Source organism: Eurosta solidaginis, chromosome 3 (genome assembly GCF_040869045.1).
Source record: "Eurosta solidaginis isolate ZX-2024a chromosome 3, ASM4086904v1, whole genome shotgun sequence".
Lineage (NCBI taxonomy): Eukaryota > Metazoa > Arthropoda > Insecta > Diptera > Tephritidae > Eurosta > Eurosta solidaginis.
The window spans coordinates 123298301-123370389 of NC_090321.1; positions in this window are offsets into that span (position 1 = coordinate 123298301).

The following is a 72089-nucleotide window of genomic DNA, read 5'->3' on the forward strand; positions in this document are numbered from 1 at the left end:
GTTTGACACCCTTTAAAAACTTTTAATAACTATATCAAAAATTGTCGCTCTGAAGCAAACAACTGCTGAGTGATCTACTCAAATTTGTTGAACAAAACGAATTACGTATTTTAAGCATGCTAACTTTTAGTCCGGTAAGCAAATTAAAAAAAATACGCAATATGTAAGCTAACGAGGACGGAGCCGTCGTGTAACCAAAACAAATGGGTTAAAAAAATCCGTACGCAGTTTTTATCAGTTTTAACACTAGAATTAAAGGACATAAAACGAGAAGCAAAGTTTAACAACCTTTAAAAAGTTTTAATAACTATCTCAAGAATTGTCGCTCTAAAGCAAACTACTGCTGAGTGATCTTCTCAAATTTGTTGAACGAAAAACTTACGTATTTTAAGCATGCTAACCTTTAACCCGGTAAGCAAATTAAAAAAAAAGCGCAATATATAAGCTAACGAGAACGGAGCCGTCGAGTAACAAAAACAAATGGGTTAAAAAGATTCGTACGCGGTTTTTATCATATTTAACTTTAGAATTAAAGGATACAAAACGAGAAGAAACGTTTGAAAACTTTAAAAAGTTTTAATAACTATCTCAAAAATTGTTGCTCTGAAGAAAACAACTGCTGAGTGATCTACTCAAATTTGATGAACGAAACGACTTACGTATTTTAAGCATGCTTAACCTTTAGGCCGGTAAGCTTATTTAGAAAAACCCAATATGTAGGCTATACGATGGACGGAGTAGTCGAGTCAGCAAAACGAATGGCTAACAATAATTCGTACGCGTTTTTTATCGTATTTAGCTCTAGAATTAGAGGATATAAAACAAGAAACAACATTTGACACCTTTTAAAAACTTTCAATAACTCTATCAAAAATTGGCGCTCTGAAGCAAACAACTGCTGAGTGATCTACTGAAAATTGTTGAACAAAACGAATTACGTATTTTAAGCATGCCAACTTTTAGGCCGGTAAGCTAATTAAAAAAAAACGCGATATGTAAGCTAACCAGGACGGAGCCGTCGAGTAACCAAAAAAATGTGTTAAACAAATTCGTAAGCGGTATTTATCAAATTTAGCTCTAGAATGTATGTATGTATGTATGGATATAAAACGCGAAACAACGTTTGACAACCTTTAAAAAGTTTTAAAAACTATCTAAAAATTGGCGCTCTGAAGCAAACTGCTGAAAATGGTTGAACAAAACGAATTACGTATTTTAAGCATGCCAAGTTTTAGACCGGTAAGCAAATTAAAAAATAAAACGCTATATGTAAGCTAACCAGGACGGAGCCGTCGAGTAACCAAAACAAATGGGCTAAACAAATTCGTACACGGTATTTATCAAATTTAACTCTAGCGTTAAAGGATATAAAACAAGAAACAACATTTGACAACCTTAAAAAAGTTTTAATACCTATCTCACAAATTTCGCTCTGAAGCAAACTGCTGAGTGATCTACTGAAAATTGTTGAAAAAACGAATTACGTATTTTAAGCATGCTAACCTTTAGCCCGGTAAGCAACTTAAAAAAAAAAACGCAATATGTAAGCTAACGAGGACGGAGCCGTCGAGTAACCAAAACAAATGGGTTAAAAAAATCCGTACGCAGTTTTTATCATATTTAACTTTAGAATTAAAGGATATAAAACGAGAAGAAACGTTTGACAAACTTTAAAAAGTTTTAATAACTATCTCAAAAATCGTTGCTCTGAAGCAAAATACTGTTGGGTGATCTAATCAAATTAGTTGAGCAAAACGACTTACGTATTTTAAACATGTTTACCCTTTAGGCCGGTAAGTTTATTTAGAAAACGCAATAGTAGGCTACACGTGGACGGAGAGGTCGAGTAAGCAAAACGAATCGGTTAAAAAAATTCGTACGCAGTTTTTATCATATTTAGCTGTAGAATTAAAGGATATAAAACGAGAAACAATGTTTGGCCACGTTTAAAAAGTTTTAATAACTATATCAAAAATTGTCGCTCTGAAGCAAACAACTGCTGAGTGATCTACTCACGTTTGTTGAAAAAAAACGACTTACGTATTTTAAGAATGCTTAACCTTTACGCCGGTAAGTTTATTTAGAAAAACGAAATATGTAGGCTACACGAGGACGGAGCGGTCGACTAAGCAAAACGAATCGGTTAAAAAATTCGTACGCAGTTTTTATCAAATTTAGCTGTATAATTAAAGGATATAAAACGAGAAACAATGTTTGACACCCTTTAAAAAGTTTTAATACCTGTCTCAAAAATTTTCGCTCTGAAGCAAACTGCTGAGTGATCTACTGAAAATTGTTGAACAAAACGAATTACGTATTTTAAGCATGCCAAGTTTTAGACCGGTAAGCAAATTAAAAAAAAAACGCTATATGTAAGCTAGCCAGGACGGAGCCGTCGAGTAACCAAAACAAATGGGTTAAACAAATTCGTACGCGGTATGTATCAAATTTAACTCTAGAATTAAAGGATATAAAACGAGAAACAACGTCTGACAACCTTTAAAAAGTTTTAATAACTATCTCAAAAATTGGCGCTCTGAAGCAAACAACTGCTGAGTGATCTACTCACGTTTGTTGAACAAAACGAATTTCGTATTTTAAGCATGCCAACTTTTAGACCGGTAAACAAGTTAAAAAAAACGCGATATGTAACTAACGAGGACGGAGCCGTCGAGTAACCAAAACAAATGGGTTACACAAATTAGTACGCGGTATTTATCAACCTTAGCTCTAGAATTAAAGGATATAAAACGAGAAACAACGTTTGACATACTTTAAAAAGTTTTAATAACTATCTCAAAAATTGTTGCTCTGAAGCAAACAACTGCTGAGTGATCTTCCCAAATTTGTTGAACGAAACATTTACGTATTTTAAGCATGCTAACCTTTAACCCGGTAAGCACATTAAAAAAAAACGTAATATATAAGCTAACGAGAATGGAGCCGTCGAGTAACAAAAACAAATGGGTTAAAAAAAAAAATCGTACGCGGTTTTTATCATATTTAACTTTAGAATTAAAGGATAAAAAACGAGAAGAAACGTTTGACATACTTTAAAAAGTTTTAATAACTATCTCAAAAATTGTTGCTCTGAAGCAAACAACTGCTGAGTGGTCTACTCAAATTTGTTGAACAAAACGAATTTCGTATTTTAAGCATGCCAACTTTTAGACCGGTAAACAAGTTAAAAAAAACGCGATATGTAACTAACGAGGACGGAGCCGTCGAGTAACCAAAACAAATGGGTTACACAAATTAGTACGCGGTATTTATCAACCTTAGCTCTAGAATTAAAGGATATAAAACGAGAAACAACGTCTGACAACCTTTAAAAAGTTTTAATAACTATCTCAAAAATTGGCGCTCTGAAGCAAACAACTGCTGAGTGATCTACTCACGTTTGTTGAACAAAATGACTTACGTATTTTAAGCATGCTTAACCTTTAGGCCGGTAAGTTTATTTAGAAAAACGCAATATGTAGGCTACACGAAGACGGACCGGTCGAGTAAGCAAAAGGAATCGGTTAAAAAATTCGTAGGCAGTTTTTATCAAATTTCACTGTAGAATTAAAGGATATAAAACGAGAAACAATGTTTGACACCCTTTAAAAACTTTTAATAACCATATCAAAAATTGCCGCTCTTAAGCAAAAAACTGCTGAGTGATCTACTCAATTTTGTTGAACAAATCGAATTACGTATTTTAAGCATGCTAACCTTTAGACCGGTAAGCAAATAATAAAAAAATACACAATATGTAAGCTAACGAGGACGTAGCCGCCGAGTAACCAAAACTAATGGGTTAATCAAATTCGTACGCGGTATTTATGAAATTTAACACTAGGATTAAAGGATATAAAACGAGAAACAACATTTGACAACCTTTAAAAAGTTTTAATACCTATCTCAAAAATTTTCGCTCTGAAGCAAACTGCTGAGTGATCTACTGGAAATTGTTGAACAAAACGAATTATGTATTTTAAGCATGCTAACTTTTAGACCTCTAAGCAAATTAAAAAAAAAAAACGCGATATTTAAGCTAACGAGGACAGAGCCGTCGAGTAACCAAAACAAATGGGTTAAACAAATTCGAACGCGGTATTTATCAAATTTAACTCTAGAATTAAAGGATATAAAACGAGAAACAACGTTTGACAACCTTTAAAAAGTTTTAATAACTATCTCAAAAATTGTCGCTCTGAAGCAAACAACTGCTGAGTGATCTAATCAAATTTGTTGAGCAAAACGACTTACGTATTTTAAACATGCTTTACATTTAGGCCGGTAAGTTTATATAGAAAAACGCAATATGTAAGCTAACGAGGACGGAGCCGTCGAGTAACCAAAACAAATGGGTTAAGAAAATTCGTACGCGGTTTTTATCAAATTCAATTCTACAATTAAAGGATATGAAACGAGAAAGAACGTTTGACATCCTTTAAAAAGTTTTAATAACTATCTCAAAAATTGTCGCTCTGAAGCAAACAACTGCTGAGTGATCTACTCAAATTTGTTGAACAAAACGAATTATGTATTTTAAGCATGCTAACCTTTAGACCGGTAAGCAAATTAAAAAAAACGCAATATGTAAGTTAACGGGGACGGAGCCTTCGAGTAACCAAAATAAATGGTTTAAACAAAATTCGTACGCGGTATTTATCAATCTTAACTCTAGAATTAAAGGATATAAAACGAGAAGCAAAGTTTGTTTAAAAAGCTTTAATAACTATCTCAAAAATTGTCGCTCTGAAGCAAACTACTGCTGAGTGATCTTCTCAAATTTGTTGAACGAGACACTTACGTATTTTAAGCATGCTAACCTTTATCCCGGTAAGAAAACTAAAAAAAAGACGCAATATATAAGCTAACGAGAACGGAGCCGTCGAGTAACAAAAACAAATGGGTTAAAAAAAATTCGTACGCGGTTTTTATCATATTTAACGTTAGAATTAAAGGATATAAAACTAGAAGAAACGTTTGGCAAACTTTAAAAAGTTTTAATAACTATCCCTAAAATTGGTGCTCTGAAGCAAACAACTGCTGAGTGATCTACTCAAATTTGTTGAACAAAACGACTTACGTATTTTAAGCATGCTTAACCTTTAGGCCTTTAAGCTTATTTAGAAAAACGCAATATGTAGGCTATACGAGGGACGGAGTAGTCGAGTCAGCAAAACGAATCGCTTACAATAATTCATACGCGGTTTTTCTCGCATTTAGCTCTAGAATAAGAGGATATAAAACAAGAAACAACATTTGAAACCTTTTAAAAACTTTTAATAACTATATCAAAAATTGTCGATCTGAAGCAAACAACTGCTGAGTGATCTACTGAAAATTGTTGAACAAAACGAATTACGTATTTTAGGCATGTCAACTTTTACGTATTTTAAGCATGTTAACTTTTAGACCGGTAAGCAAATATGTAACGCGATATGTAAGTTAACGAGGACGGAGCCGTCGAGTAACCAAAACAAATGGGTTAAAAAAATTCGTACGCGGTATTTATCAAATCTAACTCTAGAATTAAAGGATATAAAACGAGAAAGAACGTTTTACAACCTTTAAAAAGTTTTAATAACTATATCAAAAATTGTCGCTCTGAAGCAAACAACTGCTGAGTGATCTAATCAAATTTGTTGAGCAAAACGACTTACGCATTTTAAACGTGCTTAACATTTAGGCCGGTAAGTTTATATAGAAAAACGCAATATGTAAGCTAACGAGGACGGAGCCGTCGAGTAACCAAAACAAATGCGTTAAACAAATTCGTACACGTTATTTATCAATTTAACTCTAGAATTAAAGGATATACAACGAGAAACATCGTTTGACAACCTTTAAATAGTTTTAATAACTAACTCAAAAATTGTCGCTCTGATGCAAACAACTGCTGAGTTATCTACTCAAATTTGTTGAACAAAACGACTTACGTATTTTAAGCATGCTAACCTTTAGCCCGGTAAGCAAATTAAAAAAAACAAGTAAGGAAGGCTAAGTTCGGGTGTAACCGAATATTACATACTCAGTTGAGAGCTATGGAGACAAAATAAGGAAAATCACCATGTAGGAAAATGAACCTAGGGTAACCCTGGAATGTGGTTGTATGACATGTGTATCAAATGGAAGGTATTAAAGAGTATTTTAAGAGAGAGTAGGCCATAGTTCTATGGATGGACGCCATTTAGGGATATCGCCATAAAGGTGGACCAGGGCTGACTCTAGAATGTGTTTGTACGATATGGGTATCAAATGAAAGGTGATAATGAGTATTTTAAAAGCGAATGGGCTTTAGTTCTATAGGTGAACGCCTTTTCGAGAAATCCCCATAAAGGTGGACCAGGGGTGACTCTAGAATATGTTTGTACGATATGGGTATCAAATGAAAGCTGTTAATGAGTATTTTGAAAAGGAGTGATCCTTAGTTCCCTAGGTGGACGCCGTTTCGAGATATCGCCATAAAGGTGGACCAGGGGTGTCTCTAGTTGTACGATATGGGAATCAAATGAAAGGTGTTACTGAGCATTTTAGGAGGGAGTGGGCATTAGGTCTATAGGTGGACGCCTTTTCGAAATGTCGCCATTAGGGTGGGCCAGGGGTGACTCTAGAATGTGTTTGTATGATATGGGTATCAAATGAAAGATGGTAATGAGTATTTTAAAAGGGAGTAATCCTTAGTTCTATAGGTGGACGCTTTTTCGAGATATCGCCATTAGGGTGGGCTAGGGGTGACTCTGGAATGTGTTTGTACGATATGGGTATCAAATGAAAGGTGGTAATGAGTATTTTAAAAGGGAGCAATCCTTAGTTCTATAGGTGGACGCTTTTTCGAGATATCGCCATAAAGGTGGACCAAGGGTGACTCTAGAATGTTTTTACGATATGGGTATCAAACGAAAGGTGTTACTGAGCATTTTAAGAGGGAGTGGGCACTAGGTCTATAGGTGGACGCCTTTTCGAGATATCGCCATTAGGGTGGGCCAGGGGTGACTCTAGAATGTGTTTGTACGATATGGGTATCAAACGAAAGGTGTTACTGAGTATTTTAAGAGGGAGTGGGCATTAGGTCTATAGGTGGACGCCTTTTCGAGATATCGCCATTAGGGTGGGCCAGGGGTGACTCTAGAATGTTTGTACGATATGGGTAGCAAACGAAAGGTGTTACTGAGCATTTTAAGAGGGAGTGGGCATTAGGTCTATAGGTGGACGCCTTTTCGAGATATCGCCATTAGGGTGGGCCAGGGTGACTCTAGAATGTTTGTACGATATGGGTATCAAACAAAAGGTGTTACTGAGCATTTTAAGAGGGAGTGGACATTAGGTCTATAGGTGGACGCCTTTTCGAGATATCGCCATTAGGGTGAGCCAGGGGTGACTTTAGAATGTTTTTACGATATGGGTATCAAACGAAAGGTGTTACTGAGCATTTTAAGAGGGAGTGGGCATTAGGTCTATAGGTGGACGCCTTTTCGAGATATCGCCATTAGGGTGGGCCAGGGGTTACTCTAGAATGTTTGTACGCTATGGGTATCAAACGAAAGGTGTTACTGAGCATTTTAAGAGGGAGTGGGCATTAGGTCTATAGGTGGACGCCTTTTCGAGATATCGCCATTAGGGTGGGCCAGGGGTGACTCTAGAATGTTTGTACGATATGGGTAGCAAACGGAAGGTGTTACTGAGCATTTTAAGAGGGAGTGGGCATTAGGTCTATAGGTGGACGCCTTTTCGAGATATCGCTATTAGGGTGGGCCAGGGGTGACTCTAGAATGTTTGTACGATATGGGTATCAAACGAAAGGTGTTACTGAGCATTTTAAGAGGGAGTAGGCATTATGTCTATAGGTGCACGCCTTTTCGAGATATCGCCATTAGGGTGGGCCAGGGGTGACTCTAGAATGTGTTTGTACGATATGGATATCAAATTAAAGGCATTAATGAGGGTTTTAAAAGCGAGTGGCCCTTAGATGTATATGTGAAGGCGTTCTCGCGATATCGACCAAATGTGGACCAGGTGATCCAGAAAATCATCTGTCGGGTACTGCTAATTTATTTATATATTCAATACCACTAACAGTATTCCTGCCAAGATTCCAAGGGCTGTTGATTACGCCTTGTAGAACTTTTTCATTTTCTTCTACTTAATATGGTAGGTGTCACACCCATTTTACAAAGTTTTTTCCAAAGTTATATTTTGCGTTAATAAACCAATCCAGTTACCATGTTTCATCCCTTTTTTCGTATTTGGTATAGAATTATGGCATTTTTTTCATTTTTCGTAATTTTCGATATCGATAAAGTGGGCGTGGTTATGGTCGGATTTCGGCCATTTTTTATACCAAGATAAAGTGAGTTCAGATAAGTACGTGGACTAAGTTTAGTAAAGATATATCGGTTTTTGCTCAAGTTATTGTGTTAACGGCCGAGCGGAAGGACAGACGGTGGACTGTGTATAAAAACTGGGCGTGGCTTCCACCGATTTTGCCCATTTTCACAGAGAACAGTTACCGTTATAGACCGGTAAGCAAATATGTAACGCGATATGTAAGTTAACGAGGACGGAGCCGTCGAGTAACCAAAACAAATGGGTTAAAAAAATTCGTACGCGGTATTTATCAAATCTAACTCTAGAATTAAAGGATATAAAACGAGAAAGAACGTTTTACAACCTTTAAAAAGTTTTAATAACTATATCAAAAATTGTCGCTCTGAAGCAAACAACTGCTGAGTGATCTAATCAAATTTGTTGAGCAAAACGACTTACGCATTTTAAACGTGCTTAACATTTAGGCCGGTAAGTTTATATAGAAAAACGCAATATGTAAGCTAACGAGGACGGAGCCGTCGAGTAACCAAAACAAATGCGTTAAACAAATTCGTACACGTTATTTATCAATTTAACTCTAGAATTAAAGGATATACAACGAGAAACATCGTTTGACAACCTTTAAATAGTTTTAATAACTAACTCAAAAATTGTCGCTCTGATGCAAACAACTGCTGAGTTATCTACTCAAATTTGTTGAACAAAACGACTTACGTATTTTAAGCATGCTAACCTTTAGCCCGGTAAGCAAATTAAAAAAAAACAAGTAAGGAAGGCTAAGTTCGGGTGTAACCGAATATTACATACTCAGTTGAGAGCTATGGAGACAAAATAAGGAAAATCACCATGTAGGAAAATGAACCTAGGGTAACCCTGGAATGTGGTTGTATGACATGTGTATCAAATGGAAGGTATTAAAGAGTATTTTAAGAGAGAGTAGGCCATAGTTCTATGGATGGACGCCATTTAGGGATATCGCCATAAAGGTGGACCAGGGCTGACTCTAGAATGTGTTTGTACGATATGGGTATCAAATGAAAGGTGATAATGAGTATTTTAAAAGGGAATGGGCTTTAGTTCTATAGGTGAACGCCTTTTCGAGAAATCCCCATAAAGGTGGACCAGGGGTGACTCTAGAATATGTTTGTACGATATGGGTATCAAATGAAAGCTGTTAATGAGTATTTTGAAAAGGAGTGATCCTTAGTTCCCTAGGTGGACGCCGTTTCGAGATATCGCCATAAAGGTGGACCAGGGGTGTCTCTAGTTGTACGATATGGGAATCAAATGAAAGGTGTTACTGAGCATTTTAGGAGGGAGTGGGCATTAGGTCTATAGGTGGACGCCTTTTCGAAATGTCGCCATTAGGGTGGGCCAGGGGTGACTCTAGAATGTGTTTGTATGATAGGGGTATCAAATGAAAGATGGTAATGAGTATTTTAAAAGGGAGTAATCCTTAGTTCTATAGGTGGACGCTTTTTCGAGATATCGCCATTAGGGTGGGCTAGGAGTGACTCTGGAATGTGTTTGTACGATATGGGTATCAAATGAAAGGTGGTAATGAGTATTTTAAAAGGGAGCAATCCTTAGTTCTATAGGTGGACGCTTTTTCGAGATATCGCCATAAAGGTGGACCAAGGGTGACTCTAGAATGTTTTTACGATATGGGTATCAAACGAAAGGTGTTACTGAGCATTTTAAGAGGGAGTGGGCACTAGGTCTATAGGTGGACGCCTTTTCGAGATATCGCCATTAGGGTGGGCCAGGGGTGACTCTAGAATGTGTTTGTACGATATGGGTATCAAACGAAAGGTGTTACTGAGTATTTTAAGAGGGAGTGGGCATTAGGTCTATAGGTGGACGCCTTTTCGAGATATCGCCATTAGGGTGGGCCAGGGGTGACTCTAGAATGTTTGTACGATATGGGTAGCAAACGAAAGGTGTTACTGAGCATTTTAAGAGGGAGTGGGCATTAGGTCTATAGGTGGACGCCTTTTCGAGATATCGCCATTAGGGTGGGCCAGGGTGACTCTAGAATGTTTGTACGATATGGGTATCAAACAAAAGGTGTTACTGAGCATTTTAAGAGGGAGTGGACATTAGGTCTATAGGTGGACGCCTTTTCGAGATATCGCCATTAGGGGGAGCCAGGGGTGACTTTAGAATGTTTTTACGATATGGGTATCAAACGAAAGGTGTTACTGAGCATTTTAAGAGGGAGTGGGCATTAGGTCTATAGGTGGACGCCTTTTCGAGATATCGCCATTAGGGTGGGCCAGGGGTTACTCTAGAATGTTTGTACGATATGGGTATCAAACGAAAGGTGTTACTGAGCATTTTAAGAGGGAGTGGGCATTAGGTCTATAGGTGGACGCCTTTTCGAGATATCGCTATTAGGGTGGGCCAGGGGTGACTCTAGATTGTTTGTACGATATGGGTATCAAACGAAAGGTGTTACTGAGCATTTTAAGAGGGAGTGGACATTAGGTCTATAGGTGGACGCCTTTTCGAGATATCGCCATTAGGGTGAGCCAGGGGTGACTCTAGAATGTTTTTACGATATGGATATCAAACGAAAGGTGTTACTGAGCATTTTAAGAGGGAGTAGGCATTATGTCTATAGGTGCACGCCTTTTCGAGATATCGCCATTAGGGTGGGCCAGGGGTGACTCTAGAATGTGTTTGTACGATATGGATATCAAATTAAAGGCATTAATGAGGGTTTTAAAAGCGAGTGGCCCTTAGATGTATATGTGAAGGCGTTCTCGCGATATCGACCAAATGTGGACCAGGTGATCCAGAAAATCATCTGTCGGGTACTGCTAATTTATTTATATATTCAATACCACTAACAGTATTCCTGCCAAGATTCCAAGGGCTGTTGATTACGCCTTGTAGAACTTTTTCATTTTCTTCTACTTAATATGGTAGGTGTCACACCCATTTTACAAAGTTTTTTCCAAAGTTATATTTTGCGTTAATAAACCAATCCAGTTACCATGTTTCATCCCTTTTTTCGTATTTGGTATAGAATTATGGCATTTTTTTCATTTTTCGTAATTTTCGATATCGATAAAGTGGGCGTGGTTATGGTCGGATTTCGGCCATTTTTTATACCAAGATAAAGTGAGTTCAGATAAGTACGTGGACTAAGTTTAGTAAAGATATATCGGTTTTTGCTCAAGTTATTGTGTTAACGGCCGAGCGGAAGGACAGACGGTGGACTGTGTATAAAAACTGGGCGTGGCTTCCACCGATTTTGCCCATTTTCACAGAGAACAGTTACCGTTATAGAGTCTATGCTCCTACCAAATTTCAAAAGGATTGGTAAATTTTTGTTCGACTTATGGCATTAAAAGTATTCTAGACAAACTAAATGAAAATGGGCGGAGCTACGCCCATTTTGAAATTTTCTTTTATTTTGTATTTTGTTGCATCATATCATTACTGGAGTTGAATTTTGACTTAATTTACTTATATACAGTAAAGATATTAAATTTTTTGTTAAAATTTGAATTAAAAAAAAAATTTTTTTAAAAAGTGGGCGTGTTCTTCATCCAATTTTGCCAATTTTCATTTAGCACATATATAGTAATAGTAGTAACGTTCCTGCCAAATTTCATCATGATATCTTCAACGACTGCCAAATCACAGCTTGCCAAACTTTTACCTTCTCGTAAAAGTGGGCGGTGCCACGCCCATTGTCCAAAATCTTACTAATTTTCTATTCTGCGTCATAACGTCAACCCATCTACCAAGTTTCATCGCTTTAACCGCCTTTGGCAATGAATTATCGCATTTTTTCGGTTTTTCGAAATATTCGATATCGAAAAAGTGGGCGTGGTTATAGTCCGATATCGTTCATTTTAAATAGCGATCTGAGATGAGTGCTCAGGAACCTACATACCAATTTTCATCAAGATACCTCAAAATTTACTCAAGTTATCGTGTTAACGGACGGACGGACGGACGGACGGACATGGCTCAATCAAATTTTTTTTGGATCCTGATTATTTTGATATATGGAAGTCTATATCTATCTCGATTCCTTTATATATGTACAACCAACCGTTATCCAATCAAACTTAATATACTCTGTGAGCTCTGCTCAACTGAGTATAAAAACGCAATATGTAGGCTACATGACCACCTTTAAAAAGTTTTGATAACTACATCAAAAATTGTCGCTCTGAAGCAAACAACTGCTGAGTAATCTAATCAAATTTGTTGAACAAAACGACTTACGTATTGTAATCATGCTTAACCTTTACGCCGGTAAGTTTATTTAGAAAAACGAAATATGTAGGCTACACGAGGACGGAGCGACCGAGTAAGCAAAGCGAATCGGTTAAAAAAATTCGTACGCAGTTTTTATGTTGTTGTTGTAGCAACGCTCGCCCCACCTAATAGCCGCGACCGATCACAAATTGTCATCAATATCCTCTAACGGGAGTCCAAGGAAACTTGCCGTTTCAACAGGGGTGGACCATAAGGAAAGGGGTGTTAGAGGCGTTGGTTCCACATTACAATTAAAGAGATGGTTGGTGTCATGTGGGGACACATTGCAAGCAGGGCATACATTTTGTATGTCGGGGTTGATTCTGGATAGGTAAGAGTTTAACCTGTTACAGTATCCAGAACGAAGTTGAGCAAGAGTGACACGCGTTTCCCTGGGGAGTATGCGTTCCTCTTCTGCGAGTTCTGGATATTTTTCTTCAAGTACTGGATTCACCGGGCAATTCCCGACATAAAGGTCCGACGCCTGTCTATGGAGTTCACCAAGGACCTGCTTGTGTTTTTCCGCTTCATACGGCTGGGTTCTCAGGTGCCGTATTTCCTCAAAATGCTTACGGAGATGACTCCTTAGGCCCCTAGGCGGTGCTGGTTCGTCAATCAGATGTCTGTTGGGATGCCCAGGTTTCTGGGTATTCAACAGAAACTGTTTGGTCAGCATCTCATTTCTCTCCCTGATGGGGAGTATTCTCGCCTCATTATGCAGATGGTGTTCTGGGGACATAAGAAGACAGCCCGTGGCGATTCTGAGAGCAGTATTTTGGCAGGCCTGTAGTTTCTTCCAGTGGGTGGTTTTTAGGCTTGGCGACCATATGGGTGACGCGTAGCACGTAATCGGCTGGCTAATTGCTTTGTATGTGGTCAAGAGCGTTTCTTTATCTTTTCCCCAGGTACTTCCAGCAAGGGATTTGAGGATTTTATTACGGCTCTGAATTCTTGGAACAATTGCGGTTGCGTGCGCACCAAAATGTAGATCCTGATCAAACGTCACACCCAAGATTTTGGGGTGTAGGACAGTCAGTAGCGTAGTGCCATCTACGTGGATGTTCAATATGGTCGACATTTGGGGCGTCCATGTTGTAAATAAGGTCGCGGAAGATTTAGTCGGTGACAATGCCAGGTTTCGCGAGGCGAAAAAACTGGAGAGATCAGGGAGATAGCCGTTTATTTTATTGCATAGCTCATCGATCTTTGGGCCTGGGCCTGTGGCCATTATTGTGCAGTCATCGGCGTAGGAAACGATTGTGACTCCTTCCGGTGGTGAAGGTAGCTTAGATATGTAGAAATTAAACAAAAGCGGGGATAGGACACCACCCTGTGGCACCCCTTGTTTAATTCTCCTTTGTTTTGATGTTTCGTTTCTGAATTGCACCGATGTCTGCCGACCACCCAGATAATTTGCGGTCCACCTTTTAAGACATGGGGGAAGGGTGGACCCTTCCAGGTCTTGCAGTAACGAGCCATGGTTTACCGTATCAAAAGCTTTTGATAGGTCTAACGCTACGAGTACTGTTCTATGGTGGGGATATTGATTCAAACCGCAATTTATCTGGGTGCTAATGACATTTAGCGCGGAGGTAGTGCTATGGAGTTTTCTGAAGCCATGCTGATGAGGGGCTAGCTGCAAATGTGCTTGGAAATAAGGGAGCAAAATGGCTTCAAGCGTCTTTGCCACTGGCGATAGGAGAGATATCGGACGATATGACTCACCTACGTTAGCTGGTTTCCCAGGCTTTAGTAGCGGGACCACCTTGGCCATTTTCCATTTCTCGGGTATGACAAAGGTGGAAAGAGAGAGGTTGAAGACATGCGCTAAATATTTGAAACCCTCTTTCCCTAGGTTTTTAAGCATCGGCATGGCTATGTCGTCTTGACCCACTGCTTTGGATGGTTTAGCGCGACCAATGGCGTCCTCAACCTCTCTAGCGGTGATGGTAATTGGTGACGCGCTGAGTTTGTGTTTATGTGCGTGTCTATTGGCTCTCCGTCTATCTTTGTCGACCGTAGGATGCATTATACATTGTCGGCAGAAAGCGCTCGCGCATTTTTTCGCATCCGACAGCACCTTATCGCCAAAGGCGATGGAAACTTTGTCTTTGTGCTTAGTCGGATTCGATAGGGACTTTACGGTGGACCAAAGTTTACCTACACCGGTAGAGAGGTTACAACCTCTTAGGTGCTCTTCCCATTTCGCCCGCTTGTGTTCGTCCACAAGCAATCTGATGCGTTGGTTTATATCCCTTATTTGGGGGTCGCCAGGATCAAGCTGTCTTATAAGGTCGCGTTCCCTCGCTAAGCTCGCGGCCTCCGCCGGGAAGTGGGGCCGGATTTCGGGAATTCTCCCGGCGGGAATGAAATGTGCCGAGGCTGATTCAATGACCTTACGGAAGGCACGCTCCCCTTGGCGGGCATCAGTCGGGATAGGGAGGGCAGCAAAGCTGCTGTATGTTGCAGATTTATATTCTTCCCACTTTCCTTTTTTGAAGTTTATGAAAGTGCGTTTTTCGGTGACGATGAAGTCGGCGGTACGCTCGAACGAAATAAGTATGGGCAGGTGGTCGGATGCCAATGTTACCATCGGCTGCCAGTTGACGCAGTTTACGAGTTCTGCGCTCACGATTGAGATATCTGGCGAGCTATGACAGCTTCCTACCATACGTGTGGGGGCGTCTCCGTTTATTGTGCAGAACGTCGTTTCGTCTATTTGATCCGCCAACATCTCACCCCTACTGTCCACCCGCAAGTTTGAATGCCATAGGTCGTGATGGGCATTGAAATCGCCTAAGATAATGCGATTGTTGCCAGTGAGTAAGGCCTCGATATTAGGGCGGTATCCACTGGGGCAACAGGTGACAGGAGGGATGTAGATGTTGATGATTTCTAGATTTGCATCGCCTGACCGGACAGATAGGCCTTGACGTTCTAAGACATTGTCACTGCGGTCGATGCCAGGATCAAATATATGATATTGCACAGAGTGGTGTATAATAAACGCGAGGCCGCCTCCATTTCCGCTCTCGCGGTCTTTCCTGTGGACATTATAACCAGAGCAGGTCTGCAATGCAGATCTTGCTGTGAGTTTAGTCTCTTGAATCGCAGCAATGCGGATGTTGTGCCGCTTCATGAAATCGACTATCTCCGTAATCTTCCCAGTTAGTCCATTACAGTTGAACTGCAGAATTCTGAAGTGCATGAGGGGTGAAGCCGCCACTCTAGGGGTAAGTGAGGGGTGACTACGCCTAGGTTGTGGAAGGCCAGGACGCAATTGCTGTTGTGGCCTTGGGACTGGGCGCCCTTTGGCAAGCATTGGGGTACCCGGATGATTTGGGTTTGCGACCTGGCAACATGGCGCGATGAAACCCGTCGGGGGGTTGCCGTCGCGGAGACCAGAACATCTAGGAAAGTGGCACCAACCAAGGCAGGAGCTACATTGAGCGGATGTCGCAAACCTATATATTCTGTGCTGGCAGACGGTGCAAACGGAGGCAGGGATTAAGAGTCTGTTTCCCTGACCTGCACGATTGCTGCCAGAAAAGAGGGGGGGGGGGGGGAGAAGAAGACGAGGGCAGGGGCTGATGCTCAGCATTGCAACCAGCTCTACTACGAAGGTAGTAGTTATGAGTGGTATCAGCTGTTTGAGTTGTTGGCGCCGTGGGGCGCGAGCAGCAGCGGGTACTTGTTGTGGCTTGCTGAGTAGCGAAGCTGCTGGAAGGTAGTGGGGATACGCTTAGGCGTAGACTACGGGACGCCCTTGGGCGTGAGCAGCAAGGAGCCACAAAAGATTTATAAAAGTTACGTGGACGTCGGGTTTTGGGATCAAGCCCAGAACAACCTGTCCGATGCAACCATCCCTTGCACGAGACACACTGAACAGAGTATGACCGTCCTAAAAAGATTCTTTTCTGGCAAATGCAGCAAAACCATTTCTCATGACCGGGGTCAGGAGACGGACCCGGATTGGGTTCGATAACTTCCCGGAGTAAGAGAATATGTAGCAGTCCTGCTGCAAGGAGCTGCTGGGAGGATGACAATTTGTGGGAGGGACGAAACAAATTAAATGGGGTCACACTGAAATGACAGTCCTTGGTCGGGAAAAATCCCGAGTCGCTCCGGTACATAGAACCGACTGCCTTGGGAAGCGTTTTTATTATATTTATCTGTAGAATTAAAGGATATAAAACGAGAAACAACGTTTGACACCCTTTAAAAACTTTTAATAACTATATCAAAAATTGTCGCTCTGAAGCAAACAACTGCTGAGTGATCTACTCAAGTTTGTTGAACAAAACGACTTACGTATTTTAATCATGCTTAATCTTTAGGCCGGTAAGTTTATTTAGAAAAACGCAATATGTAGGCTACACGTGGACGGAGCGGTCGAGTAAGCAAAACGAATCGGTTAAAAAAATTCGTACGCAGTTTTTATCATATTTATCTGTAGAATTAATGGATATAAAACGAGAAACAACGTTTGACACCCTTTAAAAACTTTTAATAACTATATCAAAAATTGTCGCTCTGAAGCAAACAACTGCTGAGTGATCTAATCAAATTTGTTGAACAAAACGACTTACGTATTTTAAACATGCAAATTTGTTGAACAAAACGACTTACGTATTTTAAGCATGCTAACCTTTAGACCGGTAAGCAAATTAAAAAAACGCAAAAAGTAAGCTAACGAGGACCGAGCCGTCGAGTAACCAAAATAAATGGGTTAAACGAATTCGTACGCGGTGTTTATCAAATTTAACTATAGAATTAAAGGATATAAAACGAGAAACAACGTTTGACACCCGTTAAAAACTTTTAATAACTATATCAAAAATTGTCGCTCTGCAGAAAACAACTGCTGAGTGATCTACTCAAGTTTGTTGAACAAAACGACTTACGTATTTTAATCATGCTTAATCTTTAGGCCGGTAAGTTTATTTAGAAAAACGCAATACGTAGGCTACACGTGGACGGAGCGGTCGAGTAAGCAAAAAGATCGGTTAAAAAAATTCGTACGCAGTTTTTATCATATTTATCTGTAGAATTAAAGGATATAAAATGAGAAACAACGTTTGACACCCTTTAAAAACTTTTAATAACTATATCAAAAATTGTCGCTCTGAAGCAAACAACTGCTGAGAGATCTAATCAAATTTGTTGAACAAAACGACTTACGTATTTTAAACATTCTTTACATTTAGGCCGGTAAATTTATATAGAAAAGGCAATATGTAAGCTAACGAGGACGGAGCCGTCGAGTAACCAAAACAAATGGGTTAAAAAAATTCGTACGCGGTATTTATCAAATTTAACTCTAAAATTAAACGATATAAAGCGAGAAAGAACGTTTTACAACCTTTACAAAGTTTTAATAACAATCTCAAAAATTGTCGCTCTGAAGCAAACAACTGTTGGGTGATCTACCCAAATTAGTTGAGCAAAACGACTTAAGTATTTTAAACATGCTTAATCTTTAGGCCTGTAAGTTTATTTGGAAAAACGCAATTTGTAAGCTAACGAGGACGGAGCCGTCGAGTAACCAAAACAAATGGGTTAAAAAATTCGTACGCGGAATTTATCAAATTCAACTCTACAATTAAAAGGATATAAAACGAGAAAGAACGTTTGACAACCTTTAAAAAGTCTTAATAACTCTCTCAAAAATTGTCACTTTGAAGCAAACAACTGCTGAGTGATCTACTCAAATTTGTTGAACAAAACGAATTATGTGTTTTAAGCATGCTAACCTTTAGACCGGTAAGCAAATTAAAAAAAACGCAAAAAGTAAGCTAACGAGGACCGAGCCATCGAGTAACCAAAATAAATGGGTTAAACAAATTCGTACGCGGTATTTATCAAATTTAACTATAGAATTAAAGGATATAAAGCGAGAAACAACGTTTGACCACCTTGAAAAAGTTTTAAAAACTATATCAAAAATTGTCGCTCTGAAGCAAACAACTGCTCAGTGGTCTACTCACGTTTGTTGAACAAAACGACTTACGTATTTTAAGCATGCTTAACCTTTACGCCGGTAAGTTTATTTAGAAAAACGAAATATGTAGGCTACACGAGGACGGAGCGGTCGAGTAAGCAAAACGAATCGGTAAAAAAAAATCGTACGCATTTTTTATCATATCTAACTGTAGAATTAAAGGATATAAAGCAACAACGTTTGACACCCTTTAAAAACTTTTAATAACTATATCAAAAATTGCCGCTCTGAAGCACACATCTGCTGAGTGATCTACTCAAATTTGTTGAACAAAACGAATTACGTATTTTAAGCTAGCTACCCTTTAGACCGGTAAGCAAATTAAAAAAAATTCCCAATATGTAAGCTAACGAGGACGGAGCCGTCGTGTAACCAAAACAAATGGGTTAATAAAATCCGTACGCAGTTTTTATCAGTTTTAACACTAGCATTAAAGGATATAAAACGAGAAGCAAAATTTGACAACCTTTAAAAAGTTTTAATAACTATCTTAAAATTGTCGCTCTGAAGCAAACTACTGCTGAGTGATCTTCTCAAATTTGTTGAACGGAACACTTACGTATTTTAAGCATGCTAACCTTTAGCCCGGTAAGCAAATAAAAAAAAACGCAATATATAAGCTAACTAGAAAGGAGCCGTCGAGTAAAAAAAATCGTACGCGGGTTTTATCATATTTAACTTTAGAATTAAAGGATATAAAACGAGAAGAAAAGTTTGACAAACTTTAAAAAGTTTTAATAACTATCTCAAAAATTGTTGCTCTGAAGCAAACAACTGCTGAGGATCTACTCACGTTTGTTGAACAAAACGACTTACGTATTTTAATCATGCTTAACCTTTAGGCCGTTAAGTTTATTTAGAAAAACGCAATATGTAGGCTACACGTGGACGGAGCGGTCGAGTAAGCAAAACGAATCGGTTAAAAAAATTCGTGCGCAGTTTTTATCATATTTAGCTGTAGAATTAAAGGATATAAAACGAGAAACAACGTTTGACACCCTTTAAAAACTTTTAATAACTATATCAAAAATTGTCGCTCTGAAGCTAACAACTGCTGAGTGATCTAATAAAATTTGTTGAACAAAACGACTTACGCATTTTAAACATGCTTAACATTTAGGCCGGTAAGTTTATATAGAAAAACGCAATATGTAAGCTAACGAGGACGGAGCCGACGAGTAACCAAAACAAATGGGTTAAAAAAATTCGTACGTGGTATTTATCAAATTTAACTCTAGAATTAAAGGATATAAAATGAGAAAGAACGTTTTACAACCTTTAAAAAGTTTTAATAACAATCTCAAAAATTGTCGCTCTGAAGCAACCAACTGTTGGGATATCTACTCAAATTAGTTGCGCAAAACGACTTACGTATTTTAAACATGCTTAACCTTTAGGCCGGTAAGTTTATTTAGAAAAACGCAATATGTAAGCTAACGAGGACGGAGCCGTCGAGTAACCAAAACAAATGAGTTAAAAAAATTCGTACGCGGTATTTATCAAATTCAACTCTACAATTAAAAGGATATAAAACGAGAAAGAACGTTTGACAACCTTTAAAAAGTTTTAATAACTCTCTCAAAAATTGTCGCTCTGAAGCAACAACTGCTGAGTGATCTACTCAAATTTGTTGAACAAAACGAATTATGTATTTTAAGCATGCTAACCTTTAGACCGGTAAGCAAATTAAAAAAATTCAAAAAGTAAGCTAACGAGGACCGAGCCGTCGAGTAACCAAAATAAATGGGTTAAACAAATTCGTACGCGGTGTTTATCAAATTTAACTATAGAATTAAAGGATATAAAACGAGAAACAACGTTTGACCACCTTTAAAAAGTTTTAATAACTATATCAAAAATTGCCGCTCTGAAGCAAATAACTGCTGAGTGGTCTACTCACGTTTGTTGATCAAAACGACTTACGTATTTTAAGCATGCTTAACCTTTACGCCGGTAAGTTTATTTAGAAAAACGAAATATGTAGGCTAGACGAGGACGGAGCGGTCGAGTAAGCAAAACGAATCGCTAAAAAAAATTCCTACGCATTTTTTATCATATCTAACTGTAGAATTAAAGGATATAAAGAAACAACGTTTGACACCCTTTAAAAACTTTTAATAACTATATCAAAAATTGCCGCTCTGAAGCAAACAACTGCTGAGTGATCTACTCAAATTTGTTGAACAAAACGAATTACGTATTTTAAGCTAGCTAACCTTTAGACCGGTAAGCAAATTAAAAAAAATTCCCAATATGTAAGCTAACGAGGATGGAGCCGTCGTGTAACCAAAACAAATGGGTTAAAAAAATCCGTACGCAGTTTTTATCAGTTTTAACACTAAAATTAAAGGATATAAAACGAGAAGCAAAATTTGACCACCTTTAAAAAGTTTTAATAACTATCTCAAAAATTGTCGCTCTGAAGCAAACTACTGCTGAGTGATCTTCTCAAATTTGTTGAACGAAACACTTACGTATTTTAAGCATGCTAACCTTTAGCCCGGTAAGCAAATTAAAAAAAAACGCAATATATAAGCTAACGAGAACGGAGCCGTCGAGTAACAAAAACAAATGGGTTAAAAAAAAATTCGTACGCGTTTTTTATCATACTTAACTTTAGAATTAAAGGATATAAAACGAGAAGAAACGTTTGAAGCAACCAACTGTTGGGTGATCTACTCAAATTAGTTGCGCAAAACGACTTACGTATTTTAAACATGTTTAACCTTTAGGCCGGTAACTTTATTTAGAAAAACGCAATATGTAAGCCAACGAGGACGGAGCCGACGAGTAACCAAACAAAAGGGTTAAAAAAATTCGTACGCGGTATTTATCAAATTCAACTCTACAATTAAAAGGATATAAAACGAGAAAGAAAGTTTGACAACCTTTAAAAAGTTTTAATAACTCTCTCAAAAATTGTTGCTCTGAAGCAAACAACTGCTGAGTGATCTACTCAAATTTGTTGACCAAAACGAATTATGTAATTTAAGCATTCTAACGTTTAGACCGGTAAGCAAATTAAAAAAACGCAAAAAGTAAGCTATGTGGAGATCCATTTTATGGATCCTATAAAATGTCTGGCGCGCACACCTGTCCGGCGCACACTACACACGCACTCACCTTTTAACTTTCTTCTTTTAATTTCTTTTAGTAAAACATTTATTTTCATTGTATCAGTATAAGAAAATCTTTTTATTTTTATCGTTTCTTACACACTTTTAGTTTTAGATGTAAAATCGCGCACTTACGCTTTAGTTCTCAAATTTAATATAAAACACTTTAAATTTAGGTTCTGTAATTTAACAGTAAACTTTTTGGTTCTTAGGTGTTCTTATTTTTATATATTTTTCTTACAACCCTTTTTAGTTCACTCACTGTCAGTTGCGGATCGTTTGTATTAGGTGCCGGTTTTCTTCTAACTGCCCAAACTGCTGCTAACGTAACTCTGTAGCGCGGCAGTTTTCCTTTACGTTGCTTAGCAACGAAATTAATGATGGCGTCGAAATAAATCATGGCGTCGAGCAACGGCAGTTTCAGCCAATCAGAGACTCTCCAAGTTGCTCGACTCTAACAATTTTAGTGATGCCAAGTGCATCTGATGTATGGTTGCATCTTGCACATTTCTAAAGAGGGTTGCCATCTACAATTTGTTTTAATGCAATTTACTATGGCACTACATCATTCCCCTTTAGAAAAGAAGAATTTGGTAAGGTTAGTAATTAATCTTGCCACATTTTTCTTTAGGCTTTAATATGTTGTTGTAATGTTATGAACGAAGGAGTTTGCTAGCATTAGGGTGCTCTAACCCGGGACTCATTCGTTCATCACAGTGCAACTTCTAAAAACATGATTAAAAATGAAAAGAAAATTGTGAGTAAAGTGAAATATATAAAAGTTAGTTTGAAAATTTAATTTAATGTTTGAAGTAAACCGGGTTTTTTCCTTCTTATTGTAAAATCTACCTAATTACATGTATATTTATTTGTTACATTTTTTAGCCTTCATTGGCAGATTTTTAAAATATATTTATATCTAAAAATTATTAGTAATATACTATCAATTTAATTAATTTTTTGTACTCGATTTTTATGTACAATTTTTTCGTTTTCTTTACTTATCTCACAAATTGTTACATTTGGCCCATCAATATTCTTTACTATATATTTTTGTGTTTATTTCTAGGTTCTGTTTGTACTAAAACTCTATCATTAATTTTAATTTCTAAAGGCTTAACCGTTTTATCGTATAAATCTTTATTTCTAACCTTATGCTTATTAATCAAATTTTTTGCCATTTTATGCGATTTTTGCATTCTAAACTTAAGCTCTTTTGTGTAGTTTTCTACATTGTAGATCGGATCAATTTGCTGTTTTTGCAATTCATGTGGCATTGTAGTTTTTCTGCCAAATATTAATTCAAACGGTTTCGGTTAGATATGCACGTAAGTATTCGTTAAAGACTCTATGATTTCTTTCAACAGTACCAACAGTTTCGTGGTGGTAAGCTGTTGAGAAATCATGATCAATCTTTAAAAGTTTTGTCAATTCAGAGAATAATTCGTTTTTATATTCCGTTCCTAAATCGGATCTAATAGCTTTCATTGTACCATATGTTAATATAAACGTTTCAAAAATAGCGCAAGCAATAGTTTTTGCTGATTTGTCTGGTACAGCTACTGTTACCAGGTATTTAAAAAAGTCGCAAATCATAGTAATAGCGAACTTGATACCATATTTGGATTCCGGAAGTGGACCTATTGTATCGACAATTACTATGTCAAATGGTTTGCAGGGTGTCGGAGCCAACACAAGATTTTCCTTTGTTTTTGGTTTTACTTTATTTAAAAGGCATTTATTGCAATTTTTGACAAATTTAGCTATGTCACGAGTCATATTTTTCCAATAGTATTTTGTTCTTAATTTGGAATATAATCGTTTTGTACCGCAATGACCGCCTAACAAAGGGCCCTCATGATAAATTGTCATAAGTTTTTGTTTTTGCTCTGTTTCCGTTACAGTTTCTACAGGGTCTGTTAATATTATTTGTAATGATTTTAAAATTTTATTACCGCTGATTTTAAAATTTGTAGTTTAAAATTCTTTGAAAAATATATAATTTTTTGGCCATTCTAACTGCTTAATATTGTGACTGCCGGCTGCTTTTTCAAGCCTCGAAAATAACTCATCTAAATTTGTTTTTCCGTTAGCATTCACAAAATTAAGTAAATTTAGTTTTTTATGTTTTAAATGCGCATAAATTTGTATATTAGAGATCTCATTATTTTTATTAAATTGTATAGTCGACTTTATTCGCGGTATCTTTTTTGAAAAATTGTATGAGAATCTGTCATAAACTTGTACTTTAGGCGTTTCGCAAGAAGTATCAGTAAAATTATCGCCTTTATTTTGTAAAATTCCTTTTGTTTGGTTTGTGATCGCGTTTGGACTGCTAAAATATGCTTTGTAGATTCTTTTGTTTCGTCTATACTAATGCGTGAAAGAGCATCAGCCACAACGTTGGATTTTCCTTTTATATATTCAATCGTAAATTTATATTCTGATAGTTCTAATCGAATTCTAGAAAGTTTAGACGAAGGGTCTTTCATGTTAAATAGATAAACTAGTGGTCTAGGATCGAATTTTACTGTGAAATTTGTACCATAAACATATGGACGAAAATGCTTTATAGCGAAATGTATTGCTAGGAGTTCTAATTCGATAATTGCTTTTTTCTGTTCTGCTTTATTAAAAGATTTTGACGCGAAACAAATTGGTAAATCATTATCACCATGCTTTTGACTTAATATAGCGCCACACCCACTCTTAGAAGCATCTACTGTAATTATAAATTCTTTTGTGAAGTCAGGGTATTGTAGTAGTTGAGGAGACATTAATGCTAATTTTAGTTTTTCGAAAGCGTTTTCGCACGCTTCGTCCCAAACAAATTCAACTTTTTTCCGATTTAAACGATTTAAAGGCGCTGCCAGTGACGCAGATTTCGGTATAAATCGCCTGTAATAATTTGCAAATGCGTCAAATCGCCTAACCGCATCTTTGTCTTTTGGCTTAGTATACCTTTTAATAGCGTCTATTTTTGAATCGTCTGGTAGCAAACCTTTTGACGTACATTTATGGCCTAGAAAAGTTACTTCGGAACGAAGGAAATTGCACTTGTTTGGATTCAGCTTTAAATTAAACTTTCTACAGGTTTCGAAAACCTGTGTCCAACCAATGACGATAACGTCGTCAATATACATAAAAGCCTGATTTGGCGAAATGCCTGAAAATGCTATTGACATCATACGAGAAAAAGAGTTGGTGCAATATTTAACCCGAAAGGTAAAACTTTCCAACGAAAAGCTCCTCGATCTGTACTGAAAGAAGTTACATCTCTAGATTTAGGGTGAAGGGGTATTTGGTGGAAACCGGAAAAAAGGTCTAAAGTTGAAAATTATTTGGCTCTGCCAAGATTTTCGAGTATGTCATCAACGCGTGCTAGTGGAAATTTGTCGGCTATAAGGTTTGTTTTTGACTGCTCTGAAATCTACGCACATACGATACGACTTTTTGCCTGTTGGATCTTTTTTCGGTACAAAAATTAAAGGACTGTTATAATTTGAAAAACTAGGTTCGATTAAATCATTCTGTAATAGGTTTTCGACTTGTTTATTTATTTCTTCGCGTTGTGTGTATGGCAAACGGTAATTTTTAATATAGACAGGGGTTTTGTTAGTTAATCTAAGTTTTTGTTCGTAGAAATTATTAAGCGTCATTAAGTCGGTTTTAATGCAAAAATATCAGAATATTTCAAACATAAATCGAGTAATTTATTTTTAGCATAAGAAGGCATTTGTTTTGCCAAAATTTATTTAAGCTCTTCTATACGTTTTGAATCGATAGGTGTATCATTTATGCGATAGACATTGAAGTTTTTAATGTCTTCAGTTTGAATATTGAAATCTTTTACGTACTTGACCTCGTCGGTGGTGTTGATAACTTTTATTATTGGATTTTTTGTATCAACGATACATTTTGCTGTGAAAACACCGTTACAAAGTTCCTGAGAATCAACAAAAACTGGACTTGTCGAATTTTTCAAACTAAAAACACGAAAAACTTCGCATTTTGGTGGAATTACAAGAGTATTTGTTGAAGTGCTTTGCAAAATTGAAATATTTACCTTTTCTGTCCCTCGTCCGAATGTAATTGTGTTATTAGCATAATTGGTTATGCATTTGTTCGTTTTTAGAAAATCTTTCCCTATTATACCGTCCGAAGGAATATTAAAGTTGTCATTGACAACATGAAGAGTCAGAGGAAAAAATTTATTTGATGCGATTATACTTGTATTAACTGTTCCTAGTGTCGTTACCGTGTCTTTTGTTACGCCTGTTATATTTATTACGTTACTATCGTCTACTTCTACATCGTTTGCCAAACTGGAAATTTTTATTAATGAAATGTCTGCCTGTGAATCTACTAGAAAAGAACATATTTAATGAGAATCGCTACAAGCGACTTCGACGAAATCGGAAAAATTTAAATTTAGACAATATATTGATTGAGAAGTGTTTAGTCGAATTGCTCCTGCTCCCTCAGTGTTCGCGCCTGAGGGGCTTCGGCATTTAAAGAACGAACATTGGCTTCGTTTCTAGAATTTGAACCCTGATTATTGGAAATTCTGTTATTTCCGGACCGATTATTATTGTTATTGTTGGAATTGCTATTGCCTCCATTGTAATTGCGATTACTGCCTCTGTTATAATTGTTATTTCGGAAATTTGTATTAATGTGTTGCCTATTTGCGTTATTGTTAAATCGAAAATTACTATTGTTGTTGTATCTGAAATTACTGTTGCCTCTGGAATTTCCACGGAAATTATTATATCTTATCGGACGTGAACGAAACGCTAACACCTGTCGCTCTTTAACTTCCTGTTCTCGCTCTATAATCATTTTTGCTACTACGTCCTTTGAGTCTTTGAAGGTTGTTGACGCAAGGATTGATTTCACCATATCTGACCTACTATTTAATTTACAGACGCTAATGGTTTGTTCAACTGCAACCTCATGGGCTTTTGCCTTCGTCATACCTTCAATGATTAGACAGCGCTCTAACGAGTCAGAAAGCTCTTCTACCTGCTTTGAAAATTCCGAAAAATTGTTATTGGTTACTCTTAAGGCTGCAATTTTTCCCGCGACAACTTTCGAGTTGTCTGGCCTAATTTCACTACATAGCGCTTCTTTAATTTGGTTGACAGATTCTATATGCGTTGGTAGGGCTTCGCGAGCTTTGCCTTCGAGCTTGGATTTTAAAAATGCAATAAAAGTAGGAGTTAAATTTTCGTTAGAGAATACTTCCACCAATTCAACTTTATTTATAAACGAGCCAAGTGCTAACGGGTCTCCACTGTAGTTGTCTCGCATAATCGAGGCACAAGTATTAATAAACGATTTTTTCTCCTCGATTGTGGCCATGGTTGCAACGTTAAGAACCGGAGTTAGAATAGAAAAACTAGAATTTGGAATTACAGGTTGATCAGCAAATCCTAAAAAGTCTGCACTCAGGGATAATTTTTAATTATGTTCACTTGTTAAGGTATCAGTTGACGATGCACTTGAAGATGAATCAGAATCTGAATTATTGGAATCTATATCTTGCTCTGAGTTTTCGGAATCTAAATTTTGCTCTGAATTTTTGGAACTTGAACTCGGATGGGAATCTTTAGAAACAACCTTCCCGCTTCTTAGGTCCATACGTGTTGAAACGAATGGACAAAATATTAAAATGTTTATGTTGCAAGATATGTGGTATGTGTTTATGAAGATTGAATAGGATTTGAATTTAAAGGAAGTTAAATTTGAATGAGAGGATTATTCGAGAATGGATTATGCTTGATTAGAGAAGTTATGCAGAATTGCAAGACAGTTGGTTAGCGAATACTTATTGCAGAAAGTTGGAATTTCGAATTTGAAATGTATGGTAAAATTATAATTTTTAACTGAATTTTTATTACTTAAATGCAATAATTGGAGAATGGCAAATCATTTTATATAAGGGTTGAAACGGTTGTAATATAAATGTCCTCGGACGCACCGTGATTAAAAAAATTTATGTCATGTTTATACACGGACGCACCGCGTTAAAGAAAAATTGTAATTATTGGTTTTTAACCGGTTTTACGCATATACCAATGTGTGAAAGAAAATTTTTGAATATAATGCAAAAAAATATATATATTTTAAAAAAAAAAAAGGTTATATGAAAGTATGAAAATTATGTATTATATAAATGACAGTTATTTTCGCACACTGTGCGCCATACCGAGTACCGCTTACTGTACCGCTGCTTGTCGCTGTGCTGCTGCGCTCGGAGTTCTGCTGATGCGATCGCTGCTCTGCCGCTGCTTGATGGCTTTACCCTTTTTCGGCAAAGTTGCTCCGTTATGGTGGTGGCGTGGCTAGTGCCATTATAAGTGGCGTGGCTAGTGCCATTTCACAAAAATTTTGGTACAGTTTAGCTTTTTATTATACAGTTCAAAATTTTAGTTTTTACAGTTTTTCTCCTTTTTTTCGTTTTTGTGTTATTTCTGCTGCCGTTTAAATTTTTATATTATTACAGTTTTCATTTTCTTATTACTTCTGTCTTTAATTAAATATTTTATTATATGTATTTTAAAAGTTTTCACTCTTTTTCGTCGACTAGCCACGGCAAAAAAAAATCCACCACCACTGCAATAATTCCGTTGATTTCATTTTGTAGGTTTTTTGTTAATTTTTATATATTTTTTTGGTTTTTAATGATTTTAAATTTTTTGTAAATTTTCCTCAGTTTTATATGTTTTTGTTTGTAATGATTTTAAATATTATAATTTGTTGAAAAGTTTTTTAAAATTTTTGTATTTTTTTGTAGATTTTCCAAATTTTTAAATTTTTTTTGTAATAGTTTTAATCTTTTGTACTTTTTTTTGTAATTTTTGATTTTATATTTATAGAATTTTAAACTTGTATTTCATGTAGATTTTTTTTTTATTTTTTTGTATCTTTTTTCCAAATTTTTATATTTTTTTTGTAATAGTTTTTAATGTTTTATATTTTTTTGGTAAGAATTTTTAAATGTTTTGTATTTTTTTTGTAAATGGCTTTTAAATTTTTGTAGTATTTTTTTTTGTAGATTTTTGATGTTTTTAAATTTTTTTTTGTTTTTTTTTGTAAATTTTTTTTTGGTTTTAAACTTTTTTTGGTAAATTTTTTTTGATTTTATAACTTTGTATGTATGTGTATTTTGTTAATTATAAATTTTTTTTTTAATTTTAAATTTTAAGTGGGTTTTTTCAATTCCCATGCTTGTTGGGAGGCTTGCCTCCTTCCGGCCACTCGCCGCATTTACAGGGCTTCGGCCCACGGTCGCCATGTGGAGGATCCATTTTACGGATCCTATAAAATGTCTGGCGCGCACACCTGTCAGGCGCACACTACACACGCACTCACCTTTTAACTTTCTTCTTTTAATTTCTTTTAGTAAAACATTTATTTTCGTTGTATCAGTATAAGAAAATCTTTTTATTAATAGCTTTTTATCGTTTTTTACACACTTTTAGTTTTAGATGTAAAATCGCGCTTACGCCTTAGTTCTCAAATTTAATATAAAACACTTTAAATTTAGGTTCTGTAATTTAACAGTAAACTTTTTGGTTCTTAGGTGTTCTTATTTTTATATATTTTTCTTACAACCCTTTTTAGTTCACTCACTGTCACTTTTATATGTTTTTGTTTGTAATGATTTTAAATATTATAATTTGTTGAAAAGTTTTTTAAAATTTTTGTATTTTTTTGTAGATTTTCCAAATTTTTAAATTTTTTTTGTAATAGTTTTAATCTTTTGTACTTTTTTTTGTAATTTTTGATTTTATATTTATAGAATTTTAAACTTGTATTTCATGTAGATTTTTTTTTATTTTTTTGTATCTTTTTTCCAAATTTTTATATTTTTTTTGTAATAGTTTTTAATGTTTTATATTTTTTTGGTAAGAATTTTTAAATGTTTTGTATTTTTTTTGTAAATGGCTTTTAAATTTTTGTAGTATTTTTTTTTGTAGATTTTTGATGTTTTTAAATTTTTTTATGTTTTTTTTTGTAAATTTTTTTTGGTTTTAAACTTTTTTTGGTAAATTTTTTTTGATTTTATAACTTTGTATGTATGTGTATTTTGTTAATTATAAATTTTTTTTTTTAATTTTAAATTTTAAGTGGGTGTTTTCAATTCCCACGCCTGTTGGGAGGCTTGCCTCCTTCCGGCCACTCGCCGCATTTACAGGGCTTCGGCCCACGGTCGCCATGTGGAGGATCCATTTTACGGATCCTATAAAATGTCTGGCGCGCACACCTGTCAGGCGCACACTACATACGCACTCACCTTTTAACTTTCTTCTTTTAATTTCTTTTAGTAAAACATTTATTTTCGTTGTATCAGTATAAGAAAATCTTTTTATTAATAGCTTTTTATCGTTTTTTACACACTTTTAGTTTTAGATGTAAAATCGCGCTTACGCCTTAGTTCTCAAATTTAATATAAAACACTTTAAATTTAGGTTCTGTAATTTAACAGTAAACTTTTTGGTTCTTAGGTGTTCTTATTTTTATATATTTTTCTTACAACCCTTTTTAGTTCACTCACTGTCACTTGCGGATCTAAACAATTGAGCGTGTGTATTAGGTGCCGGTTTTCTTCTAACTGCCCAAACTGCTGCTAACGCAACTCTGTAGCGCGGCAGTTTTTCTTTACGTTGCTTAGCAACGAAATTAATGATGGCGTCGAAATAAATCATGGCGTCGAGCAACGGCAGTTTCAGCCAATCAGAAACTCTCCAAGTTGCTCGACTCTAACAATTTTAGTGATGCCAAGTGCATCTGATGTGTGGTTGCATCTTGCACATTTCTAAAGAGGGTTGCCATCTAAAATTTGTTTTAATGCAATTTACTATGGCACTACAGCTAACGAGGACCGAGCCGTCAAGTAACCAAAATAAATGGGTGAAACAAATTTGTACGCGTTATTTATCAAATTTAACTATAGAATTAAAGGATATAAAACGAGAAACAACGTTTGACCACCTTTAAAAAGTTTTAATAACTATATCAACAAGTAAGGAAGGTTAAGTTCGGGTGTAACCGAACATTACATACTCAGTTGAGAGCTATGGTGACAGCATAAGGGAAAATAACCATGTAGGAAAATGAACCGAGGGAAACCCTGGAATGTGTTTATATGACAAATGTATCAAATGAAAGGCATTAAAGAGTATTTTATGACGGAGTGGGCCATAGTTCTACAGGTGGACGCCATTTAGGGATATAGCCATAAAGGTGGATCAAGGTTGACTCTAGAATGCATTTGTACGATATGGATATCAAATGAAAGGTGTTAATGAGTATTTTAAAAGGGAGTAATCCTTAGTTCCATAGGTGGACGCCGTTTCGAGATATCGCCACAAAGGTGGACCAGGGGCGACCCTAGAATTTGTTTGTACAATATGGGCATCAAACGAATGGTGTTAATGAGTATTTTAAAAGTGAGTGGGCCTTAGTTCTATAGGTGGATGCCGTTTCGAAATATCGCCATAAAGGTGGACCAGGGGTGACTCTAGAATGTATTTGAACGATATGGGTATCAAATTAAAAGTATTAATGAGGGTTTTAAAAGGGAGTGGTGGTTGTTGTATAGGTGGTCGCCTTTTCGAGATATCGCCATAAAGGTGGACCAGGGGTGACTCTAGAATGCGTTTGTACGATATGGGTATCAAATGAAAGGTGTTAGTGAGTATTTTAAAAGGGAGTAATCCTTAGTTCCATAGGTGGACGCCGTTTCGAGATATCGCCATAAAGGTGGACCAGGGGTGACCCTAGAATTTGTTTGTACAATATGGGTATCAAAAGAAAGGTGTTAATGACCATTTTAAAAGGGAGTGGGCCTTAGTTCTATAGGTGGACGCCGTTTCGAAATATCGCCATAAAGGTGGACCAGGGGTGACTCTAGAATGTGTTTGTACGATATGGGTATCAAATTAAAGGTACTAATGAGGGTTTTAAAAGGGAGTGGTGGTTGTTGTATAGGTGGTCGCCTTTTCGAGATATCGCCATAAAGGTGGACCAGGGGTGACTCTAGAATGCGTTTGTACGATATGGGTATCAAATGAAAGGTGTTAGTGAGTATTTTAAAATTGAGTAATCCTTAGTTCCATAGGTGGACGCCGTTTCGAGATATCGCCATAAAGGTGGACCAGGGGTGACCCTAGAATTTGTTTGTACAATATGGGTATCAAAAGAAAGGTGTTAATGAGCATTTTAAAAGGGAGTGGGCCTTAGTTCTATAGGTGGACTCCGTTTCGAAATATCGCCGTAAAGGTGGACCAGGGGTGACTCTAGAATGCGTTTGTACGATATGGGTATCAAATGAAAGGTGTTAGTGAGTATTTTAAAAGGGAGTAATCCTTAGTTCCATAGGTGGACGCCGTTTCGAGATATCGCCATAAAGGTGGACCAGGGGTGACCCTAGAATTTGTTTGTACAATATGGGTATCAAAACAAAGGTGTTAGTGAGCATTTTAAAAGGGAGTGGGCCTTAGTTCTATAGGTGGACGCCTTTTCGAGATATCGCCATAAAGGTGGACCAGGGGTGACTATAGAATGCGTTTGTACGATATGGGTATCAAATGAAAGGTGTTAATGAGTATTTTAAAAGGGAGTAATCCTTAGTTCAATAGGTGGACGCCGTTTCGAGATATCGCCATAAAGGTGGACCAGGGGTGACCCTAGAATTTGTTTGCACAATATGGGCATCAAAAGAAAGGTGTTAATGAGTATTTTAAAATGGAGTGGGGATTAGTTCTATAGGTGGATGCCGTTTCGAAATATCGCCATAAAGGTGGACCAGGGGTGACCCTAGAATTTGTTTGTACAATATGGGTATCAAAAGAAAGGTGTTAATGAGTATTTTAAAATGGAGTGGGCCTTAGTTCTATAGGTGGATGCCGTTTCGAAATATCGCCATAAAGGTGGACCAGGGGTGACTCTAGAATGTGTTTGTACGATATGGGTATCAAATGAAAGGTGTTAATGAGTATTTTAAAAGGGAGTGGGCCTTCGTTCTATAGGTGTTCGTGTTTTCGAGATATCGCCATAAAGGTGGACCAGGGGTGACTTTAGAATATGTTTGTACGATATGGGTATCGAATGAAAGGTGTTAATGAGTATTTTAAAAGGGCGTGGGGATTAGTTCTAAAGGTGGACGCCTTTTCGAGATATCGCCATAAAGGTGGACCAGGGGTGACTCTAGAATGAGTTTGTATGATATGGGTATGGAATTAAAGGTATTAATGAGGCTTTTAAAAGGGAGTGTTGGTATTTGTATACGTGAAGGCGTTTTCCAGATATCGACCAAAATGTGGACCAGGGTGACCCAGAACATCATCTGTTGGATACCGCTAATTTATTTATATATGTAATACCTGGCAAGATTTTAAGGGTTTTTCATTTCGCCCTGCAGAGCTTTTTCATTTTCTTCTACTTAATATGGTAGGTGTCACAACCATTTTATAAAGTTTCTTCTAAAGTTATATTTCGCGTCAATAAAACAATCCAATTACCTTACCATGTTTCATCCCTTTTTTCGTATTTGGTATAGAATTATGGCATTTTTTCATTTTTCGTAATTTTCGATATCGAAAAAGTGGGCGTGGTCATAGTAGGATTTCGTTCATTTTTCATACCAAGATAAAGTAAGTTCAAGTAAGCACGTGGACTAAGTTCATTAAAGATATGTCGATTTTTGCTCAAGTTATCGTGTTAACGGCCATGCGGAAGGACAGACGTACGTCTGTATGTAAAGACTGGGCGTGGCATCAACCGATTTCGCCCATTTTCACAGAAAACTGTTAGTGTCATAAAATCTATGACCCTACCAAATTTCAAAAGGATTGGTTAATTTTTGTTCGATTTATGGCGTTAAAAGTATCCTAGATAAATTAAATGAAAAAGGCGGAGCCACGCCCATTTTGAAATTTTCTTTTATTTTTGTATTTTGTTGCACCACATCATTACTGGAGTTGAATGTTGACATAATTTACTCATATACTGTAAAGATATTAAATTTTTTTAAAATTTTACTTAAAAAATTTTGTTTTTTTTAAGTGGGCGTGGTACTTCTCCGATTTTGCAAATTTTTGTTAAGCGTACATATAGTAATAGGAGTAACGTTCTTGCCAAATTTCATCATGATATCTTCAACGACTGCCAAATTACAGCTTGCACAAGTTTTAAATTACCTTCTTATAAAAGTGGGCGGTGCCATGCCCATTGTCCAAAATTTTACTAATTTTCTATTCTGCGTCATAAGTTCAACTCATCTACCAAGTTTCGTCGCTTTATCTGTCTTTTGTAATGAATTATCGCACTTTTTCGGTTTTTCGAAATTTTCGATATCGAAAATTTTAAATAGCGATCTGAGATGATCAGGAACATACATACCAAATTTCATCAAGATACCTCAAAATTTACTCAAGTTATCGTGTTAACGGACGGACGGACGGACGGACATGGCTCAATCAAATTTTTTTTCGATCCTGATTATTTTGATATATGGAAGTCTATAACTATCTCGATTCCTTTATATATGTGCAACCAACCGTTATCGAATCAAACTTAATATACTCTGTGAGCTCTGCTCAACTGAGTATACAAATTGTCGCTCTGAAGCAAACAACTGCTGAGTGATCTACTCACGTTTGTTGAAAAAAAACGACTTACGTATTTTAAGCATGCTTAACCTTTACGCCGGTAAGTTTATTTAGAAAAACGAAATATGTAGGCTACACGAGGACGGAGCGGTCGAGTAAGCAAAACGAATCGGTAAAAAAAATTCGTACGCATTTTTTATCATATATACAAAGGATATAAAGAAACAACGTTTGACACCCTTTAAAAACTTTTAATAACTATATCAAAAATTGTCGCTCTGAAGCAAACAACTGCTGAGTGATCTACTCAAATTTGTTGAACAAAACGAATTACGTATTTTAAGCATGCTAACTTTTAGTCCGGTAAGCAAATTAAAAAAAATACGCAATATGTAAGCTAACGAGGACGGAGCCGTCGTGTAACCAAAACAAATGGGTTAAAAAAATCCGTACGCAGTTTTTATCAGTTTTAACACTAGAATTAAAGGACATAAAACGAGAAGCAAAGTTTAACAACCTTTAAAAAGTTTTAATAACTATCTCAAGAATTGTCGCTCTGAAGCAAACTACTGCTGAGTGATCTTCTCAAATTTGTTGAACGAAAAACTTACGTATTTTAAGCATGCTAACCTTTAACCCGGTAAGCAAATTAAAAAAAAAGCGCAATATATAAGCTAACGAGAACGGAGCCGTCGAGTAACAAAAACAAATGGGTTAAAAAGATTCGTACGCGGTTTTTATCATATTTAACTTTAGAATTAAAGGATACAAAACGAGAAGAAACGTTTGAAAACTTTAAAAAGTTTTAATAACTATCTCAAAAATTGTTGCTCTGAAGAAAACAACTGCTGAGTGATCTACTCAAATTTGATGAACGAAACGACTTACGTATTTTAAGCATGCTTAACCTTTAGGCCGGTAAGCTTATTTAGAAAAACCCAATATGTAGGCTATACGATGGACGGAGTAGTCGAGTCAGCAAAACGAATGGCTAACAATAATTCGTACGCGTTTTTTATCGTATTTAGCTCTAGAATTAGAGGATATAAAACAAGAAACAACATTTGACACCTTTTAAAAACTTTCAATAACTCTATCAAAAATTGGCGCTCTGAAGCAAACAACTGCTGAGTGATCTACTGAAAATTGTTGAACAAAACGAATTACGTATTTTAAGCATGCCAACTTTTAGGCCGGTAAGCTAATTAAAAAAAAACGCGATATGTAAGCTAACCAGGACGGAGCCGTCGAGTAACCAAAAAAATGTGTTAAACAAATTCGTAAGCGGTATTTATCAAATTTAGCTCTAGAATGTATGTATGTATGTATGGATATAAAACGCGAAACAACGTTTGACAACCTTTAAAAAGTTTTAAAAACTATCTAAAAATTGTCGCTCTGAAGCAAACTGCTGAAAATGGTTGAACAAAACGAATTACGTATTTTAAGCATGCCAAGTTTTAGACCGGTAAGCAAATTAAAAAATAAAACGCTATATGTAAGCTAACCAGGACGGAGCCGTCGAGTAACCAAAACAAATGGGCTAAACAAATTCGTACACGGTATTTATCAAATTTAACTCTAGCGTTAAAGGATATAAAACAAGAAACAACATTTGACAACCTTAAAAAAGTTTTAATACCTATCTCACAAATTTCGCTCTGAAGCAAACTGCTGAGTGATCTACTGAAAATTGTTGAAAAAACGAATTACGTATTTTAAGCATGCTAACCTTTAGCCCGGTAAGCAACTTAAAAAAAAAAAACGCAATATGTAAGCTAACGAGGACGGAGCCGTCGAGTAACCAAAACAAATGGGTTAAAAAAATCCGTACGCAGTTTTTATCATATTTAACTTTAGAATTAAAGGATATAAAACGAGAAGAAACGTTTGACAAACTTTAAAAAGTTTTAATAACTATCTCAAAAATCGTTGCTCTGAAGCAAAATACTGTTGGGTGATCTAATCAAATTAGTTGAGCAAAACGACTTACGTATTTTAAACATGTTTACCCTTTAGGCCGGTAAGTTTATTTAGAAAACGCAATAGTAGGCTACACGTGGACGGAGAGGTCGAGTAAGCAAAACGAATCGGTTAAAAAAATTCGTACGCAGTTTTTATCATATTTAGCTGTAGAATTAAAGGATATAAAACGAGAAACAATGTTTGGCCACGTTTAAAAAGTTTTAATAACTATATCAAAAATTGTCGCTCTGAAGCAAACAACTGCTGAGTGATCTACTCACGTTTGTTGAAAAAAAAACGACTTACGTATTTTAAGAATGCTTAACCTTTACGCCGGTAAGTTTATTTAGAAAAACGAAATATGTAGGCTACACGAGGACGGAGCGGTCGACTAAGCAAAACGAATCGGTTAAAAAATTCGTACGCAGATTTTATCAAATTTAGCTGTATAATTAAAGGATATAAAACGAGAAACAATGTTTGACACCCTTTAAAAAGTTTTAATACCTGTCTCAAAAATTTTCGCTCTGAAGCAAACTGCTGAGTGATCTACTGAAAATTGTTGAACAAAACGAATTACGTATTTTAAGCATGCCAAGTTTTAGACCGGTAAGCAAATTAAAAAAAAACGCTATATGTAAGCTAGCCAGGACGGAGCCGTCGAGTAACCAAAACAAATGGGTTAAACAAATTCGTACGCGGTATGTATCAAATTTAACTCTAGAATTAAAGGATATAAAACGAGAAACAACGTCTGACAACCTTTAAAAAGTTTTAATAACTATCTCAAAAATTGGCGCTCTGAAGCAAACAACTGCTGAGTGATCTACTCACGTTTGTTGAACAAAACGAATTTCGTATTTTGAGCATGCCAACTTTTAGACCGGTAAACAAGTTAAAAAAAACGCGATATGTAACTAACGAGGACGGAGCCGTCGAGTAACCAAAACAAATGGGTTACACAAATTAGTACGCGGTATTTATCAACCTTAGCTCTAGAATTAAAGGATATAAAACGAGAAACAACGTTTGACATACTTTAAAAAGTTTTAATAACTATCTCAAAAATTGTTGCTCTGAAGCAAACAACTGCTGAGTGATCTTCCCAAATTTGTTGAACGAAACATTTACGTATTTTAAGCATGCTAACCTTTAACCCGGTAAGCACATTAAAAAAAAACGTAATATATAAGCTAACGAGAATGGAGCCGTCGAGTAACAAAAACAAATGGGTTAAAAAAAAAAATCGTACGCGGTTTTTATCATATTTAACTTTAGAATTAAAGGATATAAAACGAGAAGAAACGTTTGACATACTTTAAAAAGTTTTAATAACTATCTCAAAAATTGTTGCTCTGAAGCAAACAACTGCTGAGTGGTCTACTCAAATTTGTTGAACAAAACGAATTTCGTATTTTAAGCATGCCAACTTTTAGACCGGTAAACAAGTTAAAAAAAACGCGATATGTAACTAACGAGGACGGAGCCGTCGAGTAACCAAAACAAATGGGTTACACAAATTAGTACGCGGTATTTATCAACCTTAGCTCTAGAATTAAAGGATATAAAACGAGAAACAACGTCTGACAACCTTTAAAAAGTTTTAATAACTATCTCAAAAATTGGCGCTCTGAAGCAAACAACTGCTGAGTGATCTACTCACGTTTGTTGAACAAAATGACTTACGTATTTTAAGCATGCTTAACCTTTAGGCCGGTAAGTTTATTTAGAAAAACGCAATATGTAGGCTACACGAAGACGGACCGGTCGAGTAAGCAAAAGGAATCGGTTAAAAAATTCGTAGGCAGTTTTTATCAAATTTCACTGTAGAATTAAAGGATATAAAACGAGAAACAATGTTTGACACCCTTTAAAAACTTTTAATAACCATATCAAAAATTGCCGCTCTTAAGCAAAAAACTGCTGAGTGATCTACTCAATTTTGTTGAACAAATCGAATTACGTATTTTAAGCATGCTAACCTTTAGACCGGTAAGCAAATAATAAAAAAATACACAATATGTAAGCTAACGAGGACGGAGCCGCCGAGTAACCAAAACTAATGGGTTAATCAAATTCGTACGCGGTATTTATGAAATTTAACACTAGGATTAAAGGATATAAAACGAGAAACAACATTTGACAACCTTTAAAAAGTTTTAATACCTATCTCAAAAATTTTCGCTCTGAAGCAAACTGCTGAGTGATCTACTGGAAATTGTTGAACAAAACGAATTATGTATTTTAAGCATGCTAACTTTTAGACCTCTAAGCAAATTAAAAAAAAAAACGCGATATTTAAGCTAACGAGGACAGAGCCGTCGAGTAACCAAAACAAATGGGTTAAACAAATTCGAACGCGGTATTTATCAAATTTAACTCTAGAATTAAAGGATATAAAACGAGAAACAACGTTTGACAACCTTTAAAAAGTTTTAATAACTATCTCAAAAATTGTCGCTCTGAAGCAAACAACTGCTGAGTGATCTAATCAAATTTGTTGAGCAAAACGACTTACGTATTTTAAACATGCTTTACATTTAGGCCGGTAAGTTTATATAGAAAAACGCAATATGTAAGCTAACGAGGACGGAGCCGTCGAGTAACCAAAACAAATGGGTTAAGAAAATTCGTACGCGGTTTTTATCAAATTCAATTCTACAATTAAAGGATATGAAACGAGAAAGAACGTTTGACATCCTTTAAAAAGTTTTAATAACTATCTCAAAAATTGTCGCTCTGAAGCAAACAACTGCTGAGTGATCTACTCAAATTTGTTGAACAAAACGAATTATGTATTTTAAGCATGCTAACCTTTAGACCGGTAAGCAAATTAAAAAAAAACGCAATATGTAAGTTAACGGGGACGGAGCCTTCGAGTAACCAAAATAAATGGTTTAAACAAAATTCGTACGCGGTATTTATCAATCTTAACTCTAGAATTAAAGGATATAAAACGAGAAGCAAAGTTTGTTTAAAAAGCTTTAATAACTATCTCAAAAATTGTCGCTCTGAAGCAAACTACTGCTGAGTGATCTTCTCAAATTTGTTGAATGAGACACTTACGTATTTTAAGCATGCTAACCTTTATCCCGGTAAGAAAACTAAAAAAAAGACGCAATATATAAGCTAACGAGAACGGAGCCGTCGAGTAACAAAAACAAATGGGTTAAAAAAAATTCGTACGCGGTTTTTATCATATTTAACGTTAGAATTAAAGGATATAAAACTAGAAGAAACGTTTGGCAAACTTTAAAAAGTTTTAATAACTATCCCTAAAATTGGTGCTCTGAAGCAAACAACTGCTGAGTGATCTACTCAAATTTGTTGAACAAAACGACTTACGTATTTTAAGCATGCTTAACCTTTAGGCCTTTAAGCTTATTTAGAAAAACGCAATATGTAGGCTATACGAGGGACGGAGTAGTCGAGTCAGCAAAACGAATCGCTTACAATAATTCATATGCGGTTTTTCTCGCATTTAGCTCTAGAATAAGAGGATATAAAACAAGAAACAACATTTGAAACCTTTTAAAAACTTTTAATAACTATATCAAAAATTGTCGATCTGAAGCAAACAACTGCTGAGTGATCTACTGAAAATTGTTGAACAAAACGAATTACGTATTTTAGGCATGTCAACTTTTACGTATTTTAAGCATGTTAACTTTTAGACCGGTAAGCAAATATGTAACGCGATATGTAAGTTAACGAGGACGGAGCCGTCGAGTAACCAAAACAAATGGGTTAAAAAAATTCGTACGCGGTATTTATCAAATCTAACTCTAGAATTAAAGGATATAAAACGAGAAAGAACGTTTTACAACCTTTAAAAAGTTTTAATAACTATATCAAAAATTGTCGCTCTGAAGCAAACAACTGCTGAGTGATCTAATCAAATTTGTTGAGCAAAACGACTTACGCATTTTAAACGTGCTTAACATTTAGGCCGGTAAGTTTATATAGAAAAACGCAATATGTAAGCTAACGAGGACGGAGCCGTCGAGTAACCAAAACAAATGCGTTAAACAAATTCGTACACGTTATTTATCAATTTAACTCTAGAATTAAAGGATATACAACGAGAAACATCGTTTGACAACCTTTAAATAGTTTTAATAACTAACTCAAAAATTGTCGCTCTGATGCAAACAACTGCTGAGTTATCTACTCAAATTTGTTGAACAAAACGACTTACGTATTTTAAGCATGCTAACCTTTAGCCCGGTAAGCAAATTAAAAAAAACAAGTAAGGAAGGCTAAGTTCGGGTGTAACCGAATATTACATACTCAGTTGAGAGCTATGGAGACAAAATAAGGAAAATCACCATGTAGGAAAATGAACCTAGGGTAACCCTGGAATGTGGTTGTATGACATGTGTATCAAATGGAAGGTATTAAAGAGTATTTTAAGAGAGAGTAGGCCATAGTTCTATGGATGGACGCCATTTAGGGATATCGCCATAAAGGTGGACCAGGGCTGACTCTAGAATGTGTTTGTACGATATGGGTATCAAATGAAAGGTGATAATGAGTATTTTAAAAGGGAATGGGCTTTAGTTCTATAGGTGAACGCCTTTTCGAGAAATCCCCATAAAGGTGGACCAGGGGTGACTCTAGAATATGTTTGTACGATATGGGTATCAAATGAAAGCTGTTAATGAGTATTTTGAAAAGGAGTGATCCTTAGTTCCCTAGGTGGACGCCGTTTCGAGATATCGCCATAAAGGTGGACCAGGGGTGTCTCTAGTTGTACGATATGGGAATCAAATGAAAGGTGTTACTGAGCATTTTAGGAGGGAGTGGGCATTAGGTCTATAGGTGGACGCCTTTTCGAAATGTCGCCATTAGGGTGGGCCAGAGGTGACTCTAGAATGTGTTTGTATGATATGGGTATCAAATGAAAGATGGTAATGAGTATTTTAAAAGGGAGTAATCCTTAGTTCTATAGGTGGACGCTTTTTCGAGATATCGCCATTAGGGTGGGCTAGGGGTGACTCTGGAATGTGTTTGTACGATATGGGTATCAAATGAAAGGTGGTAATGAGTATTTTAAAAGGGAGCAATCCTTAGTTCTATAGGTGGACGCTTTTTCGAGATATCGCCATAAAGGTGGACCAAGGGTGACTCTAGAATGTTTTTACGATATGGGTATCAAACGAAAGGTGTTACTGAGCATTTTAAGAGGGAGTGGGCACTAGGTCTATAGGTGGACGCCTTTTCGAGATATCGCCATTAGGGTGGGCCAGGGGTGACTCTAGAATGTGTTTGTACGATATGGGTATCAAACGAAAGGTGTTACTGAGTATTTTAAGAGGGAGTGGGCATTAGGTCTATAGGTGGACGCCTTTTCGAGATATCGCCATTAGGGTGGGCCAGGGGTGACTCTAGAATGTTTGTACGATATGGGTAGCAAACGAAAGGTGTTACTGAGCATTTTAAGAGGGAGTGGGCATTAGGTCTATAGGTGGACGCCTTTTCGAGATATCGCCATTAGGGTGGGCCAGGGTGACTCTAGAATGTTTGTACGATATGGGTATCAAACAAAAGGTGTTACTGAGCATTTTAAGAGGGAGTGGACATTAGGTCTATAGGTGGACGCCTTTTCGAGATATCGCCATTAGGGTGAGCCAGGGGTGACTTTAGAATGTTTTTACGATATGGGTATCAAACGAAAGGTGTTACTGAGCATTTTAAGAGGGAGTGGGCATTAGGTCTATAGGTGGACGCCTTTTCGAGATATCGCCATTAGGGTGGGCCAGGGGTTACTCTAGAATGTTTGTACGCTATGGGTATCAAACGAAAGGTGTTACTGAGCATTTTAAGAGGGAGTGGGCATTAGGTCTATAGGTGGACGCCTTTTCGAGATATCGCCATTAGGGTGGGCCAGGGGTGACTCTAGAATGTTTGTACGATATGGGTAGCAAACGGAAGGTGTTACTGAGCATTTTAAGAGGGAGTGGGCATTAGGTCTATAGGTGGACGCCTTTTCGAGATATCGCCATTAGGGTGGGCCAGGGGTGACTCTAGAATGTTTGTACGATATGGGTATCAAACGAAAGGTGTTACTGAGCATTTTAAGAGGGAGTGGGCATTAGGTCTATAGGTGGACGCCTTTTCGAGATATCGCCATTAGGGTGGGCCAGGGGTGACTCTAGAATGTTTGTACGATATGGGTAGCAAACGGAAGGTGTTACTGAGCATTTTAAGAGGGAGTGGGCATTAGGTCTATAGGTGGACGCCTTTTCGAGATATCGCCATTAGGGTGGGCCAGGGGTGACTCTAGAATGTTTGTACGATATGGGTATCAAACGAAAGGTGTTACTGAGCATTTTAAGAGGGAGTGGGCATTAGGTCTATAGGTGGACGCCTTTTCGAGATATCGCCATTAGGGTGGGCCAGGGGTTACTCTAGAATGTTTGTACGCTATGGGTATCAAACGAAAGGTGTTACTGAGCATTTTAAGAGGGAGTGGGCATTAGGTCTATAGGTGGACGCCTTTTCGAGATATCGCCATTAGGGTGAGCCAGGGGTGACTCTAGAATGTTTTTACGATATGGATATCAAACGAAAGGTGTTACTGAGCATTTTAAGAGGGAGTAGGCATTATGTCTATAGGTGCACGCCTTTTCGAGATATCGCCATTAGGGTGGGCCAGGGGTGACTCTAGAATGTGTTTGTACGATATGGATATCAAATTAAAGGCATTAATGAGGGTTTTAAAAGCGAGTGGCCCTTAGATGTATATGTGAAGGCGTTCTCGCGATATCGACCAAATGTGGACCAGGTGATCCAGAAAATCATCTGTCGGGTACTGCTAATTTATTTATATATTCAATACCACTAACAGTATTCCTGCCAAGATTCCAAGGGCTGTTGATTACGCCTTGTAGAACTTTTTCATTTTCTTCTACTTAATATGGTAGGTGTCACACCCATTTTACAAAGTTTTTTCCAAAGTTATATTTTGCGTTAATAAACCAATCCAGTTACCATGTTTCATCCCTTTTTTCGTATTTGGTATAGAATTATGGCATTTTTTTCATTTTTCGTAATTTTCGATATCGATAAAGTGGGCGTGGTTATGGTCGGATTTCGGCCATTTTTTATACCAAGATAAAGTGAGTTCAGATAAGTACGTGGACTAAGTTTAGTAAAGATATATCGGTTTTTGCTCAAGTTATTGTGTTAACGGCCGAGCGGAAGGACAGACGGTGGACTGTGTATAAAAACTGGGCGTGGCTTCCACCGATTTTGCCCATTTTCACAGAGAACAGTTACCGTTATAGACCGGTAAGCAAATATGTAACGCGATATGTAAGTTAACGAGGACGGAGCCGTCGAGTAACCAAAACAAATGGGTTAAAAAAATTCGTACGCGGTATTTATCAAATCTAACTCTAGAATTAAAGGATATAAAACGAGAAAGAACGTTTTACAACCTTTAAAAAGTTTTAATAACTATATCAAAAATTGTCGCTCTGAAGCAAACAACTGCTGAGTGATCTAATCAAATTTGTTGAGCAAAACGACTTACGCATTTTAAACGTGCTTAACATTTAGGCCGGTAAGTTTATATAGAAAAACGCAATATGTAAGCTAACGAGGACGGAGCCGTCGAGTAACCAAAACAAATGCGTTAAACAAATTCGTACACGTTATTTATCAATTTAACTCTAGAATTAAAGGATATACAACGAGAAACATCGTTTGACAACCTTTAAATAGTTTTAATAACTAACTCAAAAATTGTCGCTCTGATGCAAACAACTGCTGAGTTATCTACTCAAATTTGTTGAACAAAACGACTTACGTATTTTAAGCATGCTAACCTTTAGCCCGGTAAGCAAATTAAAAAAAAACAAGTAAGGAAGGCTAAGTTCGGGTGTAACCGAATATTACATACTCAGTTGAGAGCTATGGAGACAAAATAAGGAAAATCACCATGTAGGAAAATGAACCTAGGGTAACCCTGGAATGTGGTTGTATGACATGTGTATCAAATGGAAGGTATTAAAGAGTATTTTAAGAGAGAGTAGGCCATAGTTCTATGGATGGACGCCATTTAGGGATATCGCCATAAAGGTGGACCAGGGCTGACTCTAGAATGTGTTTGTACGATATGGGTATCAAATGAAAGGTGATAATGAGTATTTTAAAAGGGAATGGGCTTTAGTTCTATAGGTGAACGCCTTTTCGAGAAATCCCCATAAAGGTGGACCAGGGGTGACTCTAGAATATGTTTGTACGATATGGGTATCAAATGAAAGCTGTTAATGAGTATTTTGAAAAGGAGTGATCCTTAGTTCCCTAGGTGGACGCCGTTTCGAGATATCGCCATAAAGGTGGACCAGGGGTGTCTCTAGTTGTACGATATGGGAATCAAATGAAAGGTGTTACTGAGCATTTTAGGAGGGAGTGGGCATTAGGTCTATAGGTGGACGCCTTTTCGAAATGTCGCCATTAGGGTGGGCCAGGGGTGACTCTAGAATGTGTTTGTATGATAGGGGTATCAAATGAAAGATGGTAATGAGTATTTTAAAAGGGAGTAATCCTTAGTTCTATAGGTGGACGCTTTTTCGAGATATCGCCATTAGGGTGGGCTAGGGGTGACTCTGGAATGTGTTTGTACGATATGGGTATCAAATGAAAGGTGGTAATGAGTATTTTAAAAGGGAGCAATCCTTAGTTCTATAGGTGGACGCTTTTTCGAGATATCGCCATAAAGGTGGACCAAGGGTGACTCTAGAATGTTTTTACGATATGGGTATCAAACGAAAGGTGTTACTGAGCATTTTAAGAGGGAGTGGGCACTAGGTCTATAGGTGGACGCCTTTTCGAGATATCGCCATTAGGGTGGGCCAGGGGTGACTCTAGAATGTGTTTGTACGATATGGGTATCAAACGAAAGGTGTTACTGAGTATTTTAAGAGGGAGTGGGCATTAGGTCTATAGGTGGACGCCTTTTCGAGATATCGCCATTAGGGTGGGCCAGGGGTGACTCTAGAATGTTTGTACGATATGGGTAGCAAACGAAAGGTGTTACTGAGCATTTTAAGAGGGAGTGGGCATTAGGTCTATAGGTGGACGCCTTTTCGAGATATCGCCATTAGGGTGGGCCAGGGTGACTCTAGAATGTTTGTACGATATGGGTATCAAACAAAAGGTGTTACTGAGCATTTTAAGAGGGAGTGGACATTAGGTCTATAGGTGGACGCCTTTTCGAGATATCGCCATTAGGGGGAGCCAGGGGTGACTTTAGAATGTTTTTACGATATGGGTATCAAACGAAAGGTGTTACTGAGCATTTTAAGAGGGAGTGGGCATTAGGTCTATAGGTGGACGCCTTTTCGAGATATCGCCATTAGGGTGGGCCAGGGGTTACTCTAGAATGTTTGTACGATATGGGTATCAAACGAAAGGTGTTACTGAGCATTTTAAGAGGGAGTGGGCATTAGGTCTATAGGTGGACGCCTTTTCGAGATATCGCCATTAGGGTGGGCCAGGGGTGACTCTAGAATGTTTGTACGATATGGGTAGCAAACGAAAGGTGTTACTGAGCATTTTAAGAGGGAGTGGGCATTAGGTCTATAGGTGGACGCCTTTTCGAGATATCGCTATTAGGGTGGGCCAGGGGTGACTCTAGAATGTTTGTACGATATGGGTATCAAACGAAAGGTGTTACTGAGCATTTTAAGAGGGAGTGGACATTAGGTCTATAGGTGGACGCCTTTTCGAGATATCGCCATTAGGGTGAGCCAGGGGTGACTCTAGAATGTTTTTACGATATGGATATCAAACGAAAGGTGTTACTGAGCATTTTAAGAGGGAGTAGGCATTATGTCTATAGGTGCACGCCTTTTCGAGATATCGCCATTAGGGTGGGCCAGGGGTGACTCTAGAATGTGTTTGTACGATATGGATATCAAATTAAAGGCATTAATGAGGGTTTTAAAAGCGAGTGGCCCTTAGATGTATATGTGAAGGCGTTCTCGCGATATCGACCAAATGTGGACCAGGTGATCCAGAAAATCATCTGTCGGGTACTGCTAATTTATTTATATATTCAATACCACTAACAGTATTCCTGCCAAGATTCCAAGGGCTGTTGATTACGCCTTGTAGAACTTTTTCATTTTCTTCTACTTAATATGGTAGGTGTCACACCCATTTTACAAAGTTTTTTCCAAAGTTATATTTTGCGTTAATAAACCAATCCAGTTACCATGTTTCATCCCTTTTTTCGTATTTGGTATAGAATTATGGCATTTTTTTCATTTTTCGTAATTTTCGATATCGATAAAGTGGGCGTGGTTATGGTCGGATTTCGGCCATTTTTTATACCAAGATAAAGTGAGTTCAGATAAGTACGTGGACTAAGTTTAGTAAAGATATATCGGTTTTTGCTCAAGTTATTGTGTTAACGGCCGAGCGGAAGGACAGACGGTGGACTGTGTATAAAAACTGGGCGTGGCTTCCACCGATTTTGCCCATTTTCACAGAGAACAGTTACCGTTATAGAGTCTATGCTCCTACCAAATTTCAAAAGGATTGGTAAATTTTTGTTCGACTTATGGCATTAAAAGTATTCTAGACAAACTAAATGAAAATGGGCGGAGCTACGCCCATTTTGAAATTTTCTTTTATTTTGTATTTTGTTGCATCATATCATTACTGGAGTTGAATTTTGACTTAATTTACTTATATACAGTAAAGATATTAAATTTTTTGTTAAAATTTGAATTAAAAAAAAAATTTTTTTAAAAAGTGGGCGTGTTCTTCATCCAATTTTGCTAATTTTCATTTAGCACATATATAGTAATAGTAGTAACGTTCCTGCCAAATTTCATCATGATATCTTCAACGACTGCCAAATCACAGCTTGCCAAACTTTTACCTTCTCGTAAAAGTGGGCGGTGCCACGCCCATTGTCCAAAATCTTACTAATTTTCTATTCTGCGTCATAACGTCAACCCATCTACCAAGTTTCATCGCTTTAACCGCCTTTGGCAATGAATTATCGCATTTTTTCGGTTTTTCGAAATATTCGATATCGAAAAAGTGGGCGTGGTTATAGTCCGATATCGTTCATTTTAAATAGCGATCTGAGATGAGTGCTCAGGAACCTACATACCAATTTTCATCAAGATACCTCAAAATTTACTCAAGTTATCGTGTTAACGGACGGACGGACATGGCTCAATCAAATTTTTTTTGGATCCTGATTATTTTGATATATGGAAGTCTATATCTATCTCGATTCCTTTATATATGTACAACCAACCGTTATCCAATCAAACTTAATATACTCTGTGAGCTCTGCTCAACTGAGTATAAAAACGCAATATGTAGGCTACATGAGGACGGAGCGGTCGAGTAAGCAAAACGAATCGGTAAAAAAAAAATTCGTACGCATTTTTTATCATATCTAGCTGTAGAATTAAATGATATAAAGAAACAACGTTTGAAACCCTTTAAAAACTTTTAATAACTATATCAAAAATTGTCGCTCTGAAGCAAACAACTGCTGAGTGATCTAATCAAATTTGTTGAGCAAGACGACTTACGCATTTTAAACATGCTTAACATTTAGGCCGGTAAGTTTATATAGAAAAACGCAATATGTAAGCTCACGAGGACGGAGCCGTCGAGTAACCAAAACAAACGGGTTAAAAAAATTCGTACGCGGTATTTATCAAATCTAACTCTAGAACTAAAGGATATAAAATGAGAAAGAACGTTTTACAACCTTTAAAAAGTTTTAATAACTATCTCAAAAATTGTTGCTCTGAAGAAAACAACTGCTGAGTGATCTACTCAAATTTGTTGAACAAAACGACTTACGTATTTTAAGCATGATTAACCTTTAGGCCGGTAAGCTTATTTAGAAAAACGCAATATGTAGGCTATACGAGGGACGGAGTAGTCGAGTCAGCAAAACGAATGGCTAACAATAATTCGTTTTTTATCGTATTTAGCTTTAGAATTAGAGGATATAAAACAAGAAACAACATTTGACACCTTTTAAAAACTTTTAATAACCATATCAAAAATTGCCGCTCTTAAGCAAAAAACTGCTGAGTGATCTACTCAATTTTGTTGAACAAATCGAATTACGTATTTTAAGCATGCTAACCTTTAGACCGGTAAGCAAATAAAAAAAAATACATAATATGTAAGCTAACGAGGACGGAGCCGCCGAGTAACCAAAACTAATGGGTTCAACAAATTCGTACGCGGTATTTATGAAATTTAACACTAGGATTAAAGGATATAAAACGAGAAACAACATTTGACAACCTTTAAAAAGTTTTATTACCTATCTCAAAAATTTTCGCTCTGAAGCAAACTGCTGAGTGATCTACTGGAAATTTTTGAACAAAACGAATTATGTATTATAAGCATGCTAACTTTTAGACCTGTAAGCAAATTAAAAAAAAAAACGCGATATGTAAGCTAACGAGGACAGAGCCGTCGAGTAACCAAAACAAATGGGTTAAACAAATTCGTACGCGGTATTTATCAAATTTAACTCTAGAATTAAAGGATATAAAACGAGAAACAACGTTTGACAACATTTAAAGGTTTTAATAACTATCTCAAAAATTGTCGCTCTGAAGCAAACAACTGCTGAGTGATCTAATCAAATTTGTTGAGCAAAACGACTTACGTATTTTAAACATGCTTTACATTTAGGCCGGTAAGTTTATATAGAAAACGCAATATGTATGCTAACGAGGACGGAGCAGTCGAGTAACCAAAACAAATGAGTAAAAAAATTCGTACGCGGTATTTATCAAATTCAATTCTACAATTAAAGGATATGAAACGAGAAAGAAAGTTTGACACCCTTTAAAAAGTTTTAATAACTATCTCAAAAATTGTCGCTCTGAAGCAAACAACTGCTGAGTAATCTACTCAAATTTGTTGAACAAAACGAATTATGTATTCTAAGCATGCTAACCTTTAGACCGGTAAGCAAATTAAAAAAAAAACCCAATATGTAAGCTAACGGGGACGGAGCCGTCGTGTAACCAAAACAAATGGGCTAAACAAATTCGTACACGGTATTTATCAAATTTAACTCTAGAGTTAAAGGATATAAAACAAGAAACAACGTTTGACAACCTTTAAAAAGTTTTAATAACTATCTCAAAAATTGTCGCTCTGAAGCACACAGCTGCTGAGTGATCTACTGAAAATTGTTGAACAAAACGAATTACGTATTTTAAGCATGCCAACTTTTACGCCGGTAAGCAAATTAAAAAAAAAACGCGATATGTAAGCTAACCAGGACGGAGCCGTCGAGTAACCAAAAAAAATGTGTTAAACAAATTCGTAAGCGGTATTTATCAAATTTAGCTCTAGAATGTATGTATGTATGTATGGATATAAAACGCGAAACAACGTTTGACAACCTTTAAAAAGTTTTAAAAACTATCTAAAAATTGTCGCTCTGAAGCAAACTGCTGAGTGATCTGCTGAAAATTGTTGAACAAAACGAATTACGTATTTTAAGCATGCCAAGTTTTAGACCGGTAAGAAAATTAAAAAATAAAACGCTATATGTAAGCTAACCAGGACGGAGCCGTCGAGTAACCAAAACAAATGGGCTAAACAAATTCGTACACGGTATTTATCAAATTTAACTCTAGAGTTAAAGGATATAAAACAAGAAACAACATTTGACAACCTTAAAAAAGTTTTAATACCTATCTCACAAAATTCGCTCTGAAGCAAACTGCTGAGTGATCTACTGAAAATTGTTGAAAAAACGAATTACGTATTTTAAGCATGCTTTACCTTTAGGCCGGTAAGCTTAATTAGAAAAACGCAATATGTACGCTATACGAGGGACGGAGTAGTCGAGTCAGCAAAACAAATGGCTTACAATAATTCATACGCGGTTTTTATCGTATTTAGCTCTAGAATAAGAGGATATAAAACAAGAAACAACATTTGACACCTTTTAAAAACTTTTAATAACTATATCAAAAATTGTCGCTCTGAAGCAAACAACTGCTGAGTGATCTACTGAAAATTGTTGAACAAAACGAATTACGTATTTTAAGCATGTCAACTTTTAGACCGGTAAGCAAATTAAAAACAAGTAAGGAAGGTTAAGTTCGGGTGTAACCGAACATTACATACTCAGTTGAGAGCTATGGTGACAACATAAGGGAAAATATCCATGTAGGAAAATGAACAGAGGGAAACCCTGGAATGTGTTTGTATGACATGTGTATCAAATGAAAGGCATTAAAGAGTATTTTATGAGGGAGTGGGCCATAGTTCTATAGGTGGACGCCATTTAGGGATATAGCCATAAAGGTGAATCAGGGTTGACTCTAGAATGCGTGGACCTAAGTTCTATAGATGGACGACTTTTCGAGATATCGCCGTAAAGATGGACCAGGGGTGACTCTAGAATGCGTTTGTATGATATGGGTATCAAATGAAAGGTGTTAATGAGCATTTTAAAAGGGAGTAATCCTTAGTTCCATAGGTGGACGCCGTTTCGAGATATCGCCATAAAGGTGGACCAGGGGTGACCCTAGAATTTGTTTGCACAATATGGGCATCAAACGAAAGGTGTTGATGAGTATTTTAAAAAGGAGTGGGCCTTAGTTCTATAGGTGGACGCATTTTCGAGGTATCGCAATAAAGGTGGACCAGGGGTGACTCTAGACTTGGTTTGTACGATATGGGTATCAAATCAAAGGTGTTAATGAGTATTTTCAAAAGGGAGTGGGCCTTCGTTTTATAGGTGTTCGCCTTTTCGAGATATCGCCATAAAGGTGGACCAGGGGTGACTTTAGAATTTGTTTGTATGATATGGGTATCAAATGAAAGGTGTTAATGATTATTTTAAAAGGGCGTGGGGCTTAGTTCTATAGGTGGACCCCTTTTCGAGATATCGCCATAAAGGTGGACCAGGGGTGACTCTAGAATTCGTTTGTGCAATATGGGTGTCAAACGAAAGGAGTTAATGAGTATTTTAAGAGGGAGTGGGCCTTAGTTCTATAGGTGGACGCCTTTTCGAGATATCGCCATAAAGATGGACCAGGTGTGACTCTAGAATGCGTTTGTACGATATGGGTATCAAATGAAAGGTGTTAATGAGTGTCAAGTACAAAAACATGCAACCCTGCATCATCATAAAATATTCAACTCCAACAGCCGCTTGGGTTAACGAAGGAGTCAGTTAGTAACGAGTTGCCGAAGAGGCATAATTATCCGAGCTTGCGTAAAATATTAAAATTCATTAAATCAAATTCATTTTATAACTTTATTGATATTACATTGATACATCCTGACAAAACTATTTCATTAAACAAACCTATTATAATTCATCAGCATAAACCAATATGTGTTGAAGTTATTTATGTGGGACTAATATCACACGAAGGTAAGGTGATATTTTCAGAATGGGATTAAACCCCTACAAAACGAAACGAAGAAGAAAGTGGCAACTAAAATACAAATAACTAAATTTACAAAAACAAACGGTTTAAAAGAATTAATAAAATTCAGTGTAAATCAAATGGAGCATCATATTCGCATTTGAGACTCTTCTGGAAAGTTCCGCGAATCAGCATGTTCATTCGTGCTGTCGGTATGTAACGCGTGTTAGATTCAAACAAACGTCGTTTACGATATACCAGTTTTGTAGTTCACTCATAGCATACGGCACAGTAGTGAATACATATAAACGTCAGATACGATATGAAATTTTGTGTTTCACTCATAAGCACACGGCAGCGTAGTGAATACAAATAAACGTCAGATACGATATACAAGTTTTGTGTTTCACTCATAAGCATACGGCAGAGTAGTGAAAACAAACAAACGTCGTCTACGATATATCAGTTTTGTAGTTCACTCGAAGCAAACGGCAGAGTAGTGGAAACAAATAAACGTCAGATACGATATACGAGTTTTGTGTTTCACTCATAAGCATACGGCAGAATAGTGAAAGCAAACAAACGTCGGCTACGTTAGACGAATTTAGTATTGAAGTTGCTACTCACTCACAAGCAAACGGCAGTGTAGTGGAAACGAACAATCGTCCGTTAGATATTTCACATGAAGTTTTGTGTTCTCACTCATAAGCGAACAAACAGAAGTGAAGTTTAAACGATCGAACGTCATACTTACATATATACACGGTTACCTACGTACATAAGACAGCATCGCAATAGCTGTCTCGTTCATATATACATAAGCATACGGTAGTGCAAGTAAAAACGAATGTACCTATAATAATATTCTAAAAGCGAATAAAGTAATCAAAACAAACGATGGAGGAATTGCGAAAATTAAAAGTGAATCAACTTCGCCAAAAGTGCAAAGACGTAAAAATTTCGTGTACTGGAAATAAAGCAGAGTTAATAGAAAGACTTGAATTATTTTTTAGTAAAGATCAATTTGAAAGTGCAAATAAACATACGATGCTTATGCAACGAATCGCAGAGCTAGAGAAAACCATCGCTAATTTACAAATGCATAACCAAGACGAGTGTATAAATAATGGTAATAATTTCGTACCACAGCGAGTATCTTCACCAGTGGAAAGAGCCGTGTTTCAATCGGTTATAGTTCCTACAAGCACAGTTGCATATCACGGGAGTTATGCACAAAGTGTAAATAATGTAATGCAGGCTCCAGGTAGCCAAATTTGTGGTTCGTATCAACCGCAAAGTGTAAGTAATGTAATGCAGGCTCCAGGTTGCCAAAATTGTGGTTCGTATCCACCACAAAGTGTAAACAATGTAATGCAGGCTCCATGTAGCCAAACATGGGGGTCGTGTCCACCACAAAGTGTGTACACACAAGCGCAAAACACGTATTATCCAAATTTTAACAATGCACCACGCGTAGTGCCACCGTATACCACAGTTCCGTTTACTGTGCAACCAGAGCAACCTAGTTCATTAGTTACAAATCCGTTTTGTAAAGTCCGTGACGTGGTAGAGCTATTGCCTGAATTTAATCCGGTATCGAAAACGTCACTAAATTCGGTTCAATACATTACACGAGTAGAAACGCTAAAAAACGCTTATTGTTGGAATGAAAACATTTTAATTTGTGCTGTGCAACAAAAGATGCGAGGTCCAGCTAAGTACTGGGTAGATGCATTACAAGAAGTGTTCGTGTCATGGCAACAATTTTTTGGAAGACTTTCCATACACGGTAAATAGCGCGGACGTACATATCGAAATGTCGCGAACGAAAAGACAACACAATGAAACCCCGCAAGAATTTTATTTTAAAACGCAAGCGTTAGGAACGAAGGCAGGTATGCCTGAAAATGCCATAGCTCGACACATTATCCATGGTGTAAACGATTTAGATCTGAAAAAGAAAATTTCGAATAATTATACGCGCTGCACAGATTTGTTAAGAGATATAAATGAATACTGTGCGTATAACGAGATAAAACCGGTAACGAATGTAAATCCAAAACAAGCTGTGAATGTTACTAAAACCAAATATGGTCACATACAAAGTGGATCAAACAGTGCGCGTCTTGAACAAAAGGACTTTGGTAACGTTAAATGTTACAACTGTGCGAAATTTGGTCATTTCTCGAAAAATTGTCCAGAACCACAAAAGAAACCGCGATGTGGAAAATGCAATCGAACGAATCATACTACTGAAAAGTGTACTGAAAATCAGAAAGCAAAAGTTAATGTAATAAAAAACAGTGACGGTATTGTGAAAAATGTAAACCTTAATGGTCATATAACAAATGCTTTTATTGACCCAGGCAGTGGTCGTACGCTAGTTCGTAAATCATTAGCCGCGAAATTCGGACAAACCAAGCCAAATGCCGTAGTGCTAAAAGGGTTCGGTGGTGGTGAAGTTATATGCAAAGAAGAAATTGACGTTAATATTGAAATCGATAATATTAAGCTAAAAATTTGTGCGTTAGTGGTAGATGACGAATTGATAAGCGAAAATATTTTACTTGGCGAAGATACTTTATGTCAAGACGGAAAACGATTAGTGATAGAAAATGGAAATTGTCGATTAGAACGCGTGTTTTCAATAAACGAAGTATCGCATCTAAATAGTGCGGAACGCGGAAAATTTAATAATCTATTAACGAATTTTCAAGACGTTTTTTCAGAAAAAATATCTGATCTCGGAAGGTGCAAAATAGCAAAAATGAATATCGAATTAAACAGTAACGTACCGGTTAGAATGAAAACTTATCGTGTTCCATTTGCTAAGCGTCCTATCGTTGCTGGCATGATCCGTGAGTTGCTCGATAATGGTATCATACGTCCGTCGGATTCCGCGTACGCCTCACCAATTGAGTTGGTCGAAAAGAAAAACGGTGAGCATCGGCTCTGCATCGACTATCGCTGTCTAAATAAAATTACCAAAAAAATGTCTTTTCCGATGCCTATTATGGAGGAGCAGTTCGCACAATTGGCAGGTAATTGTTATTTTACTACACTTGACTTGAGAATAGGGTATCATCAAATCGAAATAGATGAAGACTCAAAACAATTTACGGCTTTCGTTACCAATGATGGACATTTTGAGTTCAACCGAATGCCATTTGGATTAGTAAACGCACCCGCGGTCTTTCAATCGATCATGAATAGATTGATTGCTAAGATGCCTTCCGGCGAAGTAATGGCATACCTCGACGATGTTATAATACCAAGCAAAACTATTGAAGATGGCTTAGAACGTTTACGCAGGTTCCTTGAATTATTGCGTGAGAGCGGTTTAACGCTACGTTTAGCAAAATGTAAATTCTTAGCTACTGAAATTGAACATTTAGGCCATATTGTAAACGAAAAGGGTATAACGCCAGGTACTAAGAGAATCTCTGTCATACAGAATTTCTCGCAACCTACCAATCTTACGGAATTACGACGATTTTTGGGTCTTACGGGATTTTTCCGAAAATTTGTACAAGACTATTCACTCATTTCAAAACCGCTCACTAGTTTGCTTTGTAAGGCTGAAGTAAATAATTTTTGCTGGGGCGATGCACAACAAGCTGCATTCGAAAAACTGATTAACAAACTTACAAGCCCAGTGCTAGCATTATATGATGTGTCTGCTAATCACGAAGTACATACCGATGCTAGTAGCGTTGGTCTTGCCGGTGTACTATTGCAGTCATACGATACGAAAGCGTGGCAGCCGGTTGCGTATTATAGTCGGCATTGCTCCGAAGCAGAAAGCCGGTACCACAGTTACGAACTCGAGGTTTTGGCTGTGGTAGAGACACTAGAACGATTCCGAACATATTTACTAGGCAAGAGGTTCCGATTAGTAACTGATTGCTCGGCAGTTGCCAAAATTCGAGCAAACAAAGAAATAAAATCAAAAGTAGCGCGCTGGTGGTTGAGACTCTTAGAGTTTGATTTCGAAGCAGTTCATAGAGCAGGAAGTCGTTTGGCTCACGTGGATGCTTTGACCCGTTCTCCAGATCAGCCGTCGAAAGAGGTAGAAGTAGCTGGCGTCATTATGAAAGTAACAGCCGATACTAATGACTGGCTATATACACTTCAGCTACAAGACGAAAATTTACGCGATATAATATCAATTTTAAGAGGTGATACTAAATCACCTAACGACACAATGTTACGAAAAGAATATCGTTTACAAAAACACCGATTATATAGATGCGAGGCAGACGGCCTAAAATTTGTAGTTCCTAAATCAGTAAGGTGGCGTATTGTGCAATCTTGTCATTACTATATGGGTCATTTTGCATTAGAGAAAACTCTTCACCGTATTCGACAAACTTTTTGGTTCCCGAAAATGAGGAAATATGTACAGCAATACATTGCGTCATGTATCGAGTGCTGCTATCAAAAGGCACACGCCGGCAAGCCTCAAGGGTGTCTTTACAGCGAGCCACCCGAGCCAATACCTTTCCGTTTAATACACATTGACCACCTAGGACCTTTTGTTCGTAGCAAGAAGGGCAATTGTTATATTTTGGCGATATTAGACGCTTTTACAAAATTTTTGGTGGTAAAGGCAGTTGCGAGACACAAAAACTACACACGTCATTCAAGCTCTTAACGATCTTACTAGTTATTTCGGTCTACCATCGAAAATCGTAACCGATAGAGGTACAGCGTTCACCTCAAACTCTTTTGAAGAATTTTGCGAAATCAACGGAATTCAGCACGTTAAGACTGCTGTTCGAACCCCTCGTGCAAACGGGCAAGTTGAACGTGCTAATCAAACAATTTTGTCCTATATACGTACATCTACCGAAGACCCAAAATTGTGGGATACAACGCTACGGAATTTACAATTTACGATAAACTCACAAAAAAATTCTACATCAGGATTTAGCCCGGAAAAAAGACAGGTGGAGGTCCCCGACGTCACCACGAACGTGCTAGAAGAGGACCAAACGCTAAATGGTGCTGTGACTCGCACAGAGGAATACACGGCACAACATTCACGAGGGGCTGAAGGGGGCCTCGAATACTCTAAACCAAAAGGGCAAGAGGAGGACGACGACGTCAAGACGAAGGTGCTGGAGGGGGACAAACAGCCCAATGGTGCTGCGAGTCCTACAGATAAACCTCCAACACAGTAAAGTGGCGTCGAGCGAACTCCTCCTAACCCTTGAGGAGGGTTCGTTTGACGTGGCGCTGATCCAGGAGCCGTGGCTCTCATCGGGAGGAAAGGTTTCTGGACTTAGCGCGCGCGGGTTTGGCGTTTACTACGCACAAACGGAAGGACGGTTGCGAGCTGTAGTAATGGTAAGGAAACAGCTGCATACATATATGCTGCCTAATTACACCACCGAGGATCTCGTAGCGGTGGCCGTTGAGCAAAAGAATAAGCAGGCATTTATCCTGGCGTCCTGCTACATGTCCCATGCTGCGGAGGTTCCACCGATGGAGTGCAAAAGGCTAGTACAGGAGGAAGGGCGCAAAGGGCGGTTGGTCATAGGCGCAGATGCAAATGCGCAAAACAATGCGTGGGGAGGAGCAGATACGAACGAGAGAGGCGAATCTCTATTTTGTTACATCCTGCAAACCAATTTGCAGACAGCCAACAGGGGAAATGTTCCTACATACATTGGTCCAACATCCAGCAATGTTCTGGATATTACATTGAGCTCCGAGCGTGATATATCAAGGTATGATTGGATGGTTCTCGATAGACCATCCTTCTCCGACCATGCGTATATAAGCTTTAGCATCCCACTAAAGAGGGTAGAGAAGGGAGGAACCTTTAGAAACCCTAGGGCAACGAATTGGACTAAATTCCAGAAACATGTAGAAACGAAACTGGGACAACCCAAAGAGGTTGCTAATGTAGAGGAACTGGAGGAGTCGAATGAATTCCTAACAAGGACGCTTATGACTGCGTATAACAAAGCTTGCCCTCTAAGAAGATTCAGAGGAAAAGCAAAGCCGCCATGGTGGAGCAATGAGCTGAGTCTTCTAAGAAGACAGGTAAAAGAAATGTTTAAACTCGCAAAGACCGCGGAAAGCGAAGCGTGTCGGGACGAGTACAGGGATCTACTGAGGATCTACAAGCGTGAAATTACCAGGGCGAAGAGAAACTCATGGAAAAGTTTCTGTACGGACATAGAGTGCTCCAGTGAAACAGCACGGTTGAAAAAAGTCCTAGCAAAGGGAAACATAGTCCAGGGACTAATAAAGAAAGAGAACGGGGAATGGTCACGTGATAGTGAGGAATCCCTTGAGGTGCTTCTCGATACACATTTCCCATCGGGAGACGGTTTAGAAGAACCAGCAGACATCACTCACACTTCGATCACGGAGCTAGTGGTGCCGGGCTTGGTGACCGATACCAAGATCGAGTGGGCAGTGAAGACGTTTTCTAAGTTTAAATCGCCGGGCCCAGATGGTATATTCCCGGCCATGCTACAAGTCTCAAGTAGGGCGGTCGTGGAATGGCTTAAAATAATATTCGATGGGTGCATAAGACTGAATCATGTACCGCACTCTTGGAGAACTGCTCGTGTAGCTTTTCTACAAAAGGCGGGGAAGATCGGTCACGTGTATCCCAAAGACTATAGACCCATTAGCTTAACATCATTTCTGCTCAAAACCTTTGAGAGGCTGATAGATGTGTACATAAAGTCCAACGTGGATGAAAAGCTGCTCTCCAAAACACAGCATGCGTACAACAAAGGCAGGTAGACACCGCATTGCATAGGGTGGTAATAAGCATAGAGAAATCCCTGGAATATAAGGAGTATGCTCTAGGAGTCTTCTTGGACATTGCCGGGGCTTTCAATAATGTTGCAAAATGGGCGATTATGGATGGTCTTAATTACATTAAAGAACATCCTGCCTTAATCAGATGGATCGGCTGCATGTTAAATTGCAGGAAGATTACATCACAATGGGGATTGTACGAGGCCACGAAATCAGTGGACAGGGGCACACCGCAGGGAGGGGTGCTATCACCTCTGTTGTGGACACTGGTCATCAACCAACTGCTCAGGCAATTCGATGAGGGACCCGTAAAACTTACGGCTTACGCAAATGACGTTGCAATTGTCATAAGTGGAAAATGCCTTCCAACGATTAGTTCTTTGATGGATCGGGCGCTTCGGGATATTCATACCTGGGCATCTAATGTCGGGCTGAAAGTCAATGCGGAGAAGACGGATATGGTCTTGTTTACAAAGAGGTACAAGGTCCCAAATTGGACCAGGCCTAAGTTAGGAGCGGTGACCTTACAGGAGAAACCTTGCACAAAATATCTAGGAATCATCCTAGACAGTAAGCTGTCAAGGAAGCTCAACGTGGAGGAGAGGGTCAAGAAGGCCTCAACGGCACTCTATGCATGTAAAAGAATGCTGGGGTGTACGTGGGGCCTATCGCCCTCTCTTTCTCATTGGGTTTTTACAGCGATAGCCCTATTCTATACTATGGAGTTCTTGTTTGGTGGAAAGCCACACAAAAAACAACATACCTCAAAAAATTAGAGGGGGTATGCAGACTATCGATGCTTTGCATTACGGGAGCCCTGAAAACAACCCCGACGGCTGCACTGTATGCCATTCTGCACATTCCACCTGTAGACCTGGTAGCAAAGAACAAAGCGTTAACGACCGCAACCAGGCTCGATGCTTCGGGGCAGCTTGAGCGCCGACCATATGGCCATAGTAGTATAGCGTCCTCAGTCACAAGACGAACAGACTACATGATTCCCTACCTGCACTTTGAGGGAGATCTTAAGGCCACAATAGAGGTGGACGGTTGGCGCAAGGGTGCGCAAATGGCGGACGAGGCGATACATGTGTACACCGATGGTTGCAAAATAGTGGAAGGAGTAGGGTCTGCGGTATACTGCGCTGATCCGGAATTAAGCAGATCCTACAGGCTGCCGGATTACTGTAGCGTTTTCCAAGCGGAAATATTAGCCGTAACCAAAGCAGTAGAAACCCTGGAAGAGAATAGCTTAAGCTGCAACCGTGTTAACTTTTATATTGACAGTCAAGCAGCAATTAAGGCAATAATCTCGCATAGCACAGCATCTAAATGCGTGTTAGAGTGTAAGCAGTCTCTGGAGAGAATCGGGACAGGGAGAAGCATACATCTATATTGGGTCCCAGGGCATATGGGAATAGATGGGAATGAAAAAGCGGACGAATTAGCTAAAAAGGGCGCATCCCTTGAAGCTTGCTCCGTAGACGTCCCAATTAGATTGGGCGAGATTAAGCGAAGGCGAGAGGTGCACATGATCGACCAAGCAGAAAAGGCGTGGGTTCAAGCGCGGGGCTGTAAAGTGTCGAAGATTATGTGTAGGTCTTACAACCTTAGACTAACACAGTTGCTTCTATCATTAAAAAGAGAGGACTGTAGACTCATGACGGGTATTCTGAGTGGACACTGCCTTCTGGCGTCACATGCCTTTAAATTGGGCTTGGTCAGTGATAGCAGGTGTAGGAAGTGCGGGTTGGAGGAGGAAACGATCGAGCAAGTTCTGTGCTCGTGCCCTGCACTTGCCAGGCTAAGACTCCAGCTATTAGGAGTGATACAGCTGTCAGATCTAGAAGCAGCAAGTGGCTTAAGTCCTAGGAAGCTTCTAGTATTTGCCAAGAGGACGGAGTTATTTTATAACATAGGTCCTGGTTTTTGATAGGGTTTTTCAGTTTGGTCGTTAAAACAAACTTCTGGTAACACTACGGACTCAATCAGTCTATGTGAGGTCCTCATGGACCGGCCAGTTCAACCTACCTACCTAGCCCGGATGAATTAATCTTTGACTTCGATCTTCGAAACATCGTTCATAACCGACTTGTAGCAGCAGTTAATGATGAGACCGACGTCCAAGAACAACATATGCCTATTGCTGAAAAACGCTTGAAATCGCTGGACAACATAGCACACGAACGATCCAAGTGGAAATATCGTTTTGATCACAAACACGCCAAACCTAAGCTATATAATGAAAATGACCTCGTGGTTATTGAAAATGAACCTTCAGCTACGGGGGAGTCACGCAAGCTGGAGCCCAAATATCGCGGGCCTTACCAAGTTGCAAAAGTTCTGGGGCACGATCGCTATTTAATCGAGGACATTCCCGGCATACAAATAACAGCACGAAAGTTTTGTTCAGTATTTTCAGCGGACAAAATTAAGCCTTGGTGCTCCAATCCTCCCGAACTAGATGACGATGAGTCCCAAATCGGGGACGATTTGTTATCAGGATCGGCCGAGATGTCAAGTACAAAAACATGCAACCCTGCATCATCATAAAATATTCAACTCCAACAGCCGCTTGGGTTAACGAAGGATTCAGTTAGTAACGAGTTGCCGAAGAGACATAATTATCCGAGCTTGCGTAAAATATTAAAATTCATTAAATCAAATTCATTTTATAACTTTATTGATATTACATTGATACATCCTGACAAAACTATTTCATTAAACAAACCTATTATAATTCATCAGCATAAACCAATATGTGTTGAAGTTATTTATGTGGGACTAATATCACACGAAGGTAAGGTGATATGAGTATTTTAAAAGGGAGTAATCCTTAGTTCCATAGGTGGACGCCGTTTCGAGATATCGCCATAAAGGTGGGCCAGGGGTGACTCTAGAATTCGTTTGTGCAATATGGGTATCAAACGAAAGGAGTTAATTAATATTTTAAGAGGGAGTGGGCCTTTCTGGACCAGGGTGACTCTAGACTTTGTTTGTACGATATGGGTATCAAATGAAAGGTGTTAATGAGTATTTTTAAAACGGAGTGGGCCTTCGTTCTATAGGTGTTCGCCTTTTCGAAATATCGCCATAAAGGTGGACCAGGGGTGACTCTAGAATGAGTTTGTACGATATGGGTATCAAATTAAAGGTATTAATGAGAGTTTTAAAAGGGAGTGGTGGTAGTTGTATATGTGAAGGTGTTTTCCGGATATCGACCAAAATGTGGACCAGGGTGACCCAGAACATCATCTGTTGGATACCGCTACTTTATTTATATATGTAATACCTGCCAAGATTTTAAGGGGTTTTTATTTCGTCCTGCAGAACTTTTTCATTTTCTTCTACTTAATATGGTAGGTGTCACAACCATTTTATAAAGTTTTTTCTAAAGTTATATTTCGCGTCAATAAAACAATCATATATTTCATCCCTTTTTTCGTATTTGGTATAGAACTATGGCATTTTTTTCATTTTTCGTAATTTTCGATATCGAAAAAGTGGGCGTGGTCATAGTCGGATTTCGTTCATTTTTCACGCCAAGATAAAGTGAGTTCAGATAAGTACGTGAACTGAGTTTAGGAAAGATGTATCGATTTTTGCTCAAGTTATCGTGTTAACGGCCATGCGGAAGGACAGACGGACGACTGTGTATAAAAACTGGGCGTGACATCAACCGATTTCGCCCATTTTCACAGAAAACAGTTAACGCCATAAAATCTATGCCCCTACCAAATTTCAAAAGGATTGGTTAATTTTTGTTCGACTTATGGCGTTAAAAGTATCCTAGACAAATTAAATGAAACCACGCCCATTTTTAAATTTTCTTTTATTTTTGTATTTTGTTGCACCGTATCATTACTGGAGTTGAATCCTGACATAATTTACTTATATACTGTAAAGATATTAAATTTTTTGTAAACATTTTTCTTTAAAAAAAATTTTTTTTTAAAAGTGGGTGTGGTCTTTCTCCGATTTTGCTAATTTTTATTAAGCGTACATATAGTAATAAGAGTAACGTTCCTGCCAAATTTCATCATGATGTCTTCAACGGCTGCCAAATTACAGCTTGCAAAATTTTAAATTACCTTCTTTTAAAAGTGGGCGGTGTCACGCCCATTGTCCAAAATTTTACAAATTTTCTATTTTGCGTCATAAGTTCAACTCATCTACCAAGTTTCGTCGTTTTATCTGTCTTTTGTAATGAATTATCGCACTTTTACGGTTTTTCGAAATTTTCGATATCGAAAAAGTGGGCGTGGTTATAGTCCGATATCGTTCATTTTAAATAGCGATCTGAGATGAGTGCTCAGGAACCTACATACCAAATTTCATCAAGATACCGCAAAATTTACTCAAGTTATCGTGTTAACGGACGGACGGACGGACGGACGGACATGGCTCAATCAAATTTTTTTTCGATCCTGATTACTTTGATATATGGAAGTCTATATCTATCTCGATTCCTTTATATATGTACAACCAACCGTTATCCAATCAAACTTAATATACTCTGTGAGCTCTGCTCAACTGAGTATAAAAACGCGATATGTAAGCTAACCAGGACGGAGCCGTCGAGTAACCAAAACAAATGTGTTAAACAAATTCGTACGCGGTATTTATCAAATTTAACTTTAGAATTAAAGGATATAAAACGAGAAGAAACGTTTGACAAACTTTAAAAAGTTTTAATAACTATCTCAAAAATTGTCGCTCTGAAGCAAACAACTGTCGGGTGATCTAGTCAAATAAGTTGAGCAAAACGACTTACGTATTTTAAACATGCTTAACCTTTAGGCCGGTAAGTTTATTTAGAAAAACGCAATATATAAGCTAACGAGGACGGAGCCGTCGAGTAACCAAAAAAAATGGGTTAAAAAAATTCGTACGCGGTATTTATCAAATTCAACTCTACAATTAAAAGGATATAAAACGAGAAAGAACGTTTTACAACCTTTAAAAAGTTGTAATAACGATCTCAAAAATTGTCGCTCTGAAGCAAACAACTGCTGAGTGATCTACTCACGTTTGTTGAACAAAACGACTTAAGTATTTTAACCATGCTTAACCTTTAGGCCGGTAAGTTTATTTAGAAAAACGCAATATGTAGGCTACACGTGGACGGAGACGTCGAGTAAGCAAAACGAATCGGTAAAAAAAATTCGTACGCATTTTTTTATCATATCTACCTGTAGAATTAAAGGATATAAAGAAACAACGTTTGACACCCTTTAAAAACTTTTAATAACTATATCAAAAATTGTCGCTCTGAAGCAAACAACTGCTGAGTGATCTACTCAAATTTGTTGAACAAAACGAATTACGTATTTTAAGCATGCGGTATTTATCAGTTTTAACGCTAGATTTAAAGGTTATAAAACGAGAAGTAAAGTTTGACAACCTTTAAAAAGTTTTAACAACTATCTCAAAAATTGTCGCTCTGAAGCAAACTACTGCTGAGTGATCTTCTCAAATTTGTTGAATGAAACACTTACGTATTGTAAGCATGCTAACCTTTAGCCCGGTTATCAAATTAAAAAAAACGCAATATATAAGCTAACGAGGACGGAGCCATCGAGTAACCAAAACGAATGTGTTACAATAATTCGTACGCGGTATTTATTATATTTAACTCTAGAATTAAAGGATATAAAACGGGAAACAACGGTTGACCACCTTTAAAAAGTTTTAATATCTATATGAAAAATTGCCGCTCTGAAGAAAACAACTGTTGAGTCTACTCAAATTAGTTGAGCAAAACGACTTACGTATTTTAAACATGCTTAACCTTTAGGCCGGTAAGTTTATTTAGAAAAACGCAATATGTAGGCTACACGAGGACGGAGCGGTCGAGTAACCAAAACGAATGGGTTAAAAAAATTCGTACTCGGTATTTATCAAATTTAACTCTAGAATTAAAGGATATAAAACGAGAAACAACGTTTGACAACCTTTATTAAAAAGTTTTGTTAACTATATCAAAAATTGTCGCTCTGAAGCAAACAACTGCTGATTGATCTACACAAATTTGTTGAACAAAATGACTTACGTATTTTAACCATGCTTAACCTTTGGGCCGGTGAGCTTATTTAGAAAAACGCAATATGTAGGCTGTACGAGGACGGAGCCATCGAGAAATCAAAACGATTGTGTTACAATAATTCGTACGCGGTTTTTATCATATTTAACTCTAGAATTAAAGGATATAAAACGGGAAACAACGGTTGGCCACCTTTAAAAAGTTTTAACATCTATCTCAAAAATTGCCGCTCTGAAGGAAACAACTGCTGAGTGATCTACTCACGTTTGTTGAACAAAACGACTTAAGTATTTTAACCATGCTTAACCTTTAGGCTGGTAAGTTTATTTAGAAAAACGCAATATGTAGGCTACACGTGGACGGAGACGTCGAGTAAGCAAAACGAATCGGTAAAAAAAATTCGTACGCATTTTTTTATCATATCTACCTGTAGAATTAAAGGATATAAAGAAACAACGTTTGACACCCTTTAAAAACTTTTAATAACTATATCAAAAATTGTCGCTCTGAAGCAAACAACTGCTGAGTGATCTACTCAAATTTGCTGAACAAAACGAATTACGTACTTTAAGCAGGCCAACATTTAGACCGGTAAGCAAATTAAAACGGAGACGTCGAGTAAAGGAAACAAATGGGTTAGAAAAATTCGTACTCGGTATTTATCAAATTTAACTCTAGAATTAAAGGATATAAAACGAGAAACAACGTTTGACAACCTTTAAAAAGTTTTGATAACTATATCAAAAATTGCCGCTCTGAAATAAACTATTGCTGAGTGATCTACTCAAATTTGTTGAACAAAACGACTTACGTATTTTGTCCATGCTTAATGGGGTTAAAAAAATTCGTACGCGGTTTTATCATATTTAAATCTAGAATTAAAGATATAAAACGAGAAACAACGTTTGAAAACCTTTAAAAAGTTTTAATAACTATCTCAAAAATTTTTGCTCTGAAGCAAAGAACTGCTGAGTGATCTACTGAAAATTGTTGAACAAAAGACTTACGTATTTTAAGCATGCTAACCTTTAGCCCGGTAAGCAACTTAAAAAAAACGCAATATGTAAGCTAACGAGGACGGAGCCGTCGAGTAACCAAAACAAATGGGTTAAAAAAATCCGCACGCAGTTTTTATCAGTTTTAACACTAGAACTAAAGGATATAAAACGAGAAGCAAAATTTAACAACCTTTAAAAAGTTTTAATAACTATCCCAAAAATTTTCGCTCTGAAGCAAACTACTGCTGAGTGATCTTCTCAAATTTGGTGAACGAAACACTTACGTACTTTATCCATGCTTAACCTTTAGGCCGTTAAGCTTTTTTAGAAAAACGCAATATGTAGGCTATACGAGGACGGAGTAGTCGAGTAAGCAAAACAAATGGCTTACAATAATTCGTACGCGGTTTTTATCGTATTTAGCTCTAGGATTAGAGGATATAAAACAAGAAACAACATTTGACACCTTTTAAAAACTTATAATAACTATATCAAAAATTGTCGCTCTGAAGCAAACAACTGCTGAGTGATCTACTCACGTTTGTTGAACAAAAGACTTACGTATTTTAAGCATGCTAACCTTTAGGCCGGTAAGCAATTTAAAAAAAATACGCAATATGTAAGCTAACGAGGACGGAGCCGTCGAGTAACCAAAACAAATGGGTTAAAAAAATCCGTAGGCAGTTTTTATCAGTTTAAAACGAGAAGCAAACTTTGACAACCTTTAAAAAGTTTTAATAACTATTTCAAAAATTGTCGCTCTGAAGCAAACTACTGCTCAAATTTGTTGAACGAAAAATTTACTTATTTTAAGCATGCTAACCTTTAGCCCGGTAATCAAATTTAAAAAAAAAACGCAATATATAAGCTAACGAGAACGGAGCCGTCGAGTAACAAAAACAAATGGGTCAAAAAAATTCGTACGCGGTGTTTATCATATCTGACTTTAGAATTAAAGGATATAAAACGAGAAGAAACGTTTGACAAACTTTAAAAAGCTTTAAAAACTATCTCCGAAATTGTCGCTCTGAAGCAAACAACTGCTGAGTGATCCACTCAAATTTCTTGAGCAAAACGACTTACGTATTTTAACCATGCTTAACCTTTAGGCCGGTAAGCTTATTTAGAAAAACACAATATGTAGGCTATACGAAAGACGGAGTAGTCGAGTAAGCAAAATAATTAGCTTACAATAATTCGTACGCGGTTTTTATCGTATTTAGCTCTAGAATTAGAGGATATAAAACAAGAAACAACATTTGACACCTTTTAAAAACTTTTAATAACTATATCAAAAATTATCGCTCTGAAGCACACAACTGCTGAGTGATCTACTCACGTTTGTTGAACAAAATGACTTACGTATTTTAAGTATGCTCAACCTTTAGGCCGGTAAGTTTATTTAGAAAAACGCAATATGTAGCCTACACGAGGACGGAGCGGTCGAGTAGCCAAAACGAATTGGTTAAAAAAATTCGTACTCGGTATTTATCAAATTTAACTCTAGAATTAAAGGATATAAAACGAGAAACAACGTTTGACAACCTTTATTAAAAAGTTTTGTTAACTATATCAAAAATTGTCGCTCTGAAGCAAACAACTGCTGAGTGATCTACACAAATTTGTTGAACAAAACGACTTACGTATTTTAACCATGCTTAACCTTTAGGCCGGTGAGCTTATTTAGAAAAACGCAATATGTAGGCTATACGAGAACGGAGCCGTCGAGTAATCAAAACGAATGTGTTACAATAATTCGTACGCGGCTTTTATCATATTTAACTCTAGAATTAAAGGATATAAAACGAGAAACAACGGTTGGCAACCTTTAAAAAGTTTTAAAATCTCTCTCAAAAATTGCCGCTCTGAAGGAAACAACTGCTAGGTGAACTACTCAAATTTGCTGAACAAAACGAATTACGTACTTTAAGCAGGCCAACCTTTAGACCGGTAAGCAAATTAAAACGGAGTGTCGAGTAAAGGAAACAAATGGGTTAGAAAAATTCGTACTCGGTATTTATCAAATTTAACTCTAGAATTAAAGGATATAAAACGAGAAACAACGTTTGAAAACCTTTAAAAAGTTTTCATAACTATATCAAAAATTGTCGCTCTGAAGCAAACTATTGCTGAGTGATCTACTCAAATTTGTTGAACAAAACGACTTACGTATTTTGTCCATGCTTAATGGGGTTAAAAAAATTCGTACGCGGTTTTATCATATTTAAATCTAGAATTAAAGGATATAAAACGAGAAACAACGTTTGAAAACCTTTAAAAAGTTTTAATAACTATCTCAAAAATTGTCGCTCTGATGCAAAGAACTGCTGAGTGATCTACTGAAAATTGTTGAACAAAAGACTTACGTATTTTAAACATGCTAAACTTTAGCCCGGTAAGCAACTTAAAAAAACGCAATATGTAAGCTAACGAGGACGGAGCCGTCGAGTAACCAAAACAAATGGGTTAAAAAAATCCGTACGCAGTTTTTATCAGTTTTAACACTAGAATTAAAGGATATAAAACGAGAAGCAAAGTTTAACAACCTTTAAAAAGTTTTAATAACTATCTCAAAAATTTTCGCTCTGAAGCAAACTACTGCTGAGTGATCTTCTCAAATTTGTTGAACGAAACACTTACGTACTTTATCCATACTTAATAAAACAAGAAACAACATTTGACACCTTTTAAAAACTTATAATAACTATATCAAAAATTGTCGCTCTGAAGCAAACAACTGCTGAGTGATCTACTCACGTTTGTTGAACAAAACGACTTACGTATTTTAACCATACTTAACCTTTAGGCCGGTAAGTTTATTAAGAAAAACGCAATATGTAGGCTACACGTGAACGGAGCGGTCGAGTAAGCAAGACGAATAGGTTAAAAAAATTCGTACGCAGTTTTTATCATATTTAGCTGTAGAATTAAAGGATATAAAACGAGAAACACCGTTTGACACCCTTTAAAAAATTTTAGTAACTATATCAAAAATTGTCGCTCTGAAGCAAAAAACTGGTGAGTGATCTGCTCAATTTTGTTGAACAAATCGAATTACGTATTTTAAGCATGCTAACCTTTAGACCGGTAAGCAAATTAAAAAAAAAATACGCAATATGTAAGCTAACGAGGACGGAGCCGTCGAGTAACCAAAACAAATGGGTTAAACAAATTCGTACGCGGTATTTATCAAATTTAACTCTAGAATTGAAGGATATAAGACGAGAAACAACGTTTGACCACCTTTAAAAAGTTTTAGTAACTATTTAAAAAATTTTTGCTCTGAAGCAAACTACTGCTGAGTGATCTTCTCAAATTTGTTGAACGAAACACTTACGTACTTTATCCATGCTTAACCTTTAGGCCGGTAAGCTTTTTTACGAGGACGGAGTAGTCGAGTAAGCAAAACAAATGGCTTACAATAATTCGTACGCGGTTTTTATCGTATTTAGCTCTAGAATTAGAGGATATAAAACAAGAAACAACATTTGCCACCTTTTAAAAACTTATAATAACTATATCAAAAATTGTCGCTCTGAAGCAAACAACTGCTGAGTGATCTACTCACGTTTGTTGAGCAAAACGGCTTACGTATTTTAAGCATGCTTAATCTTTACGCCGCACAGTGTTTCGTGTAGAACAAGCTAGCTGGACAAAATTATTTTATGAGATATTCCGTTTCATATGCAGTCATTTATTACAACTACGTCATTTTTTTCAGCCATATGTTATTTTTTTATTTTTTTCCAAAATTTTACTTCATATGCATACATTTGCTTATTTCATATACAGTAACTCATGGGAATAAGTGACATAGATCCAAAAAAATTTAAAGGACTTAAGAATATTACTTTATTGTACTTAAATTGAATGGAATACAAATCTCAATACTCTAAAAAATTCTAAAAATTCGGAAAAAAAAATTAAAATTTTTTATGAAAATTCGTCGAATTTTTTAAATATAATTTAGTTTTTGGTATAGATCGTGACAAATTTTCTTATGGGAAATTAGTTAAAATAAATTTGCGAAAGCGAAAATTGTAAGAATTATCCAAAAAGGGGTGTCTACTTATTTATGTGAGTGACTGTACATATGTAGATACATATTTTGTATTTATTTGAGTATTTATCCTGGCACTACAATTTTGACAGAATTATTTTATAGTACCAGTCAGGAATGTAAAAGTGAATTACAATAATAATAATAACAATGTAAATAATTAAATTAATTATGTGTAAATTAATTTTTACAAAAAAGTAGAAAAGACAATAGATTTAAATTGAATAAAACCTGATCCAAAAAAAAAGTTTTAGGGGTAGGTTATCTTTTATAATTATGTTATTATTCGCTATCATCACTTTCATTGGATGAGTCACTTGTGGAATAGTCATGAACATCAGCAACACTACTGTGAAAGCTTGAAACAACTGGGGTATTTATTGACTCCCTCAACATTATCGGGAAACAGTAAAATTTAAGACTTCCGAAGTCAGACTTTTAAATTTTTTCTTAGGTATCTCCCTAAAACTGTTAACTAAATGATCCGATGTTATAAGCAACATATTCATAAGATCTCTATTCGTGGCTTCACGCGTCTGCTTTTGTGTGTTTATAATCCCTGAATCGTCTCAAATCTTTGTTACGGGCTTCCTGTGCTTCCTCGGAAAGTTGACCAATAGGTAAAATTGCTGATTTTATAATATCAGTACTATGCACTAAGAATTAATGAACTGTAACAGGGCATATTAAACCATGGATAGAGATCTATGTATAGTTTTTTTAGTCTCGACCGCAAATTTTTCAAATCTTTTGGATATTTATATTGTACCCAGATGCTAATGCGCGAAGGAGAGTGTCGAATCTTTTGAAGAGCGTTACATCCAATCCCGTAATCTCAGCACTAGCCTCAGAATTTTCGAAAAAACCTACGAGCAGTGTTGCCGTCATTGGGTATTGCCGAAACCTGGTTTTGGTTTATCTTCATCAATCCATTGTATGTACCTGGTTTATATGCCCTTGGTGACTGGTGCGGTAGGTTGTGGCAGGTTGAAGTCAATGATCTTCGCCCTTTTTGCTTTTGGTATGCTCTTTTTGACCTTGCGCGTTTATGTTTGTATGTTTTATGGCTACTTGTTTGTTCCCTGTACACAGGGAATTGGTTTTGCAGTTTGTAGATCAGCTTTAAAGGTTCAAATATATCGTCGGAGCTGGTACGTACATACATCCTATTTGATATGTAGAGATAAACTAAAATCTACAAAAAAAAAAAAATTAAAAATAGATGTGCAAAGAATTCGCAATGGTTTTTTTCTTTCGACCATTAGAGAATACTTGCGACTATAAACATATGTAATATTAAGCCCGGATGTTCCCCGGATGTATGTAACTTTTTTGTCCCTAAAGTTATAAATATAGGGAAAAAATACCTTTTCTTCTTAATAACGGAATGTTAAATATATTGAAAAATACTCTAATTGTGAAAGAATTATTATTAAAAATTTTTACTTACCTTCGAGCTTAGAATCCATCAAAAAAAATTATGTAAAAGTGTTCACTTAAAAGAAATATGAATCTTAATATTCAACAAGAATTTTGCAAAATTAATCAATGCATTTTACGGCCACTCCTGCCGTCTTACTTCAATTACTCAATTATATATGAGCAAAAATATCAAAAAAAAGCAAAAATCCCGTTATTTTGTTTGTTTTCTCTCATTTCTCATTACACTTTTCTTGGAATAAGAACTTTGTTTTTGTCCAGCTAGCTTTTTCTACACGAAACACTATGGCGCCGGTAAGTTTATTTAGAAAAACGAAATATGTAGGCTACACGGGGACAGAGCGGTCGAGTAAGCAAAAACCAATCGGTAAAAAAAAATTCGTACGCATTTTTTATCATATCCAACTGTAGAATTAAAGGATATTAAGAAACAACGTTTGACACCCCTTTAAAAACTTTTAATAACTATATAAAAAAATTGTCGCTCTGAAGCAAACAACTGCTGAGCGATATACTCAAATTTGTTGAACAAAACGAATTACGTATTTTAAGAATGCTAACCTTTAGACTGCTAAGCAAATTAAAAACAAGTAAGGACGGGACTGTCTTCGGCTATACCGAAGACTTCATACCTTTCATGAATGGGGCTGAACAATAATTTTATCCCGTTCGTAATCTCCGAATAATCGGATGTATAAGATAAGAAAATATCTAGTGAACAGATCTACGTACCTAAACGATTTTTAAGATAAATATAAAATAAAAAATAGGTAGGTACTTTGTGTGAGTATGCAAAGTTTCAGGTTTTTTTGTGGTCTGCGTGTAAAAACTGTGACTACAAATCACGTATTTCAACAATATATGACGTAAACGTAACTATTTGATGAAATGTTTTAAATTTTGAAGCTTCTAGCCGTAAAAAAGGGGCAAAAAAATACAGTTTATATGGGGGTATATATTATATGTACCACCGATCTCTATGATTTTTTTCAGACAACAATATATGCTATATACGTAAGCATTCGGTGAAATTTGAAGCTTCTAGCTGTTAAAACGGGG